Here is a 64,070-nt window from a genome sequence, read left to right on the forward strand (position 1 = left end):
TTAGTTCATTTTAGAGCACTGATGTCTATCAAATATGCATCATGTACATGTCATCTGATCCATTCATGCAGCACCATGCTGTCCTTTGGAGGGTGAATTATACAAGCCGAGCTATCAGCAGAGAAAATCTCAACAACTAAATCTGCTCTCCCACTCGGGAGACAGGGTCACAAATTGAGACGACTCCGACCAAAATAAATCCTGATTGCAAAGTGCACAGTGCACGGCTCGTCCAGGCTTTCTGACTTCCTCGTACGTTCAATAACCTTGACCAAAATAAGAGTTGCCACCATTGACAGAGCCAGATAGCCCGCATTTCTGATGTTATCATGGGTAACGGATGTGGACAATTCCACTTCACACTTACCCGGTTAGGGAAAATGGAAAGGAAGTGAAACACCGCTGAATGAATAGACTGCAAGTCGTCTGCCCAGATGGAGAACATGATTCATTAGCAAAAAGGGTCCGTCTTTGTTTAGTGCATTTGAAAGAATGGAATAAAGGAACAGCCAGCACCCTTCATCACTTGCAGTTGGCAAGATGTTGGTGTATGGGCTTCAGAATATGTACAAAACCGGGTCTGCTCACTTTGAATCTCTGTGATAAGGTTCACACAATTATCTGGAATAAAGAAAGTTGACAAGGAAGTTTTACCCTAAACGTAAAAATCAAGGATTGTGTGGTGTTGTTTGTGTTTGTATCTGTGACTGCATATAGGGTGTGAATACACTTACCTGCTCCTGAGTGGATGGTGCTGTGCAAAGTCTCACCTGTTCCTGCATCAAGGGTACTGGTCCATGCTCTGTCTGTTTAAGCACTGTTCTTCTGCTTGACATCGCATCTGATCCTGTGTCAGCAGCCCTGACGACACATCATCTGTTCCAGCATCAAGAGTCCCAGTCCACACTTTGTCTGTTCCCATGTCTGCTCATGAGTCCGTTCCTGAGTCAATGATTCTGGATACCACCTCGCCTGCTCCAGTGCCAGGAGTCCCAATTGATATCTAGTCTGTTCCTGGATAACAATTTACCTGTTCAAGCATTGGGGGCCCTGATTGACATCTTGTCTGTTCCCACGTTTGTGCCAGAGTTGACCATCCTGGCTGACACCACATCTGTTCCAGCACCAGTGGTCCCAGTTGACAAATCGTTTGTTCCTGAGTCAGTGATCTGTTTGACACCAGTTCTTTGTCCCCCATCGGTTGTCCATCCAACACCTGCCCCTGATCTCCAGTTGATGGTCCAGCCCACTGTTGGATGTCCAGCCAACTCCTGCTCCCATTCCCAGTCAGCAATCTGGCCAACTCCTGCTCCCATTCCCAGTGGGCAGTTCAGCCGACCCCTGCCCCTGATACACAGTCGGCAGCCAAGCCAACCCCTGCTCCTGATCTCTCTGGCCAACTTCTGGTCCTGATCCCCAGATGGCTACCCAGCCTGTTTGTCCTCCAGAAAGGTCTCTGCCTGCCACGGCAGCCTCCTGCTTGCCCCCCAGAGGTGCACAAAACTATAAGTGTTCAGCACATATGGACAAACCAATATCAATAGTTTAACTGTGACTCCAACAAAAGCCCCAGAGGATGATTCTGAGAGCAATGTTGTCTCATTAGCAAAATCTATATATTCATCAAGATAAGAACCTAGACATGATTTTGTGTATTCTGAATACTTATCCCATTGTGATGAGGGGCTATGGTACATAATTATCATGTATCTATGTCTGACTCGGTTATAGAACTATAGAACAATGATTAATTAATCTAAAAGAACTACTTAGTCTGTAAGACTAGGCCCTCTGTGTAAAAACTAATGTCACCATGCAGGTTGTGTGATGCACTTAAATGAGGAGGCAGCCAGTTACTTGTGATCGCAGTTGTGAATCTCTCTGCCATTTTAAGTCCTTTTACAAAAGAAAAAACAACTTGTGGCTGTCACTCTCTGTCATGTAGACAGTTTTATATGGGCTTTTAATTTTCTATCAAACAAAACAATCTATTGTAAAACTATGAATCCTGTTCATTACCATGATTGGATCTGCTTTCAAATCAGTAGCCATAGACCAACTGATTTGTGTGAGATGCCACATGAAGGCTGAAGCCAAGAGGACCAAAAGCTTGTGTCAGTGAGCACTGAAATCTAAAGATGGAAACAGTAACTAACGCTGTCCTTTGAAGCTTGTGTCTTGAAGGTCATTTGAGCTGCACGAGTTGTGTTCAGCCTTGGCAAAGCACCCCTGCCCACACAAAGGTCATAAATTCTATACGAATATCACAAAGCCCAAGAGTACAACCTAATGGTGTCAAGGATCAATATATGTGAATTAAATGACACATCTGATCAAAGAGATAGAATTTGAAGGTCCTAATCCACACACTATTTGTAATATTTCATTTTATTATTTCATTATTTTATCTCAGTTTTGGCTGATAGATACTTATGCAAAGGACTGCCTCCATACATTATCAGTTATCAAACTGCTTAAACCGTAATTTCTATGGATGACCCTACTCTCTTTCTCTCTTCAGCTGTGGCGGCTCGTATTTCCATGGTTAAGTGCCCACTTAGTGGGGGCGCCTCAGTGGCTCACCTGGTACCATGAAGGCTTAGTCCTAACTGCATTGGCCCAGGGTTCAAGTCCGACCCACTCTTTGCTGCATGTCATCCCCTCTCTCTCCCCAACTTCCCTGTCTCTCTCTCACTGTACCTATAAATAAAGGCATAAAAAGCCAAAAAAAAAAAAAAAAAAAAACTTTAAGTACCCATTTAGTCATGCGGAGCAGTTCTCCTCTAAAATTATGTTCAATTCTCTTGTTATGGCTTTACTTTGTGTTTTTCATTGACTAGCAAATGTTACTCTGCTAACTTGCTAAACTAAGATGGCAAAGATGTTCATCTCATCATTGTTAGCATGCTGATACTAGCTTGTCAAGGCAGCTGACACACATCTGATGGAACAGATACACTTCTATTGTAATCTGCACAACCATCTACACAGGCTGCACAATATCTTGTGCCTTATGCGTGTAACCATAACCCGGTGTCTATTTTCTTCTGTTTTATAAGTGTGCTGCTGTATAGTGCTGCTAAAACATGGGTGACCTGCACTCAATATTTATCCTGAACACATCCTGTATAGATGCTTATAGATAGAGGACTGAATCTGCTGCTGCTGCTCTGACTGTGCTGCCTGTATGGACGGTGCATTGGTGCAGCCTGACAGAGCCAGTCCTGTGGCTGTAGACTCTTTGTCTTGCAATTGACGCAAAGAAGAAAAAATAAAATATACAGTAGCTTTCATACACTAATACACAGTACTACTGTCATGATTGTGATTTACTAGATGGCAATCACGAGAAACAAAACAAACCAACTAGGCTGAAAATGAAAGAGACTATTTCTTGAATCTTCAGTATTACTGTCCAGCATATAACCAGAGATTTGATGGAGTCATAGAGACAAAATCCTTTGAGAAAGACCTTCATCTTGTCTTGTTCATGCTCCTCATCACCAACAGCAAACCTGAGTGACTGTGGTACAGTTCAACTCGTCAGGAGCAAACAGAGCTGAGATTTGAGAGATGTCAGACAAGGCGTCAGGATGAGAATTTCCTTGCACCAGCTCAGACCCATAGATGAGCAACAATGTGCTGTGACAAGAGGCAGGAGCAGATTGACTGCTGCTGTAACTGGCTTAGACAACACAGGAACACCTGAGTGTACTTGAGTCTATGCTCACAGACCAGCTGCTGTCAGTCCTCACTTGACACCCTGCTGCACCACCAGAGTCTTAACAAACTGTGCAATTTACTTCCCACTCCACCCACACTTCACGACTTCACTCACATCTCAGGCTGCCTGTACACACAAACATAAGTGGCCATGTCTTCATGACTTCAGAGGAATTTACATTTATTTTCTGGAGACTTGCTGTAACCTTATCCATAACTCCTACTTGCTTAACCATAACCCTTACCTCTAGCCCTTACCTGAACCTAACTTAACCTCATATCTTCACCTAAAGATGAGGACATGTCTTTTGTCCCCATGAGGAAGCCAAGTCTCCATAATGTGAGTGTGTAAAGAGATTTAGGTGCCCACAACATGAGTGATACCTGGACCATACACACACTCACTCTCATAGCACAAATCATGTGCATTCATTTGCAGCATTAAGATTAAACTTGCACTGTTGTTAAATACAAATCCAGTAAAAGGTGAACATCGAGTGCATGGCAGCAGTCATGTTGCACAAAACTGAAGTTGCATTTAAGCTGAGCTGTATAAAATGCTGAATATGGTGAAAGGGTTCATGTGGATCCGTGCACAGACTGCTTTGGTCTGTTTACATAAATGAATTTAGGAATCCTGTAGAGAGTAATCTATGAGAATTTTTAGCATTTCAGGGAAAAAATTATGCAAGGGGAGATGAGAGTTACTCAACGTTTAGCCACCCAATCATCATAATGTAAATAAGGTTAAAGCTGCAAAAGGCACAGATGATATTAAAATCTCATCAACTAGGAGATGAAAAAAAAAATGGAAACTGCACAGCAAAATACAAACTGTCAACTACAGTGAGCACTTACTGCATGGATATTGAAGCTCAAATAAGCCCCATTGTGCTCTTTTGTGAAGTTGTCTACTGCAGCTTTAAACTGACTATATTATACTCTTAAATTTGGTACACCAACCATCAAGGTAAGGGAATGTCGAAGCCACTTTGTGTACAATTTTGAATTTCAAATTAGTTTAAAGGATCCAGCAATAACATAATAATTCTACTCATAGCCAATTTATCTCTTGCATATAAAGTCTGCTTCTTAATGTCCCTCCACATGATAAACAGTATTCATTTTAATCTGAGCATAGCATACAATTACTGACAAAGTCACGCTAAATGATGTTCTTTAGAGGTCCAGACATTTATTGTCATTTATAAGCAGGCTGCTTGGTGCGAAAGGAAGGCCATTATCTCCAATCTTCACTGGTCTCAAAAGACAGAAAAGATGCAATCAAAGCAGTAGAGCAGAAAACAAAGTAGCTGACCTGGTGCCCCTGGTGACTGTGTGTGAGGTGTAGGAAGTAAATGATGGACAACCACTGTCTACTGTGCACAAGGTTCACGTCAGCTTGATGAAAGAAAACTGATAAGATTTGCTTGGTTACTCAAAAATACAGCAAATCAAATCTGTTGTTTTAGATCAGGAATATTATTGGCATTATTCTACTTGAAAGAATTTTTTATTTTTGGCTGATTTCAATAGATTACACAACTGACTATATTTATATAACATAGTCAGTATTCTGCAAATAATATTAAAAGCAGCCTCCCTAATTTTTTGAGCCACGCGCTTCCATCAAGTAGGAGTTTTAATTTCTTTCGGCAGGTGCTTATTATAGGTCTGTCTGAAAAATCTGGTTCACAAAATGCTTTACCCTCCACATTGTCTGACTGCAGCATATTGTAAAAAGGAAAGAGATGTGCTTCTTTTAAGTTTCCAGTTTAAATTAAATTTGAATTGTAAGATGCAAAAAAAAACTGTGACAGTGAGATCTGATACTCATGTGCATATGGACTTGTGTCTGAATTACAATGTTTGTGATCAATGCACAAGGTTTATGAGCTCCCTGGCAAGGGATGATTTAGGAAGTGCAATTACTTTGATATCTTAAACACACAGTGGGGTCACCAAAAGGCTGAGACCACTTCCCCATTCATTTGAACTTCACTTGACTTCACCATATGGGTTATTTTCTAGCATGCACACACATACACTTAGCAGATCTGTATCACAGATGAAGTGCAACACAATAGACAGACACCCCATACTCATTGTGTAGGAGGGCTCTGATTCTTGGCAGTCTGCAGTGCCAACATGTGTGAAAATACAAGGCAATGAGTCAACACGCAGATACTCCACAACTAGCGTAAAACACAACATGCATGGCATTAAAATCAATACAGTGTAAGCAGAGAGATATCTACTGTGTTCACTTTGAAGTGTACAGGAGCGGGTGCCCCCATGTACAGTTCCTTTGATGCTGGCACCCTTAAAAAGCATGCATTAGCTTCTAGCACTATGACAGAACCTAATTACGCAAAAGCTGCCTCCAGAAAATAAAAGGGGGAAAGAAACTATTTTGGCTGTCACTTTGACACACTGCAGATAACTCCTCTGCGTGTTAATTTGCTACAGGCCCATCACCTCAGGAAGTGGCATAAACTAATATCAGACTCCCTTGCTGTGATTGGCCACTGGTGGTGGCTGTGGGAGGAAAATGATATTTCAGGACACACCACATAAATCGGATTAACACATAATTGACATGTTTACTGGGGTATTTATAGCCTCCATTTGATTGGAAAGTAGGGAACAAGACTACATTCATGGTCCAGTTATATTTGAGGATATAACTACTGGGTAAACATGTGAACACACTACCTTATGAATCTATTTTCATTCTGTGTTGAAATTATTTGAGGGTAATGTTGGTAAGGCATAGGTAATTTCTTTCAGACATTGTGAAATGAATGACCACTTGTTAATGTTAAATGTAAAAATAGAGAAATATTGATTCCCAGCCCCACTGCACTGTACTGGTATCTGATACCTGTACAGTGCAACTGCTCTCCTTTTCTCCACTGTTATACTGGCCACATACACAGTCTGCATGTTTTGCCCGTGTTTCTCCCTCACCTGGCTCACTTATGCCGGCGGCCGCGTGGGACGTGCAAGGAGAAGCTGGCTTCACACACCGTTCCCTCCAGCCAGGAAGAGATAGAGGCGTTACCTCTCTGACAGCGCACCTCTCCTCACTACTGAAACTAGCTTCTGATACTTGTGTAGTGCAAGCATTATATTCTTTTCCACTGTTACACTGGCCACAGATACAGCCTGTATGTGAGCGGGCGAGTAGCATAATAACGGACCATACTCAACCTGTATGTTAATGGCTGAATGATCTTAATAACTGGCTGCATTCACAACCTGTATGCAATGATAGGCATGCAAGACAGGTGAGAGGGAACAGGCTACATGCATCGTTTCTGACTACCTGGCTGAGCGTTGTGGCCAATCTTCAGTTATTCACTGCTGACATCTTATGAAACTGAAGGGTGGCAGAGGCTTTGTAGCTGAAGAAATGCGTTATCACATGGGCTGAGTGAAAAATGAAGAGAGGCAGCATGGGAGCCAGGGTGTAATGGGGGACCACAGGGGATGGATGTTACAGTTTTGTTGACATCTTTGCTGTGATCATTGACTGTAAATAAAGCTGGACCTACCCTCAGCAACATCACCCATAGGTCTCTTAAGAGCTCAGAGTGGGCGGCTCTCTGGACTGCTCCATGGTGCCTGACTCTTACTCCAAATTAATCCAAAAATGGGCAGAGAGGTGGGGCGTGTATGGAGCCAAGACTTCGGTGCATGTCAGTTTAATAACTGTGGTACGTTGTGAGTACTTCAATCGCAGTGACTGTTTCATTTAAATCATGTATCATTAACAGGCTTGAAAAACTAAGTCAAACTAAGGTAATTATATCACAAGAAGGAATTAAGATCAGATTAGAGAAAAGTCAAAAATAATAAACATCATTTTGTTTCTTAAGTTTTATTTTTCAAATTTTCTGTCTGACTCAACATCTTGCAACCCACTAGATTCACCCAATGACACCCAGCGTGGGAGAGCACTGCTGTATACAATAAAATGAACCATATTCACATACAGTACACATACTGCATACTCAAGTTTGTACATACTGAACAGACCTACAATCACACACTCTTTCATAAAGATTTCATACAAGATCAGGCGACGTACAAGAATATATGTTCTATGTAACAGCTGAATATCTTGTGTTTTGTGTTTTTTAGACATGTCATCACATATAAAAGATATAGTCCATATGTGTTGTTTGTGTCATGTACAGCACACACAGGACATTATATTACTAACAACAAACAAATGTAAACTTGAATGAAAATGTATAATTTATGACAGGACAGACCAAGATTGTGTAATCCTATGCCAACTATATAAATCATATGTTACAAAATATATGATTTGTTCTTTTGAGCAGATTGTTTCACTCCCGTATTACTCTATAAAAGTCAGCAGGGGTAGTAAAATGGATAGTAGTTACTTGTATAGAGTAAGAATATTTATTCATTTATTGCTGTGAGCACCATCGTTCTCTCCTCCGTAACTGAGTGTTTACATATGGGGGAGTCAGGGACACATTGCAAGATAGTGAAATCATAGCGCTTTAATTCTCTTTCCCCATGCTTAATCAAAGCTTCCCCACTTAATTACTGGGGCAGATTAAAAATAGCAAAGCAACACTGTATGTTCCCCCATCAGCTCCCACAGCCTGTCAGAGCTAGCAACTGAGCCTGTGGGCAGCATATGTGAAAGACACATCTGCTACTATCCTTTTTTCTTTGATGAATGTACTACATCACAGGAAAACATTTCACCTTCTTCCCCCATTCACTGATAGTGATGACACACATTGAGAGGCAGCGCAGGAGGCAAGCCACACTGACAGAGGCACTCCTTTCAGGCGCAATGGTGCTCATAGCCTGAAAGTAACGCCTGTTGACATGGCTGCTGGGAGAGTGGACGTTTTGGGGGAGGTACACGAACTCTACTACGGCTGCCTGCTATTTCATGTGCTAAAACAAATGTCAACATGCTGGCTGAGGCCATGTTACTGCTCTTTACTGCAGGGAGTTTCAAACATTTTTATGTCACTGCACCCCAAATAGGCACAAATTAAACCACAAAGCCCCATTTAAATAGATTTTCCCAAAGACTCTGATATGAGTTTATTTTATTATTGAATCAGAACTGAATTATGTAAGTGTTCAGTGGAGAGATACTCATAGTGAGAATGAAAAGTATAATTAGAAAAGTCCTTATGCTCTAATTGGGAACTGTCCCACCGAATCATTTGACAGACGGTAACATGCAGGAATTGGCCAAGTGCACCCAAATGAGCAGCCGATTTTGAAATATTATGTCATGACACAGTAGAAATATTGAAACAGCTTTGAAAATTTGAACTGGTCCTGTAGGAAGCAGCCACACACAAAACAATGTCACTTTTTTTGGCACAATATACACATGATGCAAACCATTAGCTCCCCATCAGCAACAATGTTCTTGATAGGTTTATAGTGACTTACCTCAAGTGAATTATTAGAACACCTGCAGTGATGTTTTGGTAATGATATCAAAACATCAATACCAGACTGAAATGTCCAACCAACTTTTGATGACACCAGATTTTTCATATCACGCCAACAGCAGTAAAATTAGACTTGGTTTGTGAGTAAATAACTGCAAAACTAATGACGTTTCCTTCACCCTCTGTTGTGAATCGTACTAAGTGCTAATTCCCTGTTGTCAGCATCCAAAATGCTAAACCAAATGGTGACTTTTGTAAACATTATCTAAAAAAAATCTGTATGTTAAAGCAAATATATTAGATATTTTTATAATAACACTGGATCAGATGACAGGGCATCTTGTGGTGATGAACCCACAAATACTTATTACCTGACTCAATAGTTTTCAGCTGACTGTTTGGCTCAGACAACAGATAGACAGAGTTAAGAGATGTTAGTGAAGTGAGCTAGTGAATACAGTGAAGCTGAAGTTATGACGTCACGTCTGGGTTGTTTCAGTGCCTTCTGTAACTCTGTGCAGTGTCTCATTCGGCTTTTCTGTCATCAGTGTATCTGACAAAATGAAGTATCCATGACAGATTATCATCCACTACAGCATTTGCTATAAGAAATTGAAAACTTCATGATTTTACTGTAAGGTTAACAGCTATCATTTTGTGAGCACAGAAAAACTACAACACCATAACTTGATTTGCTCTACATATCCGTCCGCTCTGTTATTACAGTCTTTTACAGAAGAGATGGACTCATCTCTTCTGTTGAGCTGTGAAGTTTAGCCTGTGAACTTCAAGGGCTTGTGGGAAATGTGGCTTGTTAAAGGCCACTAAAACATAAATATAGCATAAACAACAGTTTTAGATTATTTATTTCTTCCTTCCTGCAGTTTCCTATGGTCTTTATCTAGAGATATAAAGCAAATCACACAATATACTGTTGAGTAAGGTTCTTTCACAAGCCTTTATTTTTAGTTATCAGCGCTGTTACAAATGTCAGTGGGATTTTGACCAGAACACAGAGGTCCACACTTCATTTTGGCTCTCTATAGCTATAGAGTGGGACATTTCCATCAGGAATTGGTGGAGACCAATAGAACGAAAAGGAGAAAGAAGATTGTTTGTACATTACTTACTCGTAATGCTAATGTTGTTCTGTACGTGCTGGATGTGTATGGGTGGTGTAAGGTCACCACATGAACTTAAAAGGTGATACTATGACACTAGTGTTTACAGCTTGATTTTTGGCTCCAAAGTGGACAAAGTGGTGTTATTGCTTAGTTAGAAGGCTGATGTTAGCATTTACCTCAAAGCCCTTTGTACAGCCTGAAGTAGAGAAAACTGTGGATGTAGAGTGAGTCTTGTTTAGTGTGTTATAAAACATCAGATATGGACTCTTATTTTTCTGTCCTTACACACTCTTACACCTGACTGCCACTTACAATTACTCCAGTCTTTTCTCTGTTTCTGAGGTTAAGTGAAACTCATTCCCCACTGGGTTGCGTACCGACAGTCCACACCTTCTGAGCACAAGACACAACACGTCACACATGTGAGACTCTACCTCATCCTTGTGTTTCTACAGGACAGTTTCAGTCATGCAGACAAACAGACAGATGTCACCCAGACTCTGAATAAAAGATTTAGCTCCAAGCAGACGGAGAATAAAGGCGTCTTTTTTGGGTCACCATCCTCAAACACATCTCCAGAGTCCTCGCAGTAGCATGATGGCCTTGGTGCTAATTCTAATGCTATGAATGTTTTAAAGGCTTCTAGCAGGCCTTAAGGTGCTCCCTTATTCCTCATGGTAGACCTATCAGTCTAGTCAGTGAGGATGATGAATTTTGTACAACAAACTGATGGTGTCAGGCTTTTGATGAGGATATGCTCTGTGGGGCTGGGAAGCAAAAGGGGGCCTGTGTGGACTGTCTCCTCTTTGAAAATGTGGGGGAAAATAGATCTTTTGATTCTCAATCTGAAGAACTATAACTCCATCGCTGAACCAGTTATGTTTGCATGAATGTATATCATCTGAGGTTAGCAATGTAGGCCACAATGGTATTTTAACCTTGTGTTTCTTTATTTACAATGTGTGAAATGCTTTGCCACTTCCCCAGCTTGTTTCTGAAGGGAATGACAAAGCGGTCAAACAGAGCAAACACAGAGCAGTTGTAGACAGATTGATTTTACACAATATAAAATAGCAGTTAATTACAAAATGATGCAAGACAGCAGTACATCTGTTTGAAGGAAATGTACAGTAATCTCAAAAAAAATTGAGGTAGAAAAAGCACACACTGCTCAACTGATGGCATTTTGACACAGGTTCTTAAAGGTCACCAAAGAGTTTAAATAGACATGTAGCCAGGAAGGAGGTGACCACATCCTGATTCAGAAGGACAGAGAAACACTGTCGACAACCAGTGAGCAAAAGAGTCTGAGGAACACGTAAATTCTCAAAGTCAAAACTGCAGAGTTCAACAGGTTTAGTCTGCTGTAACGTCCAAGAAAGTCAGCAGCCAAATGTGGAGTGAGATCCATCAAGGCAAAATAAGAAGAGTGAAAACAGTCCACGGTATCATGGTTTCAGACACATGGTTTCTGAGTTCCTATTGAATTCAAGTGTGCAATAAGTATTTGGGTGAAACATGGAAACCTTGCCAAACTGTCATTCACTATTCATAATCTTCTATGATTTATGTATACAGTGGCATGTAAGACAAATATGTTTCATGCAGACACTAAACAAACTACTTTCAGTTTCTTTTTTTAGCAACAAACACTGAGATTTCATGAATGGAGGATGTTCCCTTCATGTTGCATTTTAACACCATTTTCCACCCGCCTCCGTTCATTTGGCACCACATTTTAAACATTAGTGAAACATTTAAAGTGATCCTGTTAAATTTAGTGAGAGAACCAAATTGAAAGCTATGACTGGAGATAAAGTGATATAAATAATATTTAATCCTCACACAAAGCACAATACACCTCAAAGTGTTCACCTCCTGTTTGAGATTAATCTGGGATGTCCTTAAATGCATGTTTGATGAAGATGCTCATTAGACACTGTGCACAAAACATGTTTTCACTTATCAAACATCAACTTTGATATTATACAGAAATGTGTTTGCTTTCTGTTCTCTTTGAAAGTCCTGGGATGATTGATTGTGTTTACATGTCATTTCCTTTGTCAGCACATTATCCCATCATAAATCTGGAGCCAGGACAGAATCGTGGCATGTGCACAAAAGCAGTGTTGATTTGAATAGCCCATCAAGTACGCTCTATGATTTTCTTCCCCAAAATAGAATGACTGAGTCACATGCTGAAGTGATCGTGCTGTCTCTCTGCGTTTGCAGAGGGGCCAGAGAGCCACCAACATTGACTCACCAAGTGTACAAGCACAGGGCCTCCATCAACCCACTGCTTGAGACTCAAGATCTGCTCCTGAAGTGCCCGGCATTACACCTTGAGAGCCTCATGCACGCCCACGGCAGACAGTCGACGGTTGATGTTGCGGTAACGACAGCGGAGAAGGTCACGGTAAGTGGAGCGCAGGTCTCGGTTGAAGAAGGCGTAGATGAAGGGGTTCATTAGGGAGTTGGCATAGCCCAACCAAAGCAGCGTGCGTTCCAGCCAGATGGGCACGCAGCTACACTCCACGCCACAGATAAAGGGCCTGGCAGTGGACAGGATGAAGAATGGCAGCCAGCACACAGCAAAGACCCCCACGATCACCCCCAGCGTTGTGGCTGCTTTCTGCTCCCGCTTGAAGATGGAGATGTTTCTGCGCTCACGGTTCAGCAGGCGGGACAAGGCGGCACATTCCTCCGCCACACCAGGTGGCTTCAGGCCCTGCATGCGCAGCGCCTCATTAGCCACCGTTTCAAGGCGTTCACGCCGCGAAAGGTCGGTGAAGCGGTGCTTGGCGCCGCTCTTGCGAGCAGCCCTGAAGATCTTGTAGTACATGACCAGCATGACCAGCATAGGGATGTAAAAGGCTACGGCTGTGGAATAGATGGTGTAGCCAAAGTCTTGGCTAATGAGGCACACACCGGCTGTGTGGACGTTTTTGGCCCAGCCGCAGAAAGGTGGCAGGGTGATGGATGCTGACACCAGCCACACTCCCAGGATCATCTTCGCCATCAGCTGACCGTTCTGCCGGGCTGGGTAGGTGAGAGGCCGTGTGATCCCCAGATACCTGCGAGGAGAGGAGACGAGAGAAGCATCAGTACTGACTCCCAGGCAGCTTTTCAGCATAGGAAAGCACAGATGGGAGACCTTTGCCTTGTTTTCTGGCAGAATGGAAACCTAAGCAAGTAGTTTCTGTGCCTTAACCAGACCAAACAGCAACTGAAAACTGAAAATGAAGAAAAGAATAATAACTTAACAAAGTCAAGCAGGGTACAAATGGATGGAAGTACTATGTTTGACCCAATCATCCACCACAACAGTCTCCTTTGAATGCAGCCAGAAAGCGTTTCTGGCTGAAGGTACTATAACGACCTTGTACAGGTTTTCTGAGAAAAAGCCTTGAAGGCTTCTCCCAGCACCAGTGGAAGCTTCCATTAAAACACTTGAATACCTTGTCCAGTACAGTAGCTTTATCATCTTAAAATCAAGGAGGATTATTTACTCACATGTAATGCTCTCTGGCACTCTGCTGAAGCACAGAATCTGCTGCCTGTCTTCATTAAGATGAAAGTGCTGTGTAGTAGCATTAAATACATGCCCGCTCATGTCAAAGACAGATATTTCAATGAGAGGTCACCAGCTCTGTCACTGCCTGGTGGGCAATTAGCTGTTTTCTTTGCTAAACTCCTGGCGTTGGAGGAGTTTAGCAGGTAGACAGGGAGCTATCAATCAAACAGGCATCGCAGTGGTTTCAACTAGCAGCTGTCAGTGTCAGAAAAAGAAAGTGAGGTGTGAAAGGTTTGGATTTGTACAAAACTGGTAAAACAACCACAATTCTCACATAATGCTAAATCAGCATATACATCACAGCGTGTTTTGGCTGTATGCCCACAGCCTTCATCAGCATCACATGCGTCATTGATGAGAGCTGTGTATTTGGGACTCCAGGCTGTTTTTCTGGTTTCCACTCTCTTGTTAATCACAAGATAAAAACCTTTAGGGAGCAGTGGCCAATTTGCCTTGTCGTCCACCAGTGATGCTATCAGCTGTGTGGAAATTAAATTCAGCTCAGTCGGGACTCTTCAGTTCACATTCAGGGCTTTCACACATCCTGTCTGGTCTGAAAATGTTACTTTATCTTAACACATGAGCTTTAATGTGTCTGTACCAAAGGCCAAGGGACTGTGTAGAATCTGTACTTCTGATACATGCAGATTAAGGCAGTAGCACAACCTTGTTGTCAAACACGCTAGATGGCAAAATGATGAATCCATTCCAGACTTTGCTGGCACACAGTGGAACAACAAGAAGTTGTTTGCAAATACAAAAAAACACTGATCCAAATTTTCAACTTGCCACAAGCTAACTGGTTTTTATGTAGTGTAGTCTGGCATCTCTGCTGCACAGCTTGTTAACAACTGGCAACACACAGAGCAAGTGGTATTGATCTAGATCAGAACTACTTGGAAAGGGCAATATTGGCTGTAACTGCCCCACAAGTGAACTCAGTCTTCTTTTTCAGCTCCTATCTGGCCTCTGTTTATAATTCCACAGGCACCTGAGGCATGTAACCTGCATGCAAGTCGTATGAGAATTTGTCAGTGTTTCCATGACAACAAGTGAAACGACCATCATTTATCTGAGACGTGTCATTATTTTGTCGCCTGTGGCAGCACGGGTGGTGGTATAGAGGACCATGGGACACGAGAATGACAAAAAGCCAAATACACATGGCTTGTTTCAGTCAAAAATAAATTCATTTCTGTAAGTTACATTTTGTATTGCGTGGAAGTGAAAGCAAAAGTAAATACCATTCCTGAGGAATCCCATATCTTAAGCCCAGCCAGTAACTTTGTGGTTCCTGTATAAACTCAGGTGCCACACTTAATTACCATGTCCTTCTCAAGCATCCCCTGGCTCGGGTTAGTTGTGCTCAGTGAATATTACATAATAACTACTGTTTATTCAACCCCAATCCCTCCAACCACTGCCTTACAACTCTCACTTAAAATGTACTTAAGCTTTACAGGAGGGACTGAACACATCCAGGCGAGCACTGTCAAATAGATACAAGACAGATTGTGAGATGGGTACACTCCATGCTCTGGGAATTCAGAGGAATACATAATGGATAGCCAGTAATGCAACACTCCTCTCTGAAGGCATTCTTCAGTAATGAAGATGGTTGTGATGCTTATTTCTGGATTATGTGTGTGTCTGTGTGAAGTGGAGGGCAGTTTTCCACAACCTATGATTCATATTCAGACCTGCAGAAGGCAGAGCTGTTTTCCAATTGACTCTCATTAGATGCAAAATCCTTCCACCATCCTCTTAGAGACAAACGACTGCCAGGTTGGATAAGTGTTAAAAGATGCGCATTTTAACACTTCATTACACAGCTTCCTGGATGTATTTTAGCAGGATTAGCTCATGTGAACATCTGTGGGACCTGCGTTGCTTTTATCTTGTGTGTTTTGACACAAAGAGATTAAAGTTTACTGATCCCTGTGAGGCAATAACAGGATACAGCAAAAATGAAAGGCTTATATAGACCTACACAACCAACAAACAAGTCTACTGAGTAGTTAACACATGACAGTATGTCCAATATGTGAATATACCAGAATAATGCTCCATAAATGTAACATGCAACATAAATAATACAGCATAAAGATGTATTAAAACAACAGTAACTGTAACTGCTGACATACAGTATATTTAAATATATTTTACAGTTTCTGCAATGTTTAATTAATCAGAGTCAAATGCATAAATCAATGAAATTGCAGCATGTTATACTAAATCCATAATATATGTCAAACCCCATGGATACCTCATGCCTCAGAAGAGGCACAGAGTCAAGCTTAAAGCAGTGGAAAAGGGTTTTAATCACTTCCATAAAACAGTGTGTGCTGTGACAGAAACAGTGAAACACACTGGGAGTTTAGAGCAGTTTTTCATATCTCTGGAGGATTTGGGACATATCCACAGCCACAGCAGCCCTCAGGGATCACCCTGCTCAGGCAAACAGTGTGCCCGAGCTAATGGAGAATTCTATTACTTCCACTAGGCTACCAGTATAGGGTAGAGTAAAGTGAAGTATTTTCTGTGCTGAAAAACTGTGACTGGCTCTGGTGTGCAACAGTCATCAGTCATCTCCAGGAAAACCTCTGAAACCTTTCATGTCTGAGAGGGGATACACAGTGAAATATTTACCAAGCTGCACTAGGTTTCGGTGGTGTGGTGGTAAATTTAGAACAGGTTCTCCTAAAAAGGCTGTCAAATTACCTTTTTCCCCACAGAAAATTTCCACTGGACAATCCTCACTCACTCATCTCAGTATTGAGGCCTTTATAATTCCTGTCCCTGCACTTCAGGGCAATCCAAAATTAGTTTATGAAAACGTTAAGGGTTGCCCATTTCAGGCATAATATCTTTTTTCACATCACCTGAAATCGGACCGTTTTTGTTAAAGAACTGTCTCCTCAAGAGCTGAGATGTGCAGAGAGGCTGCCTTTTATCCAGCCGTCCACATTGTGTACACACACGCTTTCATGCTTGGTCTGTCTCATGTAAAGTGAATGACAGTACTGAACATGGGGGAAATCTGAAAACACCCAATTCCTTGTACAATCCATGGTAAAAACTCTTATTGCAAATCTGCAGAATATATATTTTAAATTTATTTTAAAAAGGCTTATAAGCTTGGTTATTGAAATTACAGTGTTCTTATAACAGGTTTTGCCAGCTGGACTAATCTTAAACCCATGTAAGGTTTCTCTTTAAAAAAAAAATAAATGAAAGCAAGTCCTCAGTCCTCAAGGAGTGCTTCAGCTCTCCTATTCTATTTGAGGAACCTCCAGTAGACAGAAATTGAGCTGCTTGTCTCACAGAGCAAAGGAAAGGAAGCGAAGCAGCAATCCCATCTGTTTCATACTGCGGCTCTTTTCAGTTTCTGTTTCAGGTTCTGTTTGTTCTCTGACTTCTGCTCAGCTTAAGGTTAGAATAAGTGAGAATGAATAGCAGCAGTTGGTTTTTTTTTTTTTGTTTGTTTTTTTTAATCTCATTTAGACTCTTACATAAGGCAAAGTGAGTCATCCCTGGACAGACGTACTTCTTCCTTCAGATTTGTTGCAGGTAACTGCTAGCTTAGGTCAGACTGGTGTCGACTAGTCTGTGAATAACTGATGGCACTTATTATGGTCTAGTCGAATATGCAAGTTTACCAGAAAGCTCACAGGTGAAAATTGTGTATACTTTATTTTCACTGAGCATTTATAGGTTTGATGTCTGCTGGCGAACATCTAAATATCCAGATGTTAAAGAGGTGACGGCAGAATTTTGAGCAGATGTCACTTAACTTCACTTCACTTAAGCCAAATTACACATAATTAACATATTTTCCATCATTATGTTCCCACTTATCCTGAGTAATATCTATCCCATCCAGAGAGCTGCTAATGACCTAATTCCACTTTCAATTACATTTGATCACTTTAGTATCGGGGTTATCAGAAGAGTTGTCAGAAAGAAAGAGTCGGATGTGAGTGCTCAAACCTTATGTGGGCTCTGAGCTGATATTGAAAAACCTTCAAATACGTCAAAAACTGAGAGTCGATCGATAAGAATACATAGTTGCCATCATGCACAAGTCTTTACATCAAGTTAGACTAGTTCACCACATCTTAAGTTCTATTTCTTAGCATGAGCAGACTATGGCCGGAGCTAGCAAGGATAATGGCCACTCACTAGCAGCTCATTTGATGATGATGTTGTTTGGATGGAACAAGAAGAAGATGAAGAAGTATCTCAGAACCTGACTCATGACTCCCAACCAGATAGGCAACATACCCTGCCAGAACCCAAAGAAAATGTAGTCTTCTGTTCAGGAGGAAATCTCAAACAGTGTCCTCTTCAGTGCCATTCAGAGTCTCACTTCATACCCCAGGTGACCATATCCAAACCTTCATGGCAACTGAAGGAAAATATCGGTTATCTAAAAAGGAGTCAGCTGAGGTGGACATGTTAGCTTTCAGAGGAATGATAGAAGTTGTGGACAATTAAACGAAGCAGGTGGCTACACTACAGAAACAGACTGCAGTCCTGAATGTGTCTATTTCTCTTTATGCCAAAGAATATGCCCTACTAGCTGTGTTAGGTAAGCTTTTTTAAATGGTGAGCTATTTTTCAGAATAATTGTGTACTTTAATGACACACCTAGCTTCACACAGTGCATCCACTCATTTGACTTAAAGTCCTGACACCTTTATGATGTCTGTTTTACTTCCTCCTAATTGTTGTAAAGCGTTAGTGTGGATATTTTATGGCCCTCACAGTGCAGCACACCACCTGTTCCTGTCGGTGGTTTAATGGCTCTCACAGCAATAGAGATGATGGGCAGCTATTAGTGCTACAGTGATAAATGGAGTTCCCCTTAAAACAGTCATCGTGTCCATCCCTGTCAGAGCTGGGTGTCCTTGGACAACAAAGCAAACACCCTACAGGCTCTGCAGAAAAGATGAAAGCAGCATAGAGAATAGGGTAACAGACTGGAGGAGATACGGCAACTGAAAAACTTTGCATAAACTCAGCAGCACAGTAAAGCAATTACTGCGTTGCTAATTCATTGAAACCACTGACGATGACTGTGCATTATACTCACAGGCTGAGGGTTCAGCTTTGTTGAGCTGAAGAAAAACACAGCAAGGTGACTGAAGGGAAGGCTACTTTCAAAATAATGTCTAACTACGTCTGAGGGCAAAAGTTTAGCTGTCGCAAATAACCACACTTGAAGGCGGATTGAAAAGAGTCCAGTGATAATGAGAGGTGACATGCAGTAATTATGGAAATGGGAATGAGGTGCACACATTCTAATAGTCTTTCTCTGGAAGTATTCATAGTGCTGGACTTGTTTGTACATACACAAATGAACAGAAGTACATTTGCTGTGTAACAAAAGCAGAGGGAAGTTTCCACACACCTGGCCAGTAAATTTTCATTATTATTTCACTAACATTTGGGAAATATGTTATTGCCAAGTGAGATGACAAGACTGTAACTGCATTCATTTCCTGTACGTTAGATATGAGGCCTGAGCCAGCAGCTGGTTAGCTTAGCATCAGGACAGGGAGCTGGGAGAAACAGCCTGGCTCTGTCCAAAGGGAACAAACTCCAGCAGCGCCTCTAAAGCTCACTAATTAACAAGTTATATCTGTTGAAAATGTACCACTGTACTCTGCTGCTGTAAAAACGACACACTGAAGACTTCTGCAGTCTTAACAGTGGAGACTCCAGGAAGTTACTGCACCTGGACAAGAAATAGTCCAGCACTTGTAAAACTGTGTGTTGTTTTTCTTCGGTTTGGATCTCAATTTCCTAGCTTCAACCTTTAGTTAATTTTTTTTGGTCAAACTTCTATTTTCAAGGTCTGACATACTGCCTTTATCCACACATGCCTATACTACATTGCAAAGCTGAGTATAGCATGTACATTTCATTTCAAGTTGAAAAAAAAACCTTGGCAGCAATTCCCACCGCTCACATTATTTAACATTGTACTCTTTTCAACTCAGGTTTTGGACCCCCTGTACCACCAACATCATCTGATCCTGATCTCTCACCGGTGTTTCGACCTCTTCATTGTGATAACAGCAGCAGCAGAGAGCTTCTCCCAGCTCTCCTCAGCACTCACACATATTTCTTCTATCTGTGATCTCAGCTATCACAAACTGGACACCAGTGTTATGTGTGGCTCCAGTCATTAGCAAGTGTTTTTTACTGCCCCTGCAGGAGGTGGATTTGTGATTCGATAATGACTAAAATTTCTGACTAAAGATTGTGGTTAAGCTGTAAAATATTAGCTTAAGCTTAGACAATGAGGCCTTATGTGCTGTTCATTTTATCATTATGTTTTTATGTTTAAGTGCGCATCATACTCAAATCATCTCTCCAGTCAACCATATCCCCCAGAAATTGCATTTATATTGTACTAAACTTTTTCTTTCATTTACATTATGGTGACAAACATAACTTCTGTCTGGATTATGTTCACATCTAACTTTTTTGGGTTTTTTTTTTTTTGACTGAATGAACCACAGAATTTATCTATCTAACTGTATCTATATGTTGGGAAACAAATGAAAGGCAAAATCAGGGAGCATTTTACTTACACTACACTTATGTTCAGTGTCAACATCTTGCCAGATATGTCTCATCCAAAATGTACAGTATTTGTTGTTGCATACTAGTTGTACAGAAACATGACAGGCCTGATCTGAATGAGTTAGAGTGAATGAGAAAAGAAAGGACTGCGTACTCCCAAGCACACCAGTATCCAGGATATTAACTTAGTCATCACTGACGGCTACTGCCAAATTATTCATTAAAAAATGTTTCATCCGGTATCTGGGTTTATGCCAACTTATTTTGTTTGGTGCTACAAATGGTTACTGACATTTATTCTCCAGTTGGTCCCACCTGGTTGAATGCCCAGACTGCCATTAGTTGTTGTTTAGTCCTCTTTCATAAATTCACAGAAAGTCTTATTGTTTCTTGTAGTTAATATTCTGGAGCTGAAGCAAATTGGTCCCAACCTTAATTTTCGTGGTCTCACCTATAAATAATTATTATGTAAACAAAACAATGAGGTTAACACACTAAATTTACATATGTGTAACAACAAAGAGGCTTTTTTTTGTTTTGTTTTTTTTTTCCTGGCACTGTGAGGAAGCCTCTCAACAAAAGCTTGTGTCTCTGGTCTTTCGGCTGGTGTAGCCCTATGGGTATAAGCGTGTGGTGTGCACAGTTTCCTGGATCTGAGCCAGAGTGTTTTCAATGGGATGAGATGAGCTAAGAAAAAATACTTTTTTGTGTCATCTAAATTAATAAATGTAGGTGTAGGAGAGTGTACATTAGTATATGAATCTACCTCGTCACACCATTTACTTTCACTTCGTGAATGGATTTTTTGCCATCTTGTTATGCATTTAGCCTGTCAGTTCTTTAATGGACACCACATTATGGTGGCAGACATGTTGACCAGATTTGTGATGCAGCAACAAAACCTCTATAGAGCTTTCTCTCTCAAGAAAATTACATTTGCACATGTACATGCATCCCATTGACAGAAAATCTTTCAGTTGAGTGGAATATTTTACATGAAGCATTATTACAGACCTGACCACCAAAATGTACATTTTCTATGGGCAGTGACTCCTTGAAAGCTGCCTGATCATTCAGTGAGATCCCAAATCTCTCTCTCAGATATTACTAAATGTGCTAATTCTCTCTTCATCATTTTACAAGACTAAAGTCTGTTAGAGGAAGGTGAATAAGTGTGTGCCAGTGAGTCCATCTTCCTCTCCTTTTCCTGTCATGATGATGTGAGAGAGCCAGTGTGAAGAGCCACCCCCCCCTCACATCCCCACCCCAAATCGTTGTCACCTTCCCTTTGGTTCTGTCCAAGTGTCTCTCAAAGGACACCTCCAAAACTAAATCAGCTTAGAGGAAAGTCTGAAATGTGGGGGAGGAATCTCATTCTTCACTTCCTCCTGTTTTCCTTCTGACCTTTTAGAAAAAAACGTTGAACAATTTTAGTTACCAAGGATACCTCAGGCAGCTCCTCTTTGGAGCCGACTCACTTTCTTCCAGTTTGGCATGTAGCCAGCAGTTAGTATAGCTGAAATAGCTGCACAGCCCATTATATGTCATCATTTCGTGGCGTGGCAAATGGAAAAGGACAGTGAGGAGGAGTTGTATCTAACTTGTTCCCGAGTCAGTAGACACCACCATCTAACATAACAGCAGCAGTTGAGTACTGTGCTTTTTTCCACCTCCTATTCTCTCACTGACCTTTTATTTTCAGGACATGAAAATATCACAGACCTCTTCTCAAAAAAAAATCCAAACCTGTATTAATTTAAGATTAAAAAGCTGCTCTGCATTTAAGCTCCAGAATTCACCTTGTGCGCACACATGATGTAGTTCTGATACAGTAAATCAATGTTGAAACATGTTTATCCATAAACCATATTTCCAATGTCATATCTCCCTGGTCCACTTTTTATTAAGAAGAAAATCAAAACAGCAATCCTCAAAAACCAAAACCAAAATCCCCAAATTATTCACGTTCAAGCTCATATCAGCATAAAATGACATAAAACAGGAGGCCTAACAGCATAATTACAAGTGAAAGAAACATAAATACAACATTCTAATTTAAATCAGTATCATTACATTAAATTCTTATCTGCCGCAAACAGGATGATAAATAAAAATATGTTCAGTTCAAATGTTCACACATCAACCAACCGTGAGCTACAATACGTCTCTTTCAGGTTTCAAACTATTTTTCCAAACACAGACTAAGAATGATAAAAAATAAATAAATAAATAAAATGCTTCAAGAGCCCAAAAAAACAGAATAACAAATTTTTCAGTACCAAGTATCATTGCAAAGCATATCCTCTGAGCGTCTCTTCAAAAGGAAGATACAACATGACATTATGAGAAATAGCAACACAGTGATTGACAAATTCTGAAGGAAAGATCCATTCATTCAAATTCATTCATCTGCCTCAATAACGCCTCAAATCTTAAACATTTTTCTACACTCATAACTTTTCTTTATTCCTTATTCCAAGACTCATTTTAATCGAAAATGTGCAACTGATAAATCAATCAGAAAAAAGTGTACAAAGGGAATGCAGTTTATGTTCAGCTTTGCCAAAATAATGATTCATGCAAAAAGGAATGAAAGCAGCAGAGAAAGCAAAGTGAATGTAATTTGATTTTGCACCAGACGACACACATCAGATCATCAGATATGCAGGTGGAACCTTCCTGTCTGAGCAGTATGCACCACCCCGAAGAAACTATGACTGATGACAGGAATATTCATTACTAGAGCAATTTTATTATTTATTTATTTATTTATTTATTATCTTGCAGCGAGAGAAAGAAATTAATTCTGAATTACTCAGCCTCTGCCTACTGGAAAAAAAAAACAGATTTAAATGTACACTATTACATCTTTACATGGATTAATCTCAACGAGATTTAATTTGAAAGATAGACACACAAAATGCCATTATAGGTGAGCAAACACAGCTGTGACAACAAGGTAATAACACTGATAATACTGATCCAGTAAAGTGAAGGTCACTTTTGTGTTGCCAAAGCAGCGCACATAATGATGGCTAAGAAACTGTCAATCTAGGTGTACAATTATTTGCAGTTAAAATATATTTAATCTAGTGGAGAATAAATATCACTCGAGTAGTTAATATTAATTAATTGATAAAAATCTATCTATCTATCTATCTATCTATCTATCTATCTATCTATCGACCTGTGGACCTTTTTCCACTGTCCAAAACCACTAACATCCACCTTTTGTCAGCATCTATTTGGGCATTTATTGACTCCAGCTCCGATTGGCACTGACGTAAAAACACGTGAGGCCTTTCAGAGCACAAACACTGTAAACAGACCTGTTACCTGCAGAGCACAGTGCTGCTAATACAGACACATCATGGCTACACTGCACTCCGTGATAAAAGAGTGAAGTGCAGACCCAAAAGAAACACACAATCACAGATCAAAATGTCTCACACGGAGAGTCCAACACTGGGAGCACCAACCCGGGGATGACATGCGACGGCTCCATTTACCAGTTTGCGTGGCAGCTCGCAGCTCACTGTTCCTCCCCTGGGTCTGTGTGTGCGTGTGTGTGCTCTGTAACTGCATGTGGTGATATTGTGTGTGTCCTCTCAGGCTGGCACTGTAAATGGAGTCTATTGTCTTTTTTTAATGGGTTGCAGCATTTTCTTTTAAACGCTTATACCTAATTTTGTTGTAAAAAGGTTATTTGTCTATACAACAGGTTATGGGGAGCATCCAGTGACACTAAAATCATCCATCTTTGCTTCACATGCAATACACCACATGGAACGACAGCGTGTCACAAATTTTACTCAAAAGCGGGAGAATGTGGGGTTTTATTACAGATTGGCGCTTGTGACAGTAGGAGATAGCTAATGTTCATGCTAATTCACCCAGGTGCTCCACACACTGACTGGCAAGCTCACAGAGACATGAGGAAAGGAGGAGGAGGAGAGACAACAGGAAAATAACAGAAGGTGCTGAACACAAACACACACTTGAACTTGACCCTTGGGGTGGTATAGAGAGACTGTAAATATAGCACAAACTCTGGTGTCTCACCGGGCCTAATCCTTTGTGTACATCCTTGCAAACACACACACACCCACATAATCCCAACCCAACACTGCTTACCAGCTCCTTTAAATTTTAGTTCGTTCATCCACCGTTCACTGCTGTGTTGTTTAACAGCTAAACTGACCAGCAGACACATGTCCCAAAAACTTGTGCAAAGGTGGCTTAAGGATGCTTCTACAGCTGACAAACACAATCTAACCACAACGTCGCTCTAACAGCATCTAATATCTACGGTTGTCATGGAGTTGCAGATGTTCAGATTTTCCATTTTTTCGCAGGTGTGACTCCATCAGTTGCTGGAGAACAGCCACTAAATGATCTTGCGATGAGATTGTTTTTTGCAACTGTTTCCACTCTCGTCTATGTTCATGCACTGGATCACATTTGATGACACATTTGATTTCCCCTTCCCAGTTCATTTCAAAAAGTGCTGGGCTGCATACATACAGCGCACTGACCTACTTAGTAGTCAGTTCTGGGGTTCAGTGTCTTGCTCAAGGGCAGTTTGGCAGTGATGGAGGTGCCATTACTCAATTTGCTATTTCACAGCTGGAATACATACTCAGTTGGAAAAGTTCAAAATTCAGCTACAAAGTGACATTGAACATTTCCATCATGCAGCGCTCGTAGATAATGAGTTTAGAATTAAATGACAACTACAATGGATTGATGCACAGCAGTGAACATGTATGAAGAGTGGGGAGAGAAACATGAGGTAATTAATTGATGTCTGTATAGATACAGTAACTGCTTTTAAAAGCTGTTGCTTTTAGGAGTATTATAGTAAAGGTTTAACCAGAGGCACCTATATTTTATGCTCAAGATTGGTCACAGGTTGAAAAAGTTAACTTCAGCAATTGCTAATAGGATCATTCATACTGCTCGATTCAGTGGCCCTTATAAATATTCAGTTGCATCGTTATTCTGCAACAGCAACGCTATGCTAAATGTTCAAAACATATTATCTGCAATCCACAGCATGACGCGTGTCTGTGCTTGTTTGCAGTCTTTCGGCTCTGACAACAGGAAACCCATTATCTAACCACTTGGTAAATGCTTGCTGGCCCTTTGTTCAATCATGATGAGTAACAGACCCCACCTTTGTTATGCTAAAACATAAAGCATGATTTATGCCACAGTAAAGCCATGCAACTCTTTGCCCTTTCATGCTTCCTGTCCCCGGAGAATGCTAGGTAAATAGGGTGACAAGCTGGGAATAGCAAAATAAAACTCTGTCTCTGGAGTGATTACTAATCCATTATCCTCCATGTCAAATTGCAAAGGAAAGAGTAACATAACGATACTGCTGCTGACATATGAAGGGTGGGGGTCCCCAGCTTTTCCCTAGGGTTTCTAACAGTTTTCATCAAGCCTATGTTCATAAAACTCCCTCAAAACATCAATACTTGTGTATAATTCCAGTTCAGTGAGGTAAAACAGAAACATCAAATTGGGGTCAGATGATTTTTACCCAACAAGAGGGATATGCAAATTATTCAGAACATCAGTAGAACAGGCCAGAACATCCTCCTTCATGACCTAATTCTCATTTGTGATAGCACTTTGGCTGCATATTTTCCTTTCAGTCTAAGATCCATCAATACCACTTCTAATATTCAAATATGATGCAGAGCTGGATCTGATTCAAGAGCTCATTGATTAATTATGTAGGAAAATCTGATTTCAGTGGTTCTGAACAAAGTCAACCAATAAATCAAAAACATGAATCAAATCACAGAGCATGTGATCCATCAGTGACACATGAGTCTCTGTGCTGTTTAAACACATGTAGCAGTTTCAAATATAATTTTTCTTACTATAAATTCTAACCAAGTACCTTGTAAGGGCCAGCCTCTCTGCACAAGGCTTTGTCTCAGTGCCCCCCCTTAAAGTGATCGCTCAGGTTATTTGACCTGGGGTTGGGTGAGGCACTTATCTATATTCAGTGTATAACCTGCAGTAGATTTGGATCAGCGCACTGCCAGTTTAGAGAAGCAGCCGGGAGCATCGACACAGAAGTTGAGTGATGTGCTGCTGTGGACGGGGTCAGAAAAAAAAAAAATTTTAGCTACTTAAAAATGCCCACAGAAAAAGCTAAGGGGCGCACATTATTTTGAATTTTTTAATTACTTTATCTCGCCATCAAACAACCCTGTCCTTTGGAACAGCCTTTGGAAAAGGCTGTTTGATGGCGAGATAAAGCGGTGGAAATATTTAAAATACAGCATACACTTAAAATTATATTAGTTTTATTAGTTTTTTCTGTTGGTATTTTTTAAGTGGCTAGTTTTCTGCCGACCCTGTCCACAGCAGCACATCACTAAGATTCTGTGCCGGTGCTCCCGGCTGCTTCTCTAAACTGGAAGCACGCTGATCCTAATCTACTGCAGGTAATACACTGACTATAGATAAGTACCTCGCACAACCCCATGTCAAATAACACAAACTATCATTTTAATCATCCCACCAAAGCTCTCCACACGGCTGCAAAGGGCTGTCGAATAGGATGTTTACTGTAACTTGAAGTCCACGCAGAGCAAAAGCCTGATGTGCAGGGTTATCATTGTCACACCACTAGGCTGTAAGAGTCCACCACCTGGGTCCAAACTGTTGCTATATCTACAACTAATATTATACCAGCCAAACAACAACACATTGTATTGTCATTGTGAGCATGTTGTCGTGCTGACGTTAGCATTTTGCTCAAACCTCTGCTTTAAGTGCAACCTCACCATGCGTTAAGGTGGCTGTAGATTATCATTCTTGACTTCTTCCTCATTGTCTTCTCCTGTTTATCAGATCACTTTCAGTTTGATGTTGCGTTTCTGCCCTTTCTTGCAAATTAGGAGGATCCCTAACCCTCATAGTGACCAAAGTGAGAATGCAATTAAAAGAGTGAGGACAAGGGTGAAGTAAAGGCAAATAGGGTGTGGATGATAACCATATTATGCACAATGTGCACTGTGTTTTAGTCACTCCTGGCATCAAACAGCACAAATATTGTGCTTGCAAATGTTGTTGGTAATGACTTTTTTTTTCTTTTTATTTTCATTTCACATGGCATCAGTAGGTGGACAGAGGATGAAAACTGCTAAATATGGAAATACTGTGAATTCCGTATAGCATGATCCACACCCATGCTGTACCTGCTGTAGCTGTCATAGATTTGATAACAAGCCATAATTAAAGGGGCTATTTATAAGTTTTCTCAACCACCGAACTGAGTTTAGCAGTTGGTGGTGATCGTAGTTGACAAGAGCCTAGGCTGCAGTGAGTCGGGCTGGGGCTATCAGGTTAGCGTGTTAACTTCAGCACAGATGCTGAACTGAGCGTTTCTTCTAGACTGGTTTGGAAACAGCTGTTAATGCGAACTTTAGCTATGTAGCAATAGCAAAACTTACAGATAGCTCCTTTAAATATATTTGCTTTTTTAATGAACCAAAGATGTATTGCTCTGATAAATTGCTCTGAATCTGATGTGTGTAACCTAAAAACCTTTGCAATGACTCTCAGCACCAAACCTCCAATTAAAGTAAAGAACTACAGACAAACAACAAGCAGCTGCCATCAGTTTGCTCTCCTCCTTTTGATTTGGCGGACATTTCATCCTCCTTAAGGTCGATTCCCACACACACAACCTTCTCTTATCACATGATCAGTGGACAATTTGTCCCTCACTTCATGTGCATCTGTACTAAAAGTCAAACAGACAGTCAGACAGGGTGGAAGCAGAACTGCGGTTGATAGTACAAGCAGCACTTATCAATGATTAACCTTCCAAATGCCTTCTCACAGCATTTTTATTTAATGGTGCTCTGAAATATTTTCATTGACAGCAGTTTTGCTCCAGAAGAAGAGCTTGTTTACAGGATATGGGCAGTGATAGATTTTAAATTTAAATGTTGTTTCCTCTGTAAAGATGAGAGTGGTTTGTCTTCCCAGTATGAAATAGCTGCAGTGCTTTGTAACATTAAAAATGCCCCTTGTGGTTTCTAAAACCTCTGTAAACTGGTTGCGATCATAGGATTTAAGTATTCAGTGTAACATCTTTTTTAGTCCTGAAACACACTTGCTGTCCCGATTTAGCATTCCTTCACAAGCATGAGCTGCCTTTGATCTGGTGGCGCCGGCCTAGCAGGGAACGTCCAATCCTCCACATTTCGGCAAGGTGGCCGACAAGTGGGAAGAGAATAATGCCTGAGAGAGTGAAGCTTAGGCGTCACATCACATTACCTGAGGATGCATCAGCTAGGTCAAGTCATCTGTGTCTGCTGCGGGTAGATGTTCCCAAGCTGCACTGAGCAAGCGCCGTCTCTCCTGGGACAAACTTACGCGCTGACCTCACAAAAATATTATCAGATGTGGAGGGCGGGTCGATGCAGGAGCTGTGTGTGAACTTGGCTCATCAGTGACACACCAGTTGGCAGAAAGGATGTGAAGGCTGTGGCTAATCCTGCTGCCATCTATGCTCCCGAGCTAGCGTGATTTCCTCCCTTCAAATCCCCTGCAGGAGCTTACGGGTGTGATCACACCTACACTGTATTTTCTGATGTCTGACTGGTGGAAAAGTTTACTTCACTGGAGTTATGTGATACTTTTTCTTGACCTATATTACATCCATCTTCCACAAGTTCCCAGCTAGTTCAGCCAGGCTATATTTGATTTGCAAATTTAACCAGTGTCTGTCGCTTGCTATGTTGAGCTCATCCATTCCTCAAGCAACATCTTTTCTTAGACGTCTAAGGAGCTACAGGAAAACGACCATGCTCTCTTCCCACTATTGTGAATAAATCATTCATATTTGACTTCTGAATTATTGAACATACAACATATTACTCTCAGTGAAGGTAAAAACCGACTGTAGCCAAAAGAGATACTAACGGGAAGTGGACACGAAAGCGGCTAAGCCTTTGCTGAAAGTGCATGCTGGGATAGCTCAGACCGGCGTCCTTGGGTACATAACTTCTCTTTTATTCACTTTTCTGCTGTGACTGGATCAATGCTGTGGTGTGTTATCTTCAGTTTGCAGCGTTGCACCTCCACTTAAAGAGGCTGGAGGTGATGAATGGGTACTCATCCATAAACACGCCTTTCACAGCCTGCAATTACTTGTCATGACCTAGGCATGATCCCAATATCTTGCTGTTATTGTGTGAGAACAGTTACTAAACCAAAGTTTCAAAAGGAAAAATATTGCTGTAGTAGATTACTTCTTTTCATGCATATAAAGAGGCATTAGGTTGGACATTCAGATTTGGAATTAATGTAAGATCATTGTTTGTTATTAAAGTGAAAGTTAAAAGGTAATTTTTTACCTCCATTAGATTCATAATACATATATTGGAGGTGAATGCAAAAGATGATATAGTGTTTTAGGCAATTGTGGAAAATGCTGCAAATCAATGAGCACAAATGTTTAGTGGCCATATAGGATTTGTATATGATTTTTGCATTAATGTAACAAAGTGCTGTGATTTACTGGGTGTTTAATCTGCCACTGACAATTTCTGAATTGATTTTCCAGAAAATGTGCTATGTTATATCATGATATGCACTGACACCATGATGTAAAATTACATATATCATGAGAATTTGATTCATGTCATCCACCTCTAAATTTACTAGAGTTACTATAATCTAGATGAGTGTGTGGTAATGTGGGAAGATGAATACTGCTTCAACCCTTAACCATGGTTAGAATGTTATTTCCCTACACTGTTTCCTGTGACAGGAAATATACCCTTTTACAACATGATATGGAAACCAAAAAGTAGTTGATTGAATTTGTGTTAACATGACTGGTGAACGTCACAGATACTGTAATCCACCAGAATGACAGCAGTCTCTCTGAGAGCATCCATGTCAGGCCTGTCAAGTCCCTGCAGGATCATAAATCCTTGGCCTCACACTCCAGGGACCATTCCTCTAGTGCCATCTTGTCAATATGGCCTCCCCCCTGTGAGCCTAAAGGAGCTCTGAGAGATGATCAGCATCCCTCTCTGCAGCAGACCTTGTCTTCAGGGAGTGTATATTCCTGACAAACACACCTGTTCAGTCCTGAGCCTCATTTGCAGCACTTCCTCCTATTCAGCTTCATTTTGCAAAGCATGTCCTTGGGAATCCTGGATGACAGTGAGAGGGCCCTGATTACAGCTAATTATGTGTCTAATTGGCCAATCCCATCCTAATGAATTATCTCTTTTATTCCCATTGTGAATCATATGCCAAACACTCTCTGCATCGTTTAATTAAAGTGAGTCTGTTTTTGTGGAGATCAGTGAAAACAATTGACAGAACTGTCTATACAGTTTGTGTAGAGATGGAAATAATCCCAAACTAACATCACCTTATTTTAAATTCTCATTATAATCCTGTGCCCGGCAAAAGGCAGAAGAGCTGGGGGTGCTCTGTGAGAGTGATGTGGTTTGGTGGGTGTGCACACATTCAATCATCCTCCTCTCTTATTTTTTCAGACATACTTTCTCACAGGTTGGATCCATTTGTCCTTTCTGAGCATATACTATGAGCAATTCACATCTCTAACCTCAGACAGTGACATCTGCCACATTTCCACTTAACCTCCGCTGGATGACACAGAGGGGTTTCACACACTGACACTGTTTATTTCTACTCAGGTCTTGTATATTTTAAAATAGTGTAATTCTATCGTAGCGTGTCACAGAGCGATGTGTAACTGGTTTCATACTGGTGGTCAGCTCATGACCTCACTGAGCAGAGTGAGTGACCACAGATAGCACACGAATGAGAATCACTGTCCATCCATCTTCAGTTGTCATTGCGACCTCTGTGACCTCTAACCTAACCTCTGAAAGGCTCATCTGCCTCTCCCCAACTAATCTTGTTTCCTCCTAACCAACCAGCCCAAACACAGTCACTTCTCTGTCAGCGTTACCACTGTATTTCACATAACATGATTAGCTCCTCAAGCAATCTGAAGTCCATCTTGCTCAGCATGAAACATGCAGAAATCTGGGTGCAACACCTGACTGACAAGGAAGGAAATAATCAGATCAATGCAATGAGCTTTTCTTCATTAATGTCACTGAAGGAGAGCAGTAACGCCAGCCACTTGACTTTTATTTCATTGTGGATTATACTGGGAGCAGTGGACATGTCTTATTTGTCACAAGCGATCAAGCTCAGCTCCGGCTTTATGAGCAGAGACTCCCAGGAGCTGCAAGACGCAGAGTGGATCTTGATGAATCTTGATTGGTGAGGATGAGTGCTCAAGATTTACTTCCCCCAGTTTAAATTCTGGGGGATTTACTTCCCCCAGAATTTAAAGCAACTGTTGGGCCAGTGGGAACTCACTTTCATGAATAATTTAATAAAATAATGATGCCAAACACCAAGGTGATAATCCTCATAGTTAGTGAGACAGAAAAACAGTCATTGAGTTTTCTCAGAAGTGAGCTGCTGCATGAGTGTAATGTGAATCTCAGCAGCTTTTGCTTTGATTTTAATGTTATGGGGGCGTGATAATAGAGAGCAGGTGCCCCAAACACAAATGAATGGCCATGGTAAATCATGAATTAAAGTCGCAGCAGCTGTAAGACGCTGATCCTAAATGCCTAAAGGAAAAACTGCCCATGGTCCGCTCAAGCAAATTAATTAAGTATGCTATAAATTAATCACAGTCTGCGTATTAATTTTCTGGATCATTGACTTTAATCGCGCAGATAATCAGAGGAACGGTCGATCAGGCATTTAAAAGCCGACCTCTGGTGGAATAAATGCCTTTAGATTACAGTCCATTACTTCATCTGACACTTGAACTGTTTCTTCCCTCAATCTAGTTTATCAGAGGCCACATATTTGTGGTCTGAGTGTCATTTTAAACGAGAGGCGCACTGCATGCGTAATATTGGTGCTGTTGCAAAATGAGCAGCCCTCACTGTCGAAGCAGCTCCAGTCCAGCTGCTAACTTTGGAAACTCACCTATCCACGCTGATCACACACAGGGTCATGATGGAGGCAGTGCAGCACATAACATCCATGCCGATGAAGATGTTGCAGAACACCTCCCCAAAAAGCCACTTGCCCCCGGTGAGGTCTGTCACTATGACAAACGGCATCACAACTATGGCCACTGACAGGTCCGCCACTGCAAGGGACACCAGCAGGTAGTTTGAAGGTTGCCTCAGTTTCTTCACCACGCACACTGCGATCACCACCAGCGTGTTCCCCATGACTGTGACCGCCGTGATGATCGCCAACATCACCCCGATAATGATCTTCTCCGGGCGCCCGAAATCCAGCAGCTGCTCCCCGCACGACTCGTTCCACATGGTTGTGGGACTAATGGTGACGAGGACGTTGTAGAGAAGCTGCAGAGTGCCATTGATAACTTCGGAAATATCCTCTTTCTTGTTAAAAGTGAACTCAATTCCCGAGGTATTGAACATCACGACAACGTTATCCCGGTGGGAGTGGAAGGGACGCCTCGCCAGTGCACTCCAGTTACGCGCATATTTGGATACATGTAACCTGCTCTCGGCTCCTGTCCAGTGGTTTTAGATAGGGGATATTGCAGCTGCACCACATCAGAGCTGCCAACAACTCAGGTGGCTTCTTGACTGGTTTCTATTCAAGAATCATCCGTCTGAAGAAGTGCTATATGCGTGCGTGGTCCATTCCTAGGAGGCAAAATAACTTCTGCTCCAAAACTCTGAAATGAAAAAAAGTTACAGATTCTAAATCAGGCTGCTTCGGAAGCGCTTGTTTCTCACTGCGCCGCCTTGAGATAAATGAACTACTGTATTTGGAGGATTGCGCTGCGCAGACAGCATCTAACCATGTGACGCGTCACTAAAGACGCACAGACCAGCCTACTGAACACATAAGAGACACGGCAGCCCAGCCTTTTCAGGAGAAAGAAAAATCACCCGATTATAAATAGACTTTCTCTCAAAAGCAAAACCACTTAACAAAAAGTGCATTTTCTCTTGTGGTAGACAATAGTCTTTTCTGTTGTATTGTGATTGAGTTATGTGATGATGCTTTTCTTGGCCCCTCACATTTAAGCACTGAAGACAAATCAGAAGAGAAAACCCTGGGGGACAACAAGGACATATGGGAAAGCTTCCCAGGACTCTGGCTGCTTGCTTCATCGTCCAGGCAGCAACAGCTGTGATGTGTTTATGCCCTCTGGCTCTGGAGGGGCCTGTGCTGCTTCCCACAACCCCCCCCCCCCCCCCCCCCCAGTCTGTCATACCCCACCACGACCCTCATGTGCGAGCCACCACAGCCATGGCCTTTTACTCACTACTACCCGCTCCTCAATCTGACAAACAGGTCAGTAATGATTGTCACATCAAATTAATTCCACTGGCCACTGGCAGTTTCTGCTAGACCTCCTGCTGTCAGGGAAATTTGGCCCATTTAGGCGGAGGATATTACAGATGTGTAGATGTCAGAGAGGATGGGTCAGGTTTCCTGCGGGGGGGAGATTCTGAGGCAAGCTCTCGGGGCTTATGCTAAGCAGCCTGTCAGCAGTGTCTCTTTCAGGCTTCCTCTCTGAGGGTCTTGTAACGAGAGGGGTTAACAGGTATGGATTACACCTGCAATAATGACAGATGGTTAGGAGAAAGCACAACAAGAGTATTTTTAATCAGCTGCAAATTATTCACAGTTAATTGAGCTGTTTCATCCTTGTGGAACCACAAACAAATAGACAGGCATTCAGGTATGGATGGATCATGAAACAATGAGGCCCTATAAGCACAGTCAGGTATAAGGGTCCCTGGACCATTGCTATATAGGTTCAGTAATCCGTCCATGCATTCAGGTGTAAGTACAGATGTATGGGTCAATGTATCCCAATGTAAGGGATTTATGTTACTCCCACTCAGTCCAATAAACAAGCCCCATGTGACTTCATTGCGTTTTTTTGCTCAGAAGCCCTGAATCCTTTCTAACTGGGTTGTAAGAACCTTAACAAAACCGAAGCATCAAGTAAACATGTCCTTTCACAGGAATGAGGCAGGCTGCCATCAAGTTTTCCATTTTGATCTGTAATTAAAAAATGTCAAACATTTTCTGATGTTTAAATGTCACTACCCACGGCCAAAATCCAGACAAGCTGCATGAGACATGACAGGTAATGCTCCTGACTATGTCGGCTTAGAGCCCATCTGTGCCTTTGACATGGACTGGCATAATGTTATCAGTCAGTCAGTTGAAGTCAGATGTTTGCTCTTTAGGTGTAGATTACAGCTGAAGGTGGACAGGTGGAGGTTGTTCCTCTTCAGAGGCCAAGGGGGAGATAAACATTGCTTATCTTGTTTTCTTGGCGGCAAATTGAGGATTTGCGAACGTGACCTTATTAAAGTGACATAATCAGGCACAGAGTGGGAGCTGGGCAACAAACAGGTAATTTCATCATGAGAACAAAATGTAAGCGAGGGGCAAAATAGAACAACACGTTTGTTTCTGAAGCACCAATTGACCAATGAATAACACAGAGAGGATGTATGTGATTAAGTGGGATGATCACTTCCAAATGGCAAACAAACAATATTATAAAACCCATCGATGTTTTCCTGCACGTCAATCTAAGCTTTATTCATGTTACTTATGGTTCATTTTTACCGGCTTACTACAGAAGCCATGCAGTCGCTCATGTAGTTCGAAATCCATTTATCTTAAAGACACATTATCTTCATACATATTTATCTGCCTTCGTTTACTCAGTTGAATTTCATTACCAAACCATAACAAAATGATAAGGTAAAGCTAATAAGGTAAACTATTATTTGGTTTGGTCATAAACCTTTTAAATAAGGTCACACTCTGCACATATAGTCACATCAGTGTCCTGTTGAACCTAAATGGAAAGTCCAATCTGAAGGAAATTTAATGTCCACTAAAAGCTTGTACTGTGATATTTGTTTTTATTTCAGAAAAGCTAATTCTTGGTTGTGTCTTAGACATCACATTTATGTCAACAAATAAAATATGCTTGTTGATATCAAGTTAAAATAATCCCGTTAATTCTCATTCAGCTAATTTGGTTCTTTGAAAACAGCTTGAGGACTGATTTGTTGAATTTGGATGAGGTTAAAAGACAAAATGACTACAGGGTTAAAAACCATGATCAGTGATGGTTTGACTGACTGAGTGCTTATCATGTGATTGCAGTCACGTGAGGTAGGTGTGTTGGGAAGTCTCCCAGCATGCACTGGGGCAATAGATTCATAAACATAGGTCTCATTTTATATTTTCTTACATCTTCCTCATTTTCAACAGTTTCCACACTTTCATCACTGTTAAACAGGTATACACTGCCAGTGTCACTGCATCTTTGACAAAGTGTGTCACTTGTATCTAAAGGTGAGTTTATGAAGGCTACGGGATTTACTCTAAAATGTCTTGGTCATGATCCAAAAAACTGTCGAAAGGCTGCACTTTTTCAGGTTTGGGTTTAAGGACTTGTTTTGACAAACCAAAAATGTCAAATCCTCACCAATCTAATGTGAATAACTCAGTTATCTGTGTACCAAGAGCACGGACCAGATCTGCATTCCCAGTTGTTGGAACATCAGTCAAGGCCAGGCACATGTTTACTCCTCATTTTAATATAGCTGCATTGCCAACATCATTATGGGTCTACTGGACAGAGCTGTATGCCAGTAAAAAAAAAAAAAAAAAAAAAAAAAAGCTTAACTATTTACTTAAAGCTTTAATGGTACGGGTTTTATTTTGACATGGAAAACTTTAACCAGATCACAATATGGACACTAAAGTTCTTTTCTCATGTTGGCTCCGTACAGAGACCACAGATGAAAATGAGCCTTGAGCTTTATCTCATGCATAGATTTTCATAAACAATAAACAATTAAATTAAATAAAAATAATAAATGCATATTCATTCATCCACTGTTTAACTGAGCTCATCATAAATTCCAAACACACACCCTGACTGGAGTGTGTCTGGAGTAAAATGACTTTTGTGCCTGCCTGACATCATCTAGCAATTTTGTTTGTTTGTTTGTTTTTGGTTATTTCAAACTGACTCAGGTATAGTTTGTAGCATCTCTATTTGCGCGTTACCCAAGTGATAGAGCAACTTTGCCATTTTAATAGACTGTGTAGTTCAATCCCTAGTTCATTTTCAGTGTTCTGCTTTGAGGACATTTCTATGTTTATTTCAAATACTGGTTGGTTGTGTTTTTGATCTGAAAACTAAAGTTTGATTGTTGTTTACAATTAACTGACTGAGGAAGGATGATGAGTCAAAAAGTGCAAAGTTGCAAAATGCACATAAAAGAAAAGAAGCAAACACTGTAAATTCCAGGTGGGCAACCAGACTTATCACTACAAGGGACAGAGGTTTTCTAATTTCCTAAAACTTTATTTAGCTGGTGTTTGCTTAATGAGCAGCTGAACCTGATTCATTCAGGTGCAACGTTCATCCAAACCACCGCATCTCTCCTGCTGGTCTCTGACACAGTATGGGTGAACATGCCTTGCTCAAAGCACATTACTCAGCCGACCCTGATCGTTTCAGCTGCGGGGGGTCAAAATACAAGGTCACAAACAGCTCAAACTCCTCTGGCTTGAGAAGTTTATGCTCAACAGGTAAACAGTTACTGATTGCTGATTACCCCCAGTGAATCAGGAACAGGGCTCTAATGCTCTAATTAGAATAACACAAAACCTTCCTACTGACAAGTTCTTCGCTACACAGTTTTACATTAAAGTTTTGCTGGGGCACTTATTCAGAGTCACATAAATAAATGCATAAATGTTCCTGTAAGAACACAAGTTGCAATTTCTATATCATCACACCTAGTTTGCTGCTGTCAAACTGACCTTACGTTCATTATGGAGGGTCAATTTGATTCCCATGTCTGTTGCACTTAACTCAATATGTCAATAGATAGCATTACATCCCTTAAAACTAAAATACATTACAAGCCTCATCAGGTTCCCTCAGTTTTTGGTGTTTATGTGGTGTGGTGCTCCAAGTGCCAAGAATGAAGTAGAGTTTGTTAAACACATAGAAAAGGCGTTTGCATGAAATTTAACTATCCATTAACTGTGAGTTCTTAAAAGTGGACTCAAGGAGAGTTTACCTGCAGCAGCGAAACTCTCCGCCCCATTTGGTCACTCCCCAAAAAACTGTAGTCAATGTAAGAGAACCAGTGGAATGGCTTCTTTCAGAAACAGTGATTACTTTTTCCCTGCAGACACCAGGTACAAGCACAAAGTCATCACTTCAATACCACTGGGAACATTTGGTCATTATTTCAAGACTAAGACTAATTGCCAATATGCCTGACCACTGACCTGAAAACCAAAGTTCTCAGCAGCTCTGCCTTAATCTGTGTCCAAGCTAATTTTTTATTATGATTATCTTTTTTAGATCCAAATAAATGTTAATAGTTATGATGTTAGTCAATCAGTGAAAGCCAATATTTGTCATTATTTATAATTCCTCATGAATGCCATAAATGACCATAATACACACTGCAAACACAGATCTTGCTTAATTTCCCAGAACACTAAAAACTGTCAGCCAAGTTTGCTTTAATCACGCAGTAAATGCTTTAGCATTGTCTCAGGCATTTTAAATGTGAACATGGTTCATGATTTATTCTGTACAGGCAACAAAAGGACACGGTTTCTACCAATCAGATGGCCCATGTAAATGTGTTTTTATCTGTTTATAGACCATGGGGCATAACTGGCTGACCCTGTCATCCATATTATTCACCACCAACAAGCTGCTTAAAAATACTACACCACTACCGACCGAGTAAAAAACTCCTGTGGAAAGATTTAAAGATAGAAATTCTGTCTAATAAATATATTTAGATGTATTTTTTTCCATGGGAGGAAGGACCCCACCTCATGAGTCTGCATGAGGTCTCTCAGGTGTTGCACATCTGAGGGGTGGTTACCAGCAGAGGGCGACAAAACTCTCCCTCAGGATCATGTAAGTTGACAATAAATGATTGACAGGTGCAGTAAACCAATGTCTCTCTGCTCTATCTTGATAGATTATCCAATAAGGGCATCTTAGGGCAGATACCACCTGTCAACCTCTGGAGGATCAATTTAGTGCGTCGACGTCGAGCGCCAGGTGGAGGACGCGTCCGTGGATCACATGTGAGTCCCTGTTTCGTAGCGGTAATAGCTGCTGTTGTGTGCTTGTCTGCTGGAAACCCGGTGAGTTATTGGAGGTGTTTAATCTCCAGGTGGTTGTCGGCGTCAGCTGCTGTTTTTCTCCAGCACGTTTCAGTTAGCTAGTTACAGCCAGAGGCGGCTAGCTGGTCAGGCTCAGAGCCCGGGAGGAAACTTCCTGGACAACACACATTGCGACGTTTCGACATAATTGTTTATGTCAAGTGTTAGTTAATTAAGTGAAATAGTTAATGAAGGGATACATAGTACGAGCAGGGCTCTTGTGAGATTGTAGGGGGACTTTGATGAGGATGAGGGCAGGTTGGTGAGGAGGGGCGCCGCCATGTTCAGGCGGCTAATTAAGGTTAGCAACGTTTGAAGGAGACAAACCAAAATCACCAGCATCACTGTCTTTATTTTCCCTCCCTTGTTACCAGAAAGTACAGTCTTTACATGTCAGTAAACCAGCATTAGACTGAAACGTCAGTTTTGAAAACTATTCAGTATTATAGTAAATATAAGACGAAGTGGCCGCTGTTTTAACTCTGCAACAAACTGTGAAGAAAAAATGTGAACAAAACTCTTGATAAAGTGGTCTTCAAAGAAAACGAAAATAAATTCACGTAAAACTTTGGTTGCATTAATGGGACCTTGCAAAAAATGCTGTGGCTCTACTCCAAATACTTTTTCAGTTTTGAAATTTTGAAGTTTTGCCCTTGGAGCTAAATGTTAACATTTTTGCTATTCTCTGTGTATCTGAAGCACCACCATTTATTTTTCACTGGATTGGGTTTAATTTGTCACTGAAAATACAAGGAACCTAAAGGATAAATTGAAACATCTATTCATGTAAATAGTACATTAATAAAAAATATTTTTTTACCTGACTTCAGACTCTTTTTCAGAAATTCATTCCATTAATTTTCACTTTCTTTCTAACCAATTCTGATATATGTTGTACTGATATAGTGTGCCACAGATCTACCTTAATATAGATTCAGATCTTAAAACCTCACTTTTTCACTCTATGTTATGTTTCACTATATGTTTTACCTAGAAGGATGAACCTTTTTATGGGACAATGATGACATCTGACATATTTTCTGATATCATCAACAAGAAAACGATATCATTAGAAAACAAATAAAATAAGTACGTTCTAATCCCAAGTCAAACAGGTTTTGGGGACATTGTCAAAAAGTAGTTTAGAAGAGTTAGGAATTAAGAAATAGGATGTGTATTGAGCTAAAAGGCTAAGATTTTTAAAAAAAATCCCGACACACAGACACACAAGATATCATCATACAATATGCAACAAACCAAGTCATTACAAATTGTTACTGAACCCAGTGAAAACCAGGCCTAATAGGTATCACTCATAGAGATAGAAAACCTAAGAGTCAACACAGTACAGATACTTATCTATGAAATAGAACCACAGACTGTAATATAGCAGCCAGTGAAAACTAGGAAAAATTAACCATTAAAAATATATTAAATAATGAAGTAATATATAACATTTTTACATTTTTTTCATATTTGAAAAGACTAATAACACTTCCCCACTGAAAGTTTCAAGACAGTTCAAACAATCCTAGGAAAATTTACAGTCAAAATAGAAGCTCTTAAGTCAGGTAAGTTAGAGCTTGAGTTGAACAAGGAGAAATCATCCCAGTACTGAGGGAACCACAAATATGTTCTGTGTAGTCCTGTTACTATTACTATTAACCTATAACTCATGCTGTCTGACAGTGACCGAGCCGTGCACCATTTCGTTCGGTGGCATAAAATGTTCTGTTAACTTTTATCCTATGGGTTATTCCCTGTAGTTAGTCCATCGTTGTGTCAACTGGTGGTATCAGAAGTTGACTGAATGGATCCAGACAAGCCTTGTGACCTCAGTGGTATGACGGGTGTCCCTTGGCTGGGACGCGGAAGAGGACTACAGCCTGAAGAGCTGGCTGTAGGACGTAGTAGAGGGCTGCTGCCTACAGAAGGGCCCGGTGTAGGACGAGCCAGAAGTTTCCCCACTCCTGGCGATACCCCACAAGGACGAGGAGTGACTGTCCCCATTACTGAACCTGTGCTTGGACGAGCTAGAGGACTGCTGGTGCAGTCTGGTGATGGAGGAGTTGGACGAGCTAGAGGACTGCTCCTCCCAGCAGCTGAACCAAAGGTAGGGGTGGCAAGAGGTGCTATCCTGACTAGTCTGGAGCCACATCGCAGACAGACACCGACAACGCAGGACCTAAAAGAAGAGACCCCAACTTTGACAACAAAAGAGGTTAGAGCCAGAAATGTGTAGCGTTTACCTTTGTGTGTTTTTTTTTTTTTTGTACATTTTAACCGTATAAATATTATTGGCCAACTTGAGGAGCTGCTAAGGTTTTTGTCTGCTCACAGGTTGACATGCCTACTCAAGGTCAAGGATCAGCACTGATCGCCATGTTTAGAGGAATGGGCTTTGAGCCCTCGATGACTTCATGGGGAAGAGGAACACTACCAGTGGGTCTGTATTTAAAACTTGAATTTTTAGTGAAAACATTAAACAAGCTTGGTAGAAGTTATTAGTTCTTTTTAGCTACTGTTCATCAACAATGTGTAGTTGTAATGTCTTCATGATAGTTTTGCACATAACATCTTGCATTCTGTTCTGACAATGTAAACAAAACATTTTTGTAGCTACAACTGTCAGATGTGAATTAATGTGAATCATTAATGGACAACCTCCTCTGTATGTTAATGATTATTTTTGAGAATAATTACCAAGTAGTAGTATCCTCTAATCCTTAGTTCATCACTAATGTAGTAACTTATTTAGACAGGGAGGAGTTTCAGTTATAATGCATAAAGCTTTGGAACAAAGAAACTGTACAGTGTGCGTCTTCATATACAGAAAATATGCACTATTTAAAAAAAAAAAGTATAAATGGTGTAAATGCAACATATTAAAACATTTAGTTATCAACTTTCTATATTTAATTTAAAAAACTTGATATATTGTAGCAGCCGTGAAATAGTTTACTCTGTATTCATTAAACAATATTTATTAACTGAGTAGTAACTAGTGTTACTGTGTATGTGTAGAAGAACCACGAGAATTCATGTGTTAAATGTTATTGTAGGAAGAGGATCAGCTGGAGATATGGGATACGAGAAGGTGCAAGGTGCCCCTGTAGGTGTCCTCAGCAGCCCAGAGGGCATCAGCCAACCTGAAGAGGTGACTGGCAGAGGCAGCAGGTAGGAGGCAGAGGAGCGACAAGATCTGTCTGTTGACTAACAGGGTTTCTTAGACATCCTTACTCCTTCACTCTAATGTGTCATTTATAAAGGCAAAGGTAGACTAAATTCTTGGGGGAAAGAACGATATAACATAATTCAGCAGCACACAGTATATTCACAAGTACACTCCATGTTGGCCATATTATGTTTTATGTGGGGTACTTTTATTTTGGTGAGATTGTGATTCTTCATGTGGACAGATATTAAGATATATAGAGTTTCCCATAATGTTTAGTCTAGAGTTTCCTACAGTAATGATTGCTTTCAACTTACCTTTGTAGGGTTCTCGCTGATCAGAGCAATATTATAATCAATGAAACATGATCAGTTTTCAGAGACATGTAGCCTGTGCAAATACTTTGAATTATTCATTATCAATATTATATGAAACCCTGGCATGCGACCTCTTACAGTGTCCATGGCCAAGGTCTGTCCCCACAGACGATGGTGGGACTTGGAAGAACAGCGATGCCACAGCTTGGAGTAGGAAGAGGGCGTGCTTTACTTCCTTCTTTACCTCCAGGTCGTGTTGAGTCAGTTTCTCCTGCCTCTCAACAAGCACTTTACTCTCAGCCTTCACATGCAGGTAGGGAGACTTGGAATGAAATGGCTGAATGAAATGATTGTGACAATTCATGTAACACTGCAAAAGATAAATTGAAATGGCAAGAAAGTTAAATATAATGTGCAACTTCTGTTCAGTTTGTCCATGAATTACCTCATAATTTGCATAAAAGCTATTTTATGTAAACCCCGCCATAATACGCTAATGACATGCAAATAATATGAAGCAGCCATGCCCCCGGTGCCCACCACTCAAGATGTCCTGGGGGGCTCTACTATTGCCCCAGCAAGCAGAGAGTTGAAAATGGAGGCAATCCAGTGAGTAAACTGTTTTTCCTCAGCATTTACCTACAGTCCTGACACACCAAGCTGAGTATCGCCGGTCACTTTTGCAGTGTGACTGGCACCATTGACTCTTGTTCAGCCTTGATGGAGGCAATTCAGCCATCTGAGCATGAAGACAGTCAGTGAGAGCGCGCTTTATTTTTGTATTCTTTATTTATCTGCATTATGTTATTGTTATTATTAATAGTATTATTATGACAGCTTATTTGAATTCTTGGCAGCGATTACTGCCCGTCCCCTCTCTTGTGCGGATCTCCTTGTTCTGTGGTCGGCGGATGTTATTGTTGTGTATTAATGTCTCACCTAGAAGATTGTTATAATATGTACCAACCCATTTAAGATCAATAAAAACTTCAAATATTGTGGGGGGGGGATTTGTTACATTAACATTTTGAACATTCTCACTCAGTGTTTCCCATTAATTACCTGGACCGCAGTCTAATTTCTCCCACTGTCATAATAACATAAAACATTTCTAACGATGGGTTTTGTGCCGTTGCGTCATTGTACAGTTTTGCAGGGTGCTTGATTGATCCATTCAGGATACTGTATCACTGCCCAACCCCACTTTACCGTAGCCTTTGTGATGTGTTCAAATAAAACATATTACAGATGCAAGGCAGTACAGAGTATTTGATCAGTCTGCTCTTATCAAAGCCAGATAAGATAATCAGCTTGCTGTGTTAGGGACACTGTAGATGTAGAGAAAAGCACAGCTCATCATGTGAAGACATTGACTGTTCATGTGTCTTGTGCTGAAATTATCTGTCTGTGCATGTCCACCCTCTGGTCAGCGAGCCACCAAACAAGGCTGGGACAAAAGGAGTTCCTATAACTATTGGCTCTAACCACATCCCAATTCGCTGCAAGAATGAGGCTGTTTATCAGTACCATGTGACATTCACGTAAGTGCCATGTATCATTAATTTGTGTTTCCTTTGTTCAGCTTAAATAACTGGTGGGAATGAAAACATTTAATGTTTTACTGTATTACAAGAATGTTTCCTAATGTTGATAGTGAATTTTAAAACTGAATGTCAACCAAACTAAAATGACACCATTAATAAAGTCCCTGAGGAGACATGCTTTGTGCCACAAGGTTATTCCAAAGCAGCCAATTGTGAGTCAACACTGATTATTAGCACTGAAAAGTACTGTATGTTTTCTTAGAAGTCACGTGTATTTCTAATCATGTCTTTCAGTCCAAATGTTGAATCAATGGCAATGCGTTTCGGCATGATGAAAGATCACCGCTCAACCACAGGGGATGTAGTGGCTTTTGATGGCTCCATACTCTACCTGCCTGTTAAGCTGAATGACGTGGGTATCACAGTGTTTATTTTTGTGGCTGATTGACTAAGATCTGTTAACTGTAGGTGTGTAATTTTGAGTTGATTTTAAATTGTTGTGTAGATAGATGACTGATTCCCTAAAGGGGAGGGGTTGTTTGACAGTTTAAATGTATTTAATTTGCATTGTGCAGAACTGTGTAATGCAAAATCTGTCATAATGCTGTACCTAACACCAGGTGCTCTTTTTGGTTTGTTGTCGGACGACGTGTAGGTGGTCGTTCTCAAGAGTTTGAGACGGACCGATAATGAAGAAATACAAATCAAAATCCAGATGACAAAGATATTGCCACCCAACTCGGATCTATGCATCCCGTTCTACAATGTGGTGCTGAGGAGGTATTTTTTTGTAAACGCCTTCTTCACTGTTTGTTCTGAAATTGATCATTTTAATCTTTGGTAATTTTTCCTAATGAAATATACTTGCAGCAATAAACAGAAAGATGTAGACCCATTGACCCAGACTAGTACATAATGACAGTAATCTTATAGCTAACTTGTCAGGTTATAATTTGGGCACCCCTGGGAAAAATTCCATGTTTTGCAGATTTTCGAAGAGAAAAGAAGTAAATGCAGTCGCTACAGCAAACAAACATTAAAAATTAGATGTTCTTCAAATGTTAATGCAATATTAATTTTTATGTCATAAACCTAGAAAATGGGGGAAGTTTTCGGGCACCCTATTAATGCAGTACTTAGTAAAATGGTTTTAACATGTTTCTTGTCATCAAATGCTGCTACTTGTTTTGTTTGTTTGTTTGTTTGTTTGTTTGTTTGCTTTTGTTTTTTAAACATAATGATTGTGGCACTTGTTTCCAAAATGACTTTGGTTTATCCAGATCTTATTTTGCTGCTGTCAGAAGTTGACTTTCGTTGGGGGTCACAGTTTAGGTTTCCTTCTGATGTCTTTCCCATGTAGACCCTGTTAGCACAAGTAATGCTGCACAGTGAGTGGCACACCACCACTTCTGTTTCAGCTAAATCTTCCTGCAGCTCTTTTCTAGTGATAATAGAATTTTTTTTTGACTATCTCTCTTTGTTTTGACTCTTGAGCAGACCTGCAGTTTCATCTGAAAGTCTCCTTGATCTTCCAGATCTAGCCTTGACTTCCACAGTTCTCCATAACTGCCATCTTTGAATGACATTTTGAACAGTGAAAAGATAACTTTTGATACCTTTTTTAAAATTTCATTTTCAGATCGGTCAGTTGCTTAGAGGAGCCCATGGTTGTTGAGTTACCACAAGGTCTGCAGAGTCAGAATTCATACGATTCATAATGGGGAAATACAGTGGTAGACTAAATAGGTAGACCTGCCCTACAAGTCCTAGTTTGGTGCCCAAACCTTTGCACATGCCACAATTTGTTCATTTTTTCATCATTATGAAATTAAAAAAAATTTAAATATGAAGAGAGACACTTCAAACATCAACAAAATGTGTAATTCACCCAGAGGTGCCCAAACTTCTACATACAACTCTGTTCTTCCTGATCTGTTTCACACACAGACAGACTGCTTCAGGAAATTAAACTAATCTCCTTTTATTCATAAAGGCCCTTTAATTACACAATCTAAGCAGCCATAATTATTTTACTAATAGTATCATATAACAGGATATGACCCAGTGTTGTTCTTGTTTTGCAAGGGTAATGAAAATCATTGGACTGAAGTTGGTGGGGCGAAATCATTATGATCCAGAAAGCGCAGTCATCCTTGGGAAACATCGGTTAGTACTGAGTTGTATTTAAATGTCACAGGTCAGACAAGAACAGACTGTTTTTGTTTATTTGTTTTTTTAGGCTTCAAGTGTGGCCAGGCTATTCAACCTGTATCAAGCGCACAGATGGAGGCCTGTACCTGTGTGTGGATGTGTCTCACAAAGTCCTGCGGAATGACTCTGTGCTGGATGTCATGTGAGTTCACACAGCAAATCAGCAGCAGCATACCAAGAGTAGAAAGCTGGCAGATAAATTCTTACTTATGAGTCAAGCTATTTGTTTTTTTAAATGATTTGAAATGTTGTATATAATAGTTAAACTGTTGTGTTATCAAATATTTGTTACATGCATTTCACTTTTAATTTTTCCATTACATATTCAGTACTTGGGGAGGGAATCACACTTTGTCTTTTTATTGCAGGAAATCTCTTATCTTTGTCTATACTTCCTGGTATTGTTATATGGCCCAATTGTGCTCTAAAACTAAAGCTCACTGTTAAACTGTGCAGTTTCAAAATATTTAGTCATTTAATATTGGGGTTCCCGTGGTTGTCAGTATTACCAGTGCCACACACTGATTACATAACTTGCCCGCGTAGGCCATTGTCTTTTTTAATTTTTTTTAATAGACTTAAAACCTATTTTACATGTTAGCACTAGTGCCCATGTTCATCAAATAGAAATATCTAATTTGTAAGATATAAGTAATCAATACTTAGTCGGAAGCTTCAGTTATAACCTGAAAGTGTCTGCTCCATGTAGCAGCAGAGCGGAGTCCTGTCATGTGACACGAGGAGAGTTGACCAACAAGACATTGGGGGAGGAGTTGGTGTCTAAGTGAAAAACTGAAGCGCCTGTTCTTCCATATTTTAGGAAACCTTAATAACAACATTAATGAGGCAATCTGAAAATTTTGTCTGATGAAGGTGGCATCATCTGGAGGTAAAGCTTCTAATCTACATGTAAAATGTTAAGTGTAATCGTTGCGCTGGGAGGAAGTCTGCTGGTTTTGGGGGATCTTATCAGATGCTATAATGAAACAAAGGGGGCACGTTTTACTCTTCTTCTTCTGTATGTCTTTTATATGGCTAGTCAGACATGCTCATGCAAGTTTAAACGTTGACTATACCGTGACAGAACCACACACAGCTATATAAATGTTCAGTTCTATTATATAGTCATACATTTTTAAATATCAGATTGCAAGATTTGACATTCTTGTCCTCTGAGACGGGGCTGAAACCTTAACCACTATAGGCCTACCCTCTGGGAATGTGGTTGGATGAAGAGGTGAGTTGGAGAGCAGCGCATTGACTAATGCAACAGGCTTTTTGTGTCTATAGATTATTTATAAACAGAAAAAAATCTTGCCCTTGCTTTGCCCTTCTTTTTTTTTTTTTAATACAGAAAAGATGAAAACGAGCGGGCCTTTCAATTTAAACAAAAAAGGGAAAACTATGACCTTTGACCCTTGCTGTCTGCCAGGAACATGTTGTACCAACAGAGCAAGGAGAATTTCCAAGACGAATGCACCAAAGAACTGATCGGCAGCATCGTCATCACCCGCTACAACAACCGCACTTACCGCATTGATGCCATTGAGTGGAACAAGTCGCCCAAAGACACCTTCCCTTTGATGGATGGCACAAAAACCACCTTTGTGGAATACTACAGGTAAGACTGCTCTTTACGTGAACACTTCATTACTGAGGAGGTAAGTATGGTATAGCAGTGTTTCTGTGTATTTACGCCTTTGTGGCAGCACATTTATTTCAGAGCAGCAGTGAAAGTCTTCATTATATTTGGCTGTTTGGGACCAATTTTTTCTTTTTATTCAAACATTTTCTTTTGTCACATTTTAATTGTCATTCCTTTGCATGGGCTTCCACATTGTAACAGCAAGAACTATGGGATCACAGTCAAAGAGATGGACCAACCTCTGCTCATGCATCGGCCGAAGGAGAGGTCCAAGCCAGGAGGGAAGGTGAAACCCCACCTCAGTTCTTTCAGTTATTTTAACATAATAATGAATTCTCAGGACACAGTCAGGTGTCTATTTTTCTTTTTAATGGTAACATGACAGTGGCCTGAATTCTTGCATCAGAATGCCATCTTGTGGCCACAATGGGTCTTGCAATTTGCTTGATTTTTAAGGCATGTCAGGCTGTGTAAATGCACTAAAACACTCAAAATATTTTCCCATGTGAGAAACACTCTTGCTTAAACCTACTCAGGCATCAACAATACTTGTTTCATATATAGGTAAAAACTGTAGGCAGGTCATTAGTCAACCAGAAGCATAACAATACAAAGAGGAAATGTATTCATTTTATTGCAGCAAATCATCACTGGAGAGATCCTCTTAGTGCCAGAGCTTTCCTTCATGACGGGAATCCCAGAGAAAATGAGGAAGGACTTTAGAGCAATGAAGGTAAATTTCAGCACAGTGTTGTTTTTGTTGTTATTCTGGTCTTAGATCTTCCAAGTTGAGACACAACACTTTCATTTAGTAACTGTGAAGACAAGAGATTCTAAAAAATGGAAATATAATATAATAACATTTTAAAATACTCTAAATTGATTAAAAGTTATCATCTTTAAAGCAGGTAAGGCAGGTTTGTAACAATAGTGCATGTAGTTATGTACAAGCATCCAGTGTTATAATGTAATTGCTGCACACTAGAGAGGTGCTGTGTGACATAATGGTATGGACTGAAATTCCACTTGTCAGATCTGGGCCTGTATTCACAAAGCATCTTAAGGCTAAAAGTAGCTGCTTCCTCCTAAAAGTAATGTGTCAGTCCTAAATATGTGTTTCACTCTTTACTTTAGGACTCCTGATTTTTTGAACTAAATAATTCAAAAGCCACTTGGTCAGAAAAGTAGCACCAAAGTGTGGGAGAAGTTAGAAGCAGACTAACTAAAACTCACCAAGACCAAATGACAAAGAATCATAAAATAGCTGCTGTCATTAGGGCTGTGATGATACTGCAGAGTTATTGTCATCACAGCAGTTTTTTGTTGGGGTTTTTTTTTCTTCTTCTTTTTTTCTGGTGAAAGTTAGAGTACATGTGGATGTAATATGAAATATAAACACAATAATCATTGTTTAGTTGTCATTATTTACTGTTTCCAATCATCCACAGAATTTGATGGTGGGCGGGGGTCAGTGAATTTTGATCTAAGAGCCCATTCCCACATATGCTCATATAGCACACTCCCACTGCACACAAGCACACAGAGAGGAGCAGTGAAGTGACAGACAGTAAAAACTGTAGGGATTTTTTGACAGTCCATCACCAGGATTTCTTCTGATGGCCAGTCAGGGTTTGTTGTTGGTGTGTGTGTGTGTGTGTGTGTGTGTGTGTGTGTGTGTGTGTGTGTGTGTGTGTGTGTGTGTGTGTGTGTGTGTGTAGACTGGTGGTGAATGAACAGGTACATAAGACATAGAGAAAAGTGTCACTGAAGAATGAATGTGCTCTGTTTTTTGTTTTTTCTCCATGGAGTGAATTTAAGTTTTTATTGTGTGTGATTGTACAGATGCATTGTGGAAAAAGCACTACTTTTAAAAACCATCTAATCCATTATGATTGAATTTTTATGTCATAGTTAGGTCTTTGTTTATTTCACAGCTTTTTCACCGGCACTGGCACAGACTGGTCTCTCAACCAGTGATTCTTGCAAGCAAGCTTGTCCATGAGAAATGACTTTGACCATAACAAGAAAGTCTTATTCTTAGCTTAGGAGCTCTTGCATTTTTCTTAGCAAAAATTGGTCTTTGTGCAGCTTTGTGAATAGTATTTGAGAAAAACGTCTAGTAAGAAACTTTCAGTGCAACTTCAGAGTACTCTTAGTGCTATGTTTTGTGAATATAGGCCCTGATCCTTAGAACTGGATGTCCACTAGGTCTGAACAATTCTGTTTTCTCCAAATGAGTGAAAGTTTTTAAACACCAAGACCTAGCTAAGTACTAGCAGAGTATAAATCAATCATAATTGGCAGATAATTAACATGGGTCAAAATGTCCCAGCTAAACTTGGCTTGCCATTTTACATCAGGTCAGAATTTTCACCTCTAACCACAGCAGCAGAAGGTAGACAGACCATCCCTTCTCCCCATACCCCCCCTTAAGTGTAAATGGTGAAATATCTAAGAAAAAAAGATATCATTGCAAAAGTTAAAGGTTTAATGTTAAAACCCTGACTGCACACAGTGACCATATCTTTTCAATATATTGTAGGACCTGACCATGCACATCAATGTGAGTGGTGAGCAGCACACGCACTCAATAAAGCAGCTTCTGAAGAACATCAGCACCAACCCTGAGAGTCTGAAGGAGCTCAGCCGATGGGGACTGGAGATTGGCTCAGAAATACTCATGGTAAGAATATGTATCACCTCAGAGAAACACCTAACAGTGTGGTCTCAGGGCAAGACAGTGATGCAAAGTGTCCGTGGACACAGTTTCTTCTCCACAAGCTCAATACCACACCCCTTTGCTTTAGCCTGACAACACAGTGAATTCTGACAGAATTTGAGCCACGTTTTTAGGGATGGATACCGATTTAAAAATTTTTGTTGTTTTGTTTTTTCTCTTACAAGAGTACCAGATCGATAAGCAGTATTGGTAAAAGTAGTGGTACTGTTAAAATCTTAGCAATACAAATCCCTACATGTTTTTGTGTGTCAGTCTATGAGTATTCGTTTTTGAAGTCATGGTAAATCATATTTCTTTAAAAGTCGTGTTTACCAGTGCTGGTCAGCGACCCAGAGCTCATTCAGTCATTGTACTGGAGACTGACTAAGCTTAAGTCCTGAAAAGCAGGATTTAAAAACATCAATTCTGTCTGTATCTTGACAAATATTTAAATGACCGGTTGCTCAGTGGAGGAGCAGGTAGGTAGGAGGACACCAGAATCTAGTGCTGATATTTGCTCCTTTTTTGTTTTGCCCTTACTGTTTGTAATCATGTTCTCAAGCTGTTTTTTTTTTTTTTTTCTTGTTCGCATGCTTTAATTTTTGACAGTGTATCGTGTATTTGTGTCCTCTGATGCAGATTAAAGGTAGAACTCTGCCCCTTGAAACCATCTGCCTGCAGTCTTCATCATTTGCCACCACTGCTGATGTGTCCTGGTCCAGAGAGGTTGTCAGGGATGCTTCCATCAGTTCTGTGAGTATGGCAGAGAAATCTCTGCTGCTGCCTCATCATTTTTGATGAACATAATTTAACTGTAATGCAAAATATAAAACTTTAACTGGAAAGATGAAGAAGTGAGGTAGCAACATTGTCCAGCCTGTGACATTTTTATTACAGTTAATAGCTACTTTAATGTTGGCTTTGTCTGCAGTGATGGTGGCCACAGTTGCTATCTGCCCACCTCAAGTATCAGTGTGTAGCTACATGTGTTGTTTTGCCTTGGTCTCAGGAATGGTGTATTATGGTGTAATGATGTATTATATGTTTGTTTCTTCACCAACTGACTCATCTTACTCTTAGATCCCCTTGAACATCTGGGCCATCTTCTACCCTCGCCGCTGTGCCGAGCAGGCTGAGGAACTGGTTTCCACCTTTAAGAAGGTGGCCGGGCCTATTGGCGTGCGACTGGAACGACCCATTCGTGTGGAGCTGAGGGACGATCGCACTGAGACTTATGTCAAGAGCATCCACTCTCAGCTCACCAGTGAAGTATGACAGTAAACTGCAGAATGTAATTCAATTTAAGGATAAGGATTGACTTCCTGTACTGTTTCCCTGCACACAAGGCAATCGCAGTCCAGACTGTTCCTTATCATCTTTAAGAATCTCTTGACGATTCATCTCTTCTTAGAGCTCCTCCTCTCCTAACACACTAACATGCCTAACCAGCACTTAACTATGCACTTTCAGTGCGCTTCTTTGCTTGATTTCTTTGCACTTATTAAATAGATGTTGTTCTAAGTACTTACACCAAGGTGTCCTACTGCACTGAAGCTCTAGCATTGTCCCTCACTTGGAAGTCACTTTGGATGAAAGCGTCTGACAAATGACTAAATATAAATGTTGTAGATAACTAAAAAGTCATGCCATGTTGGTGTTTTCCTGTGTACTGGAAACAAATGTTAATGCAGCTCCTAGGGGTGATTATAGAGTTAAAGCCAACTCAAAAGAGCAGCACACATGAGCAAGTGTTGGCATTTCTAGGAGAAAACATGTTGTCTTAAAATATGAAATAAAGACACTCAGAGCCACAGAGGGATACTGGCTAAATGGTAGTTTACATTAGATAGAAAAATGCTCTTTTGCAAATATTTGTCCTGCAGTAATTATAGACTGATTAATTGATTGATTTATTAGTGATTGGATATGGATGAATACCCTCATCCCTGCATTTAAAACATCAAACCCTTGTGACTAAATATCAGTTGCTTATATCTGAAACTGTTAATTCTTTCTCTATCTTTAACTGTGTGATGGTGGTCGCTGCAGAAACAAGACCATAAAATGACTGGCAGTGGTTTCTCTCTGGTTGCCCTCGGCAACCTGAGCACCTGTGAACTGTGAAGCCCTGAATAGTTTTGCATGTGTTGCCCATTTAGCACAAGCAAACCTGTTTTTTCAGGTAGATCCCTGGAAAGACATGTAGAATATAAAATGACTAAATTCAGAATATCCCTCATCCAACATCTGTGTTTGGCATTACTGTTGAATCCTATGATGAAATTTAAACAGCTGCACAAGTTTTTGGACCATGTAGAAATGTTTAGTGTCTGTTGCCACTGACACAAACTTACAGGGCAGTTACATCCATCCAGTTTTCTATTTCTGTGTTTCCAGCCCAACATGCAGCTCGTGGTGTGCATCATGGTCGGCAACAGAGACGATCTCTACAGTGCCATCAAGAAGCTCTGTTGTGTTAAAAGTCCCATCCCATCACAGGTTAGTGTTTGTGCCTGCCTGTTTTAGAGTTAGAGAAAAACAGTGCATAGTTTGGAACTGTTGGGGGGAAAAAATTCTTAAAAGAAAATATTTTCTACCAGATAAAAAAAAAAATTATAATTTGTCATCAGGCCATCAATGTCCGGACAATTTCCCAGCAACAGAAGTTGAAGAGTGTTGCCCAAAAGATACTCCTGCAGATAAACAGCAAGTTAGGAGGAGAGCTGTGGACTGTCACCGTCCCTCTGGTGAGTATCATGTCTTCTAAGAGCAGGACGGCAACAGCTCATCTACTGAGACTGGACGGTTACTTGTGAAAACAATGAACCATATTTGAAGTAAAAATTGATACAGTACAGCTGGAACACCATTACACAGATGTTATGATTAATTTGATAGCAAGAGTTGTGACATTGCTGTCAGTCAATTGGGAAATGATGAATCTGTGTCTAACTTGAGTAGAAACATTTGATGGTGGTTGGAGTTGACGTCCACCATGACACCAGCAAGGCGCATCAGTCGGTCATGGGCTTTGTCGCAAGCGTAAACAGGTAAACTTTTTCTCTGGACCTTGTTGAGACTAAATATTTTCACCACTGGTAAAAAAAAAAAAAATCTGGGGTAAAAGATTTACAGAAATGTATTTGTTTTCTTCTCCAGCTCACTGACCCGCTGGTACTCCAGAGTAACTTTCCAGACGCCCACTGAGGAACTGATCAATGGCTTCAGAGTTTGCTTACTGGCAGCACTGCAGAAGTACTACGAGGTAAATGCTACGAACATGCCTTACAAGAAAATGTCTTGGAATCCAGTTCCCTTTTCCTTAACTACACCTGATTATTTTGGCCACTGATCAGACGACTGGGACCTCCCCTCCATTGTCTTCTCTGTTCCTCTCAGCTGTGCTGAAATAAAAATAACCTTGCAACCTGTGTCTGGATGTGTTATCAGGATCAGGAAAATGAATGTTGTGGTGTAAATGCGGACAGCACACGTCTGAACCTGTATGAAAATTACATAGCTATTGTTAAATTTCCCACACCTTCTGTAACACCTGTGTATGTTCGTCTATACAGGTGAACCACAACTTGCCGGAGAAGATTGTGGTGTATCGGGATGGCGTGTCAGACAGCCAGCTGAAGATGGTGGAGCAGTACGAGATCCCACAGCTGATCAAATGCTTTGATACTTTCCCCAGCTATGAGCCCAAACTGGTCTTCATTGTGGTCCAAAAGCGCATTAGCACCACCCTCTACTCCTGGGCTTCAAACAACATTGGCACTCCTCCACCTGGGACAGTTCTGGATCACACCCTCACTCATAAAGACTGGTCAGTATTAGTCTATCCAAATGAATGACTTGTCATTAGATCCTCTGTTAAGCTTTATCAGATGCCAAGATGCCATATGGCTGTTTGTTTTTGGCAAAACATTTTAAAACTCCAGCACCAGTCATTTTCCCTTTGTTTCAAAGATTGTAGGGTAAAAACTATAATTACCATTAGCAATTAGTTATTCTACCCGTATTGAATTTGCTGACAAAATGAACTGAAGTCTAACATTGAGTTGTGCTTCAGTAAAAGTTGAGCTAGGATTCATTTCTTTGCAAAATGGCCCTGTGTTAAGTATTTGTTTTTTCCATATCCCTCAGTAATAAAAACTCAATTTGCAAAAGGTTTCTGTTAACATCAATGGGAAGGCTGCATTTCTTAATATATTGTTTTTAGTCTGAATCTAGCCTTAGGCTAGAGATAGTCAGCTCTCTGCTTTAATTTGATTTCACAGCAGCAGTTTAATTGTTAAAAAAAAATTGTTCATGTGAAGCCTGGTGCAGACAAAGGAACTACGTAAGTACACCTGAACACAGGTCTGAGATGGTTCCAGTTAGATGTTCTGATCCCATTTTTCTTTACTGATACCTGGGCTTGTGTATCAGACGACACTAAGTACTGATCTAATGCCATTGTATTACAAAAAAGTTAAACAGCTGTATGCTACTAATGGCGTGGTTCAGGTTAAGTCCTTTGTAAAACATGAACAAAAACATGAATACCACAGATATTTATTTATTTATTTATTTATTTATAATTTTTTTTTTTTTTTTTAAACAGTTGAAACTGTGGTTGATCACTTCAACTGAACAGACATAGAATCTCTCCTACACAAATCCTTTTTAAATAATTAGTCAAGTAAACCACTGACAGCCTTCATGTTGGGCCTTTTCATACTTGACTGCATGGAAAAACAATTTGAAACTCTTGTAGCCTACGACTGCAAACTGTCATATGCTGAGACAGTCAGACTTATTTCTCCGACTGTTTCTGTCTCAACTACATTCTGTCAAAATGTAATCATTCTTAATCATTTACAGGATATAGGACCACGGTCCGCCTATCAGACCTCGGCCAACGGCTAACGTTTATCAGCAATCAAATAAGAAATCTTCATCAATCTTCATCACTTTAAAGTGGCAAAGGACTGATTTCTCGGAGAACTGCCATTTTAACTGTGTCAACAATAAAGTTTCAGTACATTACATGGTATCAGGTCGGTGCATAGACTCACAGACTCACTGATTACAGATGCAGTATTTCAGGCAGTATCAGAGGCATTTCCTGCACTAGTATTGAAATCAGAACAACTCTATTTCCAGTATAAATTTAGTATTGTTCATATGCAGAGTAAATGTACTTCAGAAAGAAATCCATGTGAGCATATCTTGAAAAGGTTGTCATTCTTCCATGAAGATGAGAGAGATTGATACTCATTGTTGTACTAGCAGCTCAAGTAGCAGGTTGGTGGAAGAGGGGAGCTGGTTTTTAACTTTGAATTGATTTATGTTCATTCAGGGTGGACTTCTATCTGATGGCACATCAAATTCGTCAGGGCTGTGGACTCCCTACACACTACATCTCTTTGTACAACACAGCGAACCTCACACCAGACCATTTGCAAAGGTACTGATAACCCATTTTCTTTAGTATCTGTGCTGGTATACATTCATAACATGTTGCTTATTCAATATAAACTGTCTGAACAAACAAGCAGGGTGCTGGTGAATATTTTTTCAGAAACAATATATTCATTTCACTTGGACAGTCTTTTAGCAAATCAAGATCGTTGAAGAAAAGAATTAACAGATGCAGCAATAACAGGCCATGTTTATTTAGAACTAAACAATGTTGTTGTTGTTTCCTTGAGATCCACATTTTTCATCAAGAACTTCCACCGTGTCCCATCATGTTGTTTTCTGCAGCTCCTGGGTATTTCAAACATGCAGTGGTGTATGTAAAGAAAGCTGTTAGACTTTGGGATGGCAAATATGTGACAAGAGTATCATTCATATATCTTACTCCGTTCATTCATGTGATGCCATTAGACATTTAGGTTCTGTTTATGAAATGAAACAAATCTGAAGTTCTTTATACATTTCTTCTTATTGGTAGTCAGTTTATCAGACGAGTAAACAGCCAGCAAGGCAAAGTAACGAAGTGGTCAGTCAGACAGTAACCAGTTAGTCAGTGAGGCAATGATTTTATGTTGAGACTGAAATTAGCTAATGTCAAAGGAGGAGACAAGGTTAAACATCTTAACATGAGACAACACATCTATATTAGTTACTATACTGCAAATGTTGAATTGTACAGAAATAAATTACAATCAAGTAAATGCACAAATAAAGGAGAAGCAGACAAGTTAAATACAAAAATCAAGGACACATCAAAATTATAAACAACTGAACGTTCCTCCTTTTTTAATGAAGGTATAATTATTACAGGGTTATTGGATTATACTGCATTAGTTGTAGCTAGGTGTACCCAATAAACTGGCAGCTGAGTGTCTGCTAAATAGTGAACCATATTACACTGATGAGAAGCAGCAGTCACTGTTAGACCCTCACCAACAAAAACAGAACATTTGATCACAACCCGGACTACGAATTCACTGCAGGTACATGTTGTTGTGTTATTCTGCAGATTTGTCTTCAGTCCAGTGAAGATGAGAAAGACTTTAAGGTTAATGTTTGGTCAGTTCAAAACATTGTAAACAAAACAAGTAACATTGTTATTTTGGTCCCACACCAGGCTGACTTTCAAGATGTGCCATTTGTACTGGAACTGGCCGGGCACCATTCGTGTTCCGGCACCATGCAAGTACGCCCACAAACTGGCTTTCCTGTCTGGCCAGTACCTGCACTCGGAGCCGGCCATTCAGCTATCGGACAAGCTCTTCTTCCTTTGAGCCGCACCAGTTAAAGCCACAAACAAACTGCTCATGTCACAGCAAAACCAGCTGTGATGAAAGACACTACTGAAAACCAGCGTGACAAACAACTCATTTGAATGAATGAGGGACTCATTATTGACATGTGGCACTTAAGACTTTAAAGAATAGCATAGATTTCCACAGGAGATTCCCATAGATAGATCCCAACCTTTAACACTACTGATGTTTCTGAGAAGGCTGCTTCACATCTCAACCATGATCAAAAAAAAAAAAGTTTAATTTTTTTATGAAGGTAAAACTGTATTGTGTTACCGACATAATTTAAATATGTGTGGCATATTAGTATAAGCACATTTTAATTTCAGTTATAGTGAAACAAAATGCAACAGTTAAGTTTGAAATGAGCACTGGCCCAAGGCTCACAAATTTGGGACTTTTAGTTTTCAATATTTTGTTGCCACTGTTCCTGTGGCAAAATGAATGGTCAGTGGTTTGTTAATGTTCAGACATTTCCACCATGACAGTTGTTTACAGTTCTGTACTTTACAAACATACAGGTTAACAAGCTATACAGCTTTCAGCTTTGCATATCCATAGTACGTACATGTACATGTTATAAATAAAGTTTGAATAACTGGTTTGGCTTCAGTAGAACATGAGTCTCCTTGTTTTTTTGACAGCAGGGTCAGCCCTATAATCGTGGATGTCGCTGACTGACAGTGACAGCAGTTCCACCATTGGTCAGCCGAATGCCACTGAGTGGGAGTTTTCCCCTCATCGTTGCTCTTTCAAAAGTTCCTATAGCCAGTGCATTTGAAGCGAACTGAACTAAGACCAGTTTGGTTCCCTAAGACTTCCTCTCAAGGTGCACTTCAAGTCCATGTTGTAGTTCTCCAGGTGTGTTGTGCTCCAGGTGTGTTCCACCATTCGCCATCATCTTTAAATTAATCGTAGCCTATCATCACCTAAATCGACCAATAATCTAGATTATCCTTGCTTTCCGTTAAATTTCATAGTAATGGATTAGTTAATGGATGTCACTGCTGGAAATTGAGAAAGCAACATGTGATAATAGTGTATATAAACAGACAACAGGTATAACGCAACTGGACATGATATTTTAACTTGTGCACTGATGTTCATTGTTGCTCATGTTAAACAGAAAACTCTCCTTTTTACAAGACAAGTCTGATCTGATTTTCATACATTTTCCATCTTTCATAACATTTAAGGCAACATTTTACTCACAGGTCAAATGTACAGACACAAGAATTTATCTTGCTTTGCTGATTCTTTTTTGCTGCCACCAGCAGGAGTCACAAAGTCAGAAATGTTTTAATCCTCCTCAACATCATTTGGTTGGAATTTGACCTGCAGCACTTAAAGCAGCTCTGAAATCTGAAGAGTTTAAAAGACACATTGATCCAACAGACTTAATTAACTGCAGCTAAAACTGTGATAATTTCTTGAACAGAGGAGCAACAAAATTACTGCACATGTACTCAAGGAGAGACGTGACCTGTATTTGAAGCTCCAGCAGTTAGAGCTGAAATATGAGCAGGTAAAGTTGCTCGCATCCATTTGTCATGTCACCAGTTTTAACTTTATCCATTCGCTCAGTAGAGCAACACCGAACAGTCTATGTCTGGTGGGTGGTTTTGTGTCATTCATGCGAGCTCAGCAGGAAGCAGCCAAGGCCCTTCTGGACCTGCAGCAGAAAATCAACCTGAAGGTTCTGGTGCTGGAGAGGCAGATGAAGTCTGGAGAAGGAGCAGCTGCAACTCTGGGTGGTGCTCGTCTTCAGACTGGAAGATAAACAGTTGCAAAAAACATAAAAGTACGGTTTTATATCTGCACTTTATTTCAGCCTGTGTTCAGCAGTTTATGTGACCACGCAGTCAACAGGAACTTTTCCTCTGGTGCAAAACAGGACCAACTCAACCCAGTTAGGTCTGCGAATTATTCTCATAACATTGAAAGTTTGTTTGAAATTTTTAGCGAGTTGCAGTGTGTTAGCTTCTGCTGATGTTGTTGTCTTATTCACCTGTAGGAAGAGTTAAGTCCAAACATGCGTTCTTGTAACTGATGCTGTGCAGCTTTGTTTGATATTCTTACCATCATCTGATCAGCAGGAGGATGAGAACTTGGTGAGGAAAGCGACTGCTTTGAAGCCCTCTGCGGACAAGTGGCTGTCAAGTGGTGTCATGGAAAGATCCATGAGGAAGGCCTCAGAGCAGTAAGGTTAGTCATCCGTTATCTGAATGTGTACCTCTCATGTATCTGTTTGAATGATCTGAAAGTAATTGTTGCTGTGTGGCTTGGTATTTTTCCAATCAGTTCTGGTGCTGTCATGTTTTAATTAAAAGCAACATGTAATTGTCAGAAATGTGATGACTTGATGCAGGAGCTGAATTCTTCTTGCATCTCTGAGGACAGCTCTGTCTGTAGGAGCTATTTGTGAAGTTAGTCTTAGTTGTAAGTTTAATTTGCTAATTATGAGTAATCTTGTATGATTAACTTAAGTGTTTGTTTTATTTAGATTAGATTTTTTGCTTATATTATTTGTTAGTTATTTGTTTAGGATATGTAGATTTGCATGGTTAGTATTTTGGTTTATTTATTTTTTGGTAAATAGATCACACTGCACTTGAGGTTATTTGGGTAGGTAGGCACCTTGAGTACCAGCATGCACCTGGGTGGGCCTATGGTTTTTTACCAGACAAAGGAGGCATCAGGAGCCATGATTTCCTTTGTTCTTTTGTTTGTTTTATTATTTTGAAATAAATCATCACAAAACGCAAAGATTGAGTTTGGACATTCATCTTCTTTTGCCTGCGTTAAACCACATTCCTGCATCAGTGGCCTTTTGATTTTGGTTGGTTTAAAGATTAATTTGGTTTTTTTTTTATGGACAAATGGCCACAACAACAAGTAAAAAACCCGCCCTTGAACTCAAAGGAAGGATCCTTCATCATTGGACAGATTGGATCTTTTTGGATTAAGGACTGATGATCAGAATGGGTTGTTTTGTTCAACACCTTTTGTAACATCATCGGCATCAGCGGGACAATGCCTGCGGCTCAGATGAACAAAAGTGCTCAGCCGTCTCACAAGAAACCGGTATGTAATACTGCTGCTGTATTGGACAACAGTCAAGCGAGTGGAGTTTGAAAATCAGTATTTCATATTAAATCGGAAAAGTTTGAACGGCGCTGAATTGCCGTACGTCAGCGTTACGCACACTTTACGCATAGCTATCAGCGGTCTCCATTCATAAAATTGCTCAACCTCAGTGTGTGGTGTGTGGGATGAATTGGATCTGATCAGCCCATAATTAAATTGTTTTTGCTCTTTTTTATCTGCACGTTTTGTCCAATGTGGATGTTGACTGATGCACAACAAGCAGTTTTGGAAGAATCAATAAAATGTCTGACGATACGCCGAAAGAGGCCGAAATGTTGCCAACTAAAAGGACTATTAAGCTCACTTCTAAAGGATTGTGCTTCTACATAGAAATGAACCCGGAAAAGAGGAGTGTAAAATTCAAACAAGCAAAGATGTCTGTGGAAAAGATCACTGTGTTAATGGAATCAAAAGAAAATGTCAACTCAGTGAACTTGGAGCTTGCAAATGTTATCCAGTGTTGTCAAGACGCAAACGTGCTGCATGAATCTTTAATAAACTCACCTTTGCCACAAGATGAAATTAAAAGACAATGTGAATACTTCGAGGCAAAGATGATAAAGTTGAATAATTTCATTGAAACGGTAAAACACTGGCTTCCCGAACTGGGTCATCCATATGTGAATCAAAATGTTGAATATCCTGATGATCAAGGTGTCACTGATGAAATAAATCCTGACGATAGCGCTTCCAATGTGTCAAGTGTAAAGGCAAACTCTGTAAAACCGCACTCCCAGTTATCACGAACCTCCTCGACCGCATCAGCGCGTTAAAGCCCAGGCCGAGAAGGCAGCGCTGATGCAGCCTGTTGCTGCGCTAAAAAGGAAACATTTAATCGAAGCTAAAGAGGAAAAACTAAGGAGAGAAAAGGAACAACTGGAACTTGAAACTGAACTGGCTGCAACAAGTGCAAAACTTAATGTTCTGGAGATTAATTCATCTACGTGTGGCTCAAAACGTTCAGACGGGATGAACTCTTATTTTGAAAGGAACATTTCTCAAGGAGCAAATGTATTGAATCTTGATGCTGACATGTTTGTACCAGTAACCTTGGACAAAAAGGTGAATGTTACTGATGTGCCTGTCATACCTCAACCACCAGTTGTTAGGCCTAAACAAAGCCGAGAAACACAAAGGGATGAGATGTTTTTGGATGTTGGTGAATCAGTTCAATTTGCATCGGCTACTGATCAAAATCAAGCAGGACTGGTACATCCTCAATATCATGCTCTGACAAATGGTTCTCAGGATGAAATTGTAAACATTATGCAGAGACAAAATGACATCGCTGCTCTGCTGGTTCAACAAAATTTAAGTTCTGTCCTTCCATCAAGAAATATCCCTGTGTTTGATGGAGACCCTCTTCACTACAGGTCTTTCATCAGAGCTTTTGAAAATGGAGTGGAGGAGAAAACATCTAGCTGGAGTGATCGTTTACATTTTCTTGAACAATACACCAGGGGTGAACCAAGGAACTTAGTGCAAAGTTGTCAACACTTGCCTTCAGAGATGGGGTACAACAAGGCCAAAATTCTTCTAGCGGATCATTTTGGAAATGAATACAAAATTGCAAGTGCTTATATGGAAAAGATTCTTAACTGGACACCTGTTAAAAGTGAGGATGTTAAAGCATTACAGTCATTCTCTCTATGTCTGCGAGGATGTTCAAATTTAACAGAGCAAATGACACAAATGAAAGAGCTGGACTTGCCCTTTAACATGAGAAGCATCATCATGAAACTTCCTTACAAGCTAAGGGAAAGATGGAGGAATGTTGCTTGTGATCTACTTGAGAAAAATGGTCGGAGAGCACTGTTTGTTGATCTTGTTAGTTTTATTGAAAAGCAAGTCAAAATTGCCTCAGATCCGCTTTTTGGCAACATTCAAGACTCACCACCCATTAGATCCAAGTCCTCCAAGACCAGCCATTTCATACAAAAGAAGAAGGAAAGCAGTTTTGCTACTAATGTCACCACAATAAAGGAAGGAGACATGACTCAGTGTACAGGAAATAAAATCAAGCTCTCCTCAATTCAAAGTTGTCTGTTTTGTTTTCAAGGTAATCACTTACTGGATAACTGCTCTCAGTTCAGAATGAAATTACATCGGGATAAGATTAATTTCATCAAGGAAAAGGGAATATGTTTTGGCTGCCTGAAAGTAGGCCACATGAGCAAAGACTGTAGGAGTCGTTTGGATTGCAACGTGTGTAACCAAAAGCACCCAGGAATCCTTCATATTGAGCGGCAGGATAAAGGCACATCCTCCAAACAATCACAACAGACTGTGAGCTCTCCAAATGTTTCAGCTGTAATGACACAGACCTGTGGTCATATTGGGGCCGGTGCTGAAGATGATTCTATCTTTTCTGTTGTTGCAGTTAAAGTTAGGAGCCACGAGAGTAACAAAGCTGTACAGACATATGCTTTTTTGGATCCCGGAAGCTCAGGAACGTTTTGCACAGAGAGCCTGGCAAGAAAATTAAATGTGAGTGGCTAAAAGACAAGTTTTTTGATGAGAACAATGGGGCAAAAGAAAATTGTAAATGCTCACATTCTGTCAGGTCTTGAGGTGTCTGGTGTGGACATGAACAATTTCATCCAGTTACCTAATGTTTTAACACAGAGATCCATGCCTGTCTCCTCACTCAATGTCCCTCAACAAGAGGATCTTGTTCAGTGGTCTTATCTGAAGGATGTAAAGCTCCATGATATTGATGCAGGTGTAGACCTCCTAATTGGAACTGATGCCCCCAAAGTAATGGAGCCTTGGGAGATAATAAACAGCCAGGATGAAGGACCCTATGCAGTAAGAACCAGGGTCGGTTGGGTCATTAATGGTCCACTTCGTGGCATAAGCGGTAGGAGTAAGAGTGGCTGTCCTGCTGTAACAGCCAACCGAATCTCCATTGAACATCTTCAAGACATGTTGGTTCAACAATATAACCACGATTTTAATGAGAGATCAGTTGAGGAGCAGATTGAAATGTCCAGAGAAGATGTCAAGTTCATGAATGTTGTAAGTAGCACAGCAGAAATAATTGAAGGTCATTATTGTATTGACTTACCTTTCCGACAGGAGGATTGTGTCCTGCCAAACAATTGCTGTGTTGCAGAACAGCGCCTCCAAGGCCTGAAAAGAAAATTTGACAGGAACAACATATTTAAGGAAGAATATACTGCATTCTTAAACGACATGATTGCTCAAGGATATGCTGAAGTGGTGCCTGCTGATGAACTAAAACAAAGTGATGGAAAAGTGTGGTATATTCCCCATCATCAGGCTTCCGTACTGTGCTTCACGGAGACGTGGCTGTGTGGATCGATTCCGAACTCTGGGCTGGAGCTGGCCGGCTTCCAACTCTTCAGAGCGGATCGCGACACAGAGCTGTCCGGCAAAACCAAAGGTGGAGGAATCTGCTTTTATGCAAACAGTGGCTGGTGCAAAGACGTGACAGTGATCCTGCAGCACTGTTCTCCTGACCTGGAGACTTTCATCATAAACTGCAGGCCCTTCTACTCCCCCCGTGAGTTCACCTCATTCATCCTGGTCGGTGTTTACATCCCACCACAGGCCAACGTGCAGGAGGCACAGCGGGCGCTCGCAGACCAGATACTGTGTGTGGAGCAGACCAACCCGGACTCCGTAGTTATTGTCCTTGGTGACTTTAACAAAGGTGACCTCAGCCACGAACTGCCCAAATACAGACAGTTTGTTAATTGCCCGACCAGAGAGGGGAACACTCTGGACCACTGTTACACCACAATCAGTGGTGCTTATCACACC

General features: G+C 40.5%; 2 protein-coding genes across 4 annotated transcripts; one reads left to right on the forward strand and one right to left on the reverse strand.

The window, feature by feature from the left end:
* Positions 1-11,237: 11,237 nt before the first annotated feature.
* Positions 11,238-33,362, reverse strand: htr7c (5-hydroxytryptamine (serotonin) receptor 7c). The gene is made up of 2 exons (XM_071482156.1): positions 32,514-33,362; positions 11,238-13,383 (listed from the first exon to the last, which is right to left on the reverse strand). Exons 1-2 carry the CDS (start codon positions 32,978-32,980, stop codon positions 12,645-12,647), a joined length of 1,206 nt encoding a protein of 401 aa, XP_071338257.1. The 5' UTR covers positions 32,981-33,362; the 3' UTR covers positions 11,238-12,644.
* A 5,166-nt stretch (positions 33,363-38,528) lies between these two features.
* Positions 38,529-57,738, forward strand: piwil2 (piwi-like RNA-mediated gene silencing 2). Of its 3 annotated transcripts, none has more exons than XM_071482160.1 (24): positions 38,529-38,687; positions 40,532-40,986; positions 41,106-41,211; positions 41,828-41,942; positions 42,398-42,570; positions 42,776-42,866; positions 43,688-43,798; positions 44,096-44,213; positions 44,457-44,581; positions 45,887-45,967; positions 46,041-46,154; positions 47,445-47,633; positions 47,859-47,943; positions 48,298-48,390; positions 50,200-50,340; positions 51,016-51,129; positions 51,457-51,645; positions 52,774-52,875; positions 53,007-53,123; positions 53,338-53,426; positions 53,536-53,641; positions 53,952-54,205; positions 55,724-55,831; positions 56,960-57,738. In XM_071482160.1, exons 2-24 carry the CDS (start codon positions 40,576-40,578, stop codon positions 57,114-57,116), a joined length of 3,189 nt encoding a protein of 1,062 aa, XP_071338261.1. In that variant the 5' UTR covers positions 38,529-38,687; positions 40,532-40,575; the 3' UTR covers positions 57,117-57,738. The 3 variants fall into 3 exon arrangements, with proteins under 3 accessions (XP_071338261.1, XP_071338262.1, XP_071338263.1); XM_071482161.1 differs by having other exon boundaries at positions 42,779-42,866; XM_071482162.1 differs by lacking the exon at positions 45,887-45,967.
* The last annotated feature ends 6,332 nt before the right edge of the window (positions 57,739-64,070 follow it).

The sequence above is a fragment of the Trachinotus anak genome, unplaced genomic scaffold, assembly GCF_046630095.1.
Source record: "Trachinotus anak isolate AG129_WGS33_773 ecotype Australia unplaced genomic scaffold, CSIRO_AGI_Tana_v1 ptg000008l, whole genome shotgun sequence".
NCBI lineage: Eukaryota > Metazoa > Chordata > Actinopteri > Carangiformes > Carangidae > Trachinotus > Trachinotus anak.

Bases quoted from the DNA above. Each gene is read 5' to 3' on its own strand.
- htr7c (XM_071482156.1), bottom strand. From the start codon at position 32,980: ATGTTCAATACCTCGGGAATTGAGTTCACTTTTAACAAGAAAGAGGAT. The intron at 13,384-32,513 runs GTGAGTTTCCAA...CTCTCCTCGCAG, and splicing joins TGTGTGATCAGCGTGGATAG to GTATCTGGGGATCACACGGC.
- piwil2 (XM_071482160.1), top strand. From the start codon at position 40,576: ATGGATCCAGACAAGCCTTGTGACCTCAGTGGTATGACGGGTGTCCCT. The intron at 42,867-43,687 runs GTGAGTAAACTG...CCCTCTGGTCAG, and splicing joins TTGAAAATGGAGGCAATCCA to CGAGCCACCAAACAAGGCTG. The intron at 51,130-51,456 runs GTGAGTATGGCA...TCTTACTCTTAG, and splicing joins GGGATGCTTCCATCAGTTCT to ATCCCCTTGAACATCTGGGC.